Below are 72,089 nucleotides of genomic sequence, written 5' to 3'. Positions count from 1 at the left end.
CAACAACCAGTTTTTCCCCCCAAAATAAGACATCCTCTGTGTAATACATAGCGGAGATGCCGCCTCAGCGGTGAGCGGCATGGCGGCTGTCTCCGCGTCTCAGCCGGCGGCCTTTGCCGCGCGGTTACATGGTGGAGTTTTGCCTGGTCCTTCAGTTGCACATAGACTGAGGGCTACGCGCACGCGCCAGGCGACAGGACCTTTATGCGAATAGAAGGGGAGTCAGCTGATCGGCCGGTCAGCTCCAGCAGTGCTCCTGATTGGCTGAGTGACTGGGGCGGCGCTGTGGGGCGCTTTCAGTATATATAGGACCTGCCTGTCAGTAGCTCTTCATCTGCTGTTGCAAATGCTATGTGTTAGCACTCAGACCTTAGTCAGATCCCAAAGTGTGCTAGAACCAGCAGGAGCAGGGGATCCACACTTAGTCAGATTCTGTTGATAGCTAAAGTACTAATTGAATTGTATTATTTGTTATGACCTTCTGCTAGCCTTGACTACTCTTCTGCTTACTGATTCTGTGCTTCTGCCTATCTGATCCTGTTGCCGACTCAGCCTTAACACTACTCTGATTTAAGCCTTCTGTCTTTGTACCCTATCTGTCCGTTTGTTGCCGAATCTGCTTGTCTGACTCTCCTGCCCTCACCAGTGAGCCAAGTCCCTGGTGAGGGATTTTCTGTACAGCTTAATCACCTACTTCTCAGGTGACTAGTAGCTGCAGTACAGTCTTAATCACCTGCTTCTCAGGTGACCAGTAGCTGCAGTACAGTCTTAATCACCTGCTCCTCAGGTGACCAGTAGCTGCAGTATAGTCTTAATCACCTGCTCCTCAGGTGACTAGTAACTATGGTACTGTCCTCATCACCTGCTCCTCAGGTGATTAGGAGCTGCAGTACAGTCTTGATCTCCTGCCCCTCAGGCGATCACCTGCTGCAGTACAGTCTGAATGACCCGCTGCACGGGTGATCAGTATACGTTGGCTTACTGTGCACCACCCGCTCCTCGGGTGGACTGGTTACTAGTAGTGTTGGGCGAACATCTAGATGTTCGGGTTCGGGCCGAACAGGCCGAACATGGCCGCGATGTTCGTTTGTTCGACCCGAACTCCGAACATAATGGAAGTCAATGGGGACCCGAACTTTTGTGCTTTGTAAAGCCTCCTTACATGCTACATACCCCAAATTTACAGGGTATGTGCACCTTGGGAGTGGGTACAAGAGGAAAAAATTTTTAGCAAAAAGAGGTTATAGTTTTTGAGAAAATCGATTTTAAAGTTTCAAAGGGAAAACTGTCTTTTAAATGCGGGAAATGTCTGTTTTCTTTGCACAGGTAGCATGCTTTTTGTCGGCATGCAGTCATAAATGTAATACATATAAGAGGTTCCAGGAAAAGGGACCGGTAACGCTAACCCAGCAGCAGCACACGTGATGGAACAGGAGGAGGGTGGCGCAGGAGGAGAAGGCCACGCTTTGTGAGACACAACAACCCAGGCCTTGCATGAGGACAAGAAGCGTGCGGATAGCATGCTTTGTACCGCCATGCAGTCATAAATGTAATAAAGATAAGTGGTTCAATAAACAGGGACCACGCGGCAACGCTAACCCAGCAGCAGCAGACGTGATGGAACAGGAGGAGGCGCAGGAGGAGAAGGCCACGCTTTGTGAGACACAACAACCCAGGCCTTGCATGAGGACAAGAAGCGTGCGGATAGCATGCTTTGTACCGCCATGCAGTCATAAATGTAATAAAGATAAGAGGTTCCATAAACAGGGACCACGCGGCAACGCTAACCCAGCAGCAGCAGACGTGATGGAACAGGAGGAGGCGCAGGAGGAGAAGGCCACGCTTTGTGAGACACAACAACCCAGGCCTTGCATGAGGTACCGCCATGCAGTCATAAATGTAATAAAGATAAGTGGTTCAATAAACAGGGACCACGCGGCAACGCTAACCCAGCAGCAGCAGACGTGATGGAACAGGAGGAGGCGCAGGAGGAAAAGGCCACGCTTTGTGAGACACAACAACCCAGGCCTTGCATGAGGTACCGCCATGCAGTCATAAATGTAATAAAGATAAGTGGTTCAATAAACAGGGACCACGCGGCAACGCTAACCCAGCAGCAGCAGACGTGATGGAACAGGAGGAGGCGCAGGAGGAGAAGGCCACGCTTTGTGAGACACAACAACCCAGGCCTTGCATGAGGTACCGCCATGCAGTCATAAATGTAATAAAGATAAGTGGTTCAATAAACAGGGACCACGCGGCAACGCTAACCCAGCAGCAGCAGACGTGATGGAACAGGAGGAGGCGCAGGAGGAGAAGGCCACGCTTTGTGAGACACAACAACCCAGGCCTTGCATGAGGTACCGCCATGCAGTCATAAATGTAATAAAGATAAGTGGTTCAATAAACAGGGACCACGCGGCAACGCTAACCCAGCAGCAGCAGACGTGATGGAACAGGAGGAGGCGCAGGAGGAGAAGGCCACGCTTTGTGAGACACAACAACCCAGGCCTTGCATGAGGACAAGAAGTGTGCGGATAGCATGCTTTGTACCGCCATGCAGTCATAAATGTAATAAAGATAAGAGGTTCCATAAACAGGGACCGGCAACGCTAACCCAGCAGCAGCAGCAGCACACGTGATGGAACAGGAGCAGGCGCAGGAGGAGAAGGCCATGCTTTTTGAGACACAACAACCCAGGCCTTGCATGAGGACAAAAAGCGTGCGGATATAGCAGCAATGCTTTTTGCCGCCATGCAGTCATAAATGTAATACAGATGAGAGGTTCAATAAACAGGGACCGGAAACGCTACACCATCCCAGATGTTCATTGGTCATGTTACTTGGTTGGGGTCCTGGAGTGTTGCGTAGTCATTTCCAATCCAGGATTGATTCATTTTAATTTGAGTCAGACGGTCTGCATTTTCTGTGGAGAGGCGGATACGCCGATCTGTGACGATGCCTCCGGCAGCACTGAAACAGCGTTCCGACATAACGCTGGCTGCCGGGCAAGCCAGCACCTCTATTGCGTACATTGCCAGTTCGTGCCAGGTGTCTAGCTTCGATACCCAATAGTTGAAGGGTGCAGATGGATTGTTCGACACAGCTACGTCATCTGACATGTAGTCCTTGACCATCTTCTCCAGGCGATCGGTGTTGGAGGTGGATCTGCACGCTTCCTGTTCAGTGGGCTGCTGCTGCATGGGTGTCAGAAAATTTTCCCACTCCAAGGACACTGCCGATACCATTCCCTTTTGGGCACTAGCTGCGGCTTGCGTTGTTTGCTGCCCTCCTGGTCGTCCTGGGTTTGCGGAAGTCAGTCTGTCGGCGTACAACTGGCTAGAGGAGGGGGAGGATGTCAATCTCCTCTCTAAAGTCTCCACAAGGGCCTGCTGGTATTCTTCCATTTTGACCTGTCTGACTCTTTCTTCAAGCAGTTTTGGAACATTGTGTTTGTACCGTGGATCCAGAAGGGTATAAACCCAGTAATTGGTGTTGTCCAGAATGCGCACAATGCGTGGGTCGCGTTCAATGCAGTCTAGCATGAATTGAGCCATGTGTGCAAGAGTCCTACCAGAATCCTCATCATCCTCTTGTGAGCGTTGTGATAGTTGTTGTGATGCATCATAGTCGTCACCTTCCTCCTGGTCTGCTTCTGCTGACCATTCGCGCTGAATTGTGGAAGTCCAACGTGCACCGCTCTGGCCCTCGTCAGTGGTGGCATGAAATTCCTGCTCCAACTCCAGCTGTTCCTCCTCCTCTTCTTCGTCATAGCTGCTGGGGCCAGCGTTCCCTGAGGCGGATGGCCTGATGTTGGTACCATCACGCTGATCGTTTTCTCCTTCAGATTCCCCCAGTTGCATCATGACAGCTGTTTCCTTGATTTTCAACATTGACCTCTTCAGTAAACACAGCAGTGGTATGGTAATGCTGACTGAAGAGTTGTCACTGCTCACAAGCAACGTGGATTGCTCAAAATTTTGGAGGACTTGGCAGAGGTCCAACATGTTGACCCAATCGGATCCAAAGAAGCTTGGCAGCTGTCCGGATGCGCCTCGGTACTGCGCCGTCATGTACTGGACCACTGCACTCTTCTGCTCACAAAAGCGTGCTAGCATGTGCAGCGTAGAATTCCAGCGCGTAGGGACATCACACAGCAAGCGATGGTGGGGGAGATTGAAGCGCTCCTGCATCTTGGCGAGTGCCCCCGAAGCAGTACTGGAATTTCTACAATGTTTGGCCACTCGACGCACCTTCAACAGAAGATCGGCCACGCCTGGGTATGTCCTCAGGAACCGCTGAACTACTAGGTTCATCACGTGCGCCAGGCAAGGGATGTGTGTCAGCTTAGCCAACCTTAAAGCGCGAATGAGATTACTCCCATTATCACACACAACCATGCCCGGTTTCAAGTCCAGCGGTGCCAGCCACAAAGCCGTCTGTTCCTTTATTCCCTTCCAAATTTCCTCCCCTGTGTGCTGCTTATCCCCAAGGCAGATCAGCTTCAGCAACGCTTGCTGACGCATGCCAACAGCTGTGCTGCACTGCTTCCACGATCCTACTGCTGCTGGGTTAGCGTTTCCGGATGAGGTACAGCTTTGAGATGCGTTGGAGGAGAAGGAGTCAGAGAGGTAGGTGCTGCTGTTGTTATCCAGTGGGAGGGACGGCGGTGCAGCTGTTTGCGGCGTGGGCAACACCCGGGCCGTAGCAGGTGAGGAATCGCTGCCAGGCTCCACAAGGTTCACCCAGTGCGCGGTAAGGGAGATGTATCGACCCTGTCCGAACGCACTCGTCCAAGTGTCAGTGGTGAGGTGAACCTTGCAGGCAACGGCATTCTTCAAGCTTCGGGTTATTTTGCTGACCACGTGCTCATGCAACTCAGGCACTGCAGAGCGCGCAAAGTGGTAGCGGCTGGGAACCACGTAACGTGGGATGGCCACTGACATCATGCCCTTGAAGCTGTTTGTCTCCACCACTCGATATGGCAGCATTTCGCAGGCCAGAAGCTTGGCTATGCTGGCTGTTACTGCCACGGCCCGGGGGTCATTTGCTGGCAATTTCCTCTTGCGCTCAAACATCTCCGACACAGACAACTGAACCGTAGCGCTGCACACGGAAGGGCTGTTGGTTGTTGTGTTTGATGAACACTGGGAGACCTCAAGAGCACTACTCCGGAAAGTGACAGTGTCAGCGTCGTCTGATGTTTGTGAATGTTGTGAACCACGCAATGGCTGGGCTACTGCTGCTGCTGAGGCGGGTCTGGTGGTGAGTCTGGTGAACCCAAGGGAGGCAGTGTTGCTGGTACCCTGTCCTGCCGCGTTTGCCCACAGAGTGGGATGTTTGGATAGCATGTGGCGGCTCATGCTGGTGGTGGAGAGGTTGTTAATACTTTTCCCCCTGCTCAGGCGGGTCTTGCACACCTTGCAAATCGCCATGGTAACATCCTCAGTGCAGTCTTCAAAGAAAGCCCAGACTTTGGAGCACCTGCCTCCTTGCTGGCGATTTCTGTTTGCTCCTCTTTTGCCTCTCACTTGAACTTCCACGCTTGTGGTGCCTGAAATTGCGCGCCGCCTACCTTGTGGCACAAGGCGAACTCGTGCAGCAGTGGGTTCTTCAACAGACTCATCTGTGCTGCTGCTACGACGGCGATGTTCTCGTTCACAAACAAAATCTGGGTCTATGTCCACATTGTCCATACCCTCCTCTTCCATCTCCTCAAACTCGTCATATGTCATTGTGGGGGGCCGCCGCCGTGGAGTAGAGCTCCCCAGAACAACCTCTGCGCAGCTCACTCCAACGTCGTCTTCCAGATCTTGTCGGCCGACCTCCTGCAATTGCAACCCCTCCTGCCCAACTTGCTCTGGGATTTGGGTTTCCGAGTCCTCCTCGGACTCGCCTTGTATTTCAGTGCGCGGTGCATTTCCCACAGTTAATGGTTGTGAAGCCGGGCACAACATTTCTGGCTGTTCCTCCATTGACCTTTGAAAGGTGGAAGTTTGTTGGGCTGGGAATAGCTCCTGCGAATACCCCATTGTGTCCTGAGGTAATTCATCGGACTGGTTATCTGGCAGTTGTGTGCGTGGTGTCGCTGCCGGTTGTGTCAGCTTTGTGCCCACTGGCTCCTTGTAACTGGCTGAGGACTCGGACCTCGTGCGTGATGTGCTGGTGCTGCTTAACCCACTGCTGGACGCTTGAGAGGTCATCCAAGTAATTATCTGGTCCTGTTCTTTTGGATCTGTGAGGGTTGTTGTCCTGGACAACATGGGCGGTATTGAGTGGGTTTTCTTGGGTGCTCCCCTGTGGCCTGTACGTGAACCGTCAGGGAAAACACCTCTTCCCTTGCCCCTTCCTCTTTCACCGGATTTCTTCCTCATTTCACTTATCCTTACAGTACACGCTGACTGGCAGCAGTACAGTGGCAGTACAGAAATGCTATACAGTACCACTATTCCCAGCAGCGACACAGAGCACAATGCTATACAGTGGCGGGTGAGCGGTGTACCACTATTCCCAGCAGCGACACAGAGCACAATGCTATACAGTGGCAGGTGAGCGGTGTACTACTGTTCCCAGGCCCAGCAGACACAGAGTGGAAGTAAACACAATGCTATATAGTCTGGCTGAGCGTGTACACAGAGTGGCAGTACACACAATGCTATATAGTCTGGCTGAGCCGTGTACACAGAGTGTCAGTAAACAATGCTATATATAGCGTGGCTGAGCGAGGTACACAGTGGCAGTACACACAATGTTATATAGTCAGGCTGAGCCGTGTACACAGAGTGTCAGTAAACAATGGTATATAGTCTGGCTGAGCGGTGTACACAGAGTGTCAGTAAACAATGGTATATAGTCTGGCTGAGCGGTGTACACAGAGTGGCAGTAAACACAATGCTATATATAGCGTGGCTGAGCGAGGTGCACAGTGGCAGTACACACAATGCTATATAGTCAGGCTAAGCCGTGTACACAGAGTGTCAGAAAACACAATGCTATATATAGCGTGGCTGAGCGAGGTGCACAGTGGCAGTACACACAATGCTATATAGTCAGGCTGAGCCGTGTACACAGAGTGTCAGTAAACAATGGTATATAGTCTGGCTGAGCGGTGAACACAGAGTGGCAGTAAACACAATGCTATATATAGCGTGGCTGAGCGAGGTGCACAGTGGCAGTACACACAATGCTATATAGTCAGGCTAAGCCGTGTACACAGAGTGTCAGAAAACACAATGCTATATATAGCGTGGCTGAGCGAGGTGCACAGTGGCAGTACACACAATGCTATGTAGTCTGGCTGAGCTGTGTACACAGAGTGGCAGTAAACACAATGCTATATATAGCGTGGCTGAGCGAGGTACACAGTGGCAGTACACACAATGCTATATAGTCAGGCTAAGCCGTGTACACAGAGTGTCAGAAAACACAATGCTATATATAGCGTGGCTGAGCGAGGTACACAGTGGCAGTACACACAATGCTATATAGCCAAGCTAAGCCGTGTACACAGAGTGTCAGAAAACACAATGCTATATATAGCGTGGCTGAGTGAGGTACACAGTGGCAGTAAACAATGCTATATATATAGTGTGGCTGAGCGAGCGGTGTACTACTGTTCCCAGCAGCGACACACAATGACTGGGGGGGACCCTGGCTAGCGTGGCTGGAGAGCGAACTACCCTGCCTGCCTACCCAAAGCTAAACCCACAGAGAAATGGCAGAGATATGACGTGGTTCGGGTATTTATTTACCCGAACCACGTGACCGTTCGGCCAATCAGAGCGCGTTCGGGCCCGAACCACGTGACCCGTTCGGCCAATCACAGCGCTAGCCGAACGGGGTTCGGGGAACGTTCGGCCATGCGCTCTTAGTTCGGCCATGTGGCCGAACGGTTTGGCCGAGCACCGTCAGGTGTTCGGCCGAACTCGAACATCACCCGAACAGGGTGATGTTCTGCAGAACCCGAACAGTGGCGAACACTGTTCGCCCAACACTAATTACTAGTTCATCTGCATCTCCAGCTTGCTGGAGTGCTGATCCCTGTGTTCTATAGAGATATCTCCCTCTACCAGCTTCTCTGGGGGAGTTGGTATCTCTATCTGTATTACTGTTGCACCAAACACCTATCTTTACATCTGGTTGTCCTGTGTCTCGCTACACTAGCATTATTGGTGATTCTGCAGATCACCACATAATCATATATAGTATCTGTATTATTGGTGATACTGCAGATCACCAATAATCAGAAAATCTGTTCTTGCTGACACCAATCGTTACAGAACAGCAGACCAAACATTATGGACGCACTGCGTAGTCAGATTGAAGTCCTGACCACCGCGGTAAACAATCTTACCGGAGTGATCAATACCCAACAGACTCAGATCACTCAACTGTCTGGGACAGTACAGGTACTTTAAACGACTGTTGATACAGTGCGATCCCCTTCAGTCACGGACCTTCGTATGTCCGTACCCAAAAAGTTTTCTGGGCATAGATCTGACTTTCAGAATTTCAGAAACCGTGTGCTATCCTATTTTGAGTTGAGACCCAATCTGTCAGGATCTGAGAACCAGAGGGTAACCTTTTTAAAGACCCTTTTGTCAGGAGATTCACAAACATGGGCATATAGACTTCACACAGAGCATGAGGCATTATCCTCAGTTCAGGAGTTTTTTAGGGCCATGGCCGTTATATACGATGATCCGGATATTGCTATCACGGCTGAGATGAAACTAAAGACTCTCAGGCAGGGTCGTAATCCAGTGGAGGTTTATGCCGCAGAATTTAGGAGGTGGGCTGTATCAGCTAGATGGGGAACGTATGCTTTATTAGATTGATTCCTGTCAGGTCTATCCAATGCAGTTTCTGATTTGATGTTAGGTCATCCTGAGCCTAAATCTCTAGACGGAGCAATTTCATTGGCGGTGCGGGTTGATCTCCGCCTTCGCTATCAAAAACAAAGTGGAGAAGAATCGCAGAAGGTCAGAAAGACTCTGTCTATACTGTGCAAAGGAGGGTCACATTGTCCAGAATTGCCCTAAAAAGTCGGGAAACGCTGCCGCCTAGGTGTAGTCAGAGGTAATACCCTAGGCGAGCCGTGTTTACATCTAGATAATAACCGCTTACTCCTCCCTTGCTCCATTACCTGGGAGGGTCAGGCCACGACCACAAAAGCATTCGTGGACTCAGGCTCTGCAGCTAATTTTTATAGATTATGACTTTGTCAAAAAATTGAGGATTCCCTTACTTCCTTTAGACCGTCAGATTTAGATCACAGCAGTAGATGACTCTCCGTTACAGTGTAGACAGCCTCTCTCCCAGACCCCCTTATTGTTGTGTAATATAGGGGTTCTACATAAGGAGAAACTACAGTTCTTTGTCCTGCAAATGGCAACCTCCACCATAATCCTCGGTATGCCTTAGTTGCAACTACACTCCCCTCAGATCGACTGGGCTTCAGGTCAGCTACAGCGCTGGTCAGCCCATTGTCATCATCATTGTTTGGAGAAAGTTGCTGTTTGCGCCACCAAGGTTCAGGTGAAAGGGGTGCCAGTGCAGTACGCAGAATTTTCTGATGTGTTTTGTCCAAAATCAGCAGAGAAACTCCCGCCACACCGGAGCTTCGACTGTCCCATAGAGTTAAGATCAGGTTGTATGCCCCCTAGAGGCCATCTCTATAATCTGTCGGGGTCAGAGAAGCTGGCTATGCAGGAATACATTAAAGAAAATTTGGCCAAGGGCTTTATCCGTCCTTCCCGGTCACCAGCAGGGGCTGGGTTCTTTTTTGTACAGAAAAAGGACGGTGGGCTTCGACCTTGTATTGACTATCGGGGTGTAAATAAGATCACAGTGAAAAATCGCTATCCACTGCCTTCGATTGACGTTTTGTTTGCTCAGGTAATTCTAATGCCAGTATCTTCTCTAAGCTAGACCTACGAGGAGCATACAACCTGGTACGCATTAAGGACGGTAATGAATGTAAGACGGCATTCAACACGCCCGATGGGCACTACGAGTATCTGGTCATGCCCTTCGGGTTGTGTAATGCTCCTGCCGTCTTCCAGGAGTTGATCAATGAAGTCTTTAGGGAAGTTCTGGGAAAATTTGTGCTAGTGTATCTGGCCGATATACTGATTTTCTCACCCAATCTAACAGAACATCGGAAACATGTGAAGTTCGTTTTAAGAAAATTGAGGCAGAACTCGTTGTATGCGAAGTTAGAGAAATGCCTCTTAGAAGTCACTAAAGTCCCTTTTTTGGGATATATTATTTCCACTTCAGGTCTCTCCATGGATCCTGAAAAAGTCTCTGCTGTATTGGAGTGGCCTCAACCTGTAGGATTGAAGGCACTCCAAAGATTTCTTGGCTTCGCCAATTACTACAGGAAGTTCATCAAAGGGTTTTCTTCTGTAGTGTCACCCCTCACCAACCTTACCAAGAAGGGGGCTGACACTTACCATTGGACAGTAGAGGCACAGTCTGCCTTCGCTACGTTGAAAAAGTAATTTCGTTCTGCTCCCATTTTGAGACACGTGGATGTCACTTTCCCCTTCATTGTTGAGGTGGATGCATCGGAGATTGGGGTTGGGGCTGTGCTGTCTCAACGCTCTGACCTTCAAGGCAAACTACATCCCTGTGCCTTCTTTTCTCGTAGGTTCTCTCCAGCCGAGAGGAACTACAATATTGGCAATAAAGAGCTCTTGGCCATTAAGTTAGCCTTTGAAGAATGGCGCCATTGGCTGGAAGGGGCAGAACATACGATCACGGTCTATACTGATCATACAAATTTGGAGTACATCGAAGGGGCCAAAAGACTTAGCCCCCGACAGGCTCAGTGGTCCTTTTTCTTTTCAGGTTTGTCATCACGTATACATCGGAAAGTAAGAATGTCAAAGCAGATACATTATCTAGGTGTTTTGAGCCCGAGACAGTTCAGCCATCAACCCCTGAGACCATCTTACCTCAAAGACTGGTGGTGGCAGCCATGGAAACCTGGGAAAACTGGGCATTTGTATGTTGAACAGAGGCGCCAGCAGGATAAAAATTCATAAAAGTTTTAAAAGTACTTGGAGGAAGTGGTGGGCTTACCTCCCAAAAGTAGACAAGACGTCCTGTTTTTTATATAAGTAAATACATTTATTATACGATACCCCAGACAGAAATGCAACGCGTTTCGCAGGTCAAGCCCGCTTCATCAGGCAAACAAGGGGGTAACAGGAAATCTGTAGTATCAGGAATAGCGCCTCAGGGCCTTACCTAGGGCCTTACCAGCAAGGTATTCCAGAAGGGAAGCCCGAGGGGGTTCTGTTCGTGCCACTTCCTTTTCGCCTACAACTCTTGCAATTGTTCCACGCCCGTAAGAATGCAGGGCATCCCGGGGCTGCTCGAACTCAGGACCTATTGGCCAGATGTGTATGGTGGCCTTTGTTGGCTCTTGATTGCAAAGAGTTTGTGAGAGAGTGTTCTGTGTGTGCCAGAAATAAACCCCCTCGTCAAGCACCAGTAGGTACGCTAAAACCTTTACCGGTGCCAAATGAACCATGGACCCACTTGTCCATGGACTTTGTAGGAGAACTCCCCAGGTCTGAGGGCAAGTCGGTCATTTGAGTGGTAATTGATAGGTTCAGTAAAATGGCTCATTTTGTCCCTGTGAAGGGACTCCCCTCGGCCCAGGAATTGGCTGATCTCTTCATCCAGCACATTTTTCGGCTGCATGGCATTCCTGAGAATGTGGTGTCAGATAGGGGAGTTCAGTTTGTGTCTAAATTCTGGAGAGCCTTTTGCCACCAGCTCGGTATGGACCTTTCATCAGGCTACCACCCACAGACCAATGGACAGACCGAAAGAGTTAACCAGTCCTTGGAGCAATTTCTCAGGTGTTATGTGGCAGATGCGCAGTCAGATTGGGTAAAGTTTCTGCCATTTGCAGAATTTGCACATAATAATCTGAAGAGTTCCTCTTCAGGTTTTTCTCCTTTCCAGGTGGTTTCGGGGAGATCTCTCAAATTCTCTCCAATACCAGTGGCATCTTCCCCTTTTCCGGCTCTAGAGGATTGGCAAAGGGCATTAAAGGAAATTTGGGTGCTTGTAAAAAGGAATCTGGGAAAAGCCTTCCAGATGCAGAAAAAACAGGCGGATAAAAGGCGGTCTGTTGAGTGGAAGTTTTCCCCAGGAGACATGGTGTGGGTGTCTACTCGGCATCTGGCGTTAAAGCAACCATCACTTAAGTTAGGACCCAGATTTATAGGCCCATATCCTGTGTCCAGAAAGATTAATGATGAGACATATGTGATTGATCTCCCAGCCAGCATGAGAGGTGTGAGATCATTTCATGTTTCTTTGTTGAAACCTGCTGTACATGTGGATTCCTCTCCCCCCTCCCCCCCCCCCCCCCGTGATGATTGAAGACCAACCTGAGTATGAGATCGAGAAGATTTTAGATTCTCAATTAGTGCAGAATTCTGTACAGTACCTGGTCCATTGGAAGGGGTATGGCCTGGAGGAGAGAACTTGGGTTCCGGATTGCTGCATGCATGCCGAAGATCTAAAGAAAGAGTTTCATGAGTTACACCCTGAAAAGCCGTGTAAGTAGTGTCCGGGGTCCACTCCTCGGGGGGGGGGGGGGGGGGGGGGGTACTGTAATAGATAGCGGAAATGCCTCCGCAGCAGTGAGCGGCATGGCGGCTGTCTCCGCGTCTCAGCCGGCGGCCTTCGCCGCGCAGTTACATGGTGGAGTTTTGCCTGGTCCTTCAGTTGCACAAAGACTGAGGGCTATGCACGCGTGCGCCAGGCGACAGGACCTTTATGCGAATAGAAGGGGAGTCAGCTGATTGGGCCGGTCAGCTGACTCCAGCAGTGCTCCTGATTGGCTGAGTGACTGGGGCGGCGCTGTGGGGAGCTTTCAGTATATATAGGACCTGCCTGTCAGTAGCTCTTTGTCTGCTGTTGCAAATGCTACGTGTTAGCACTCAGACCTTAGTCAGATCCCAAAGTGTGCTAGAACCAGCAAGAGCTGGGGATCCACACTTAGTCAGATTCTGTTGATAGCTAAAGTACTAATTTAATTGTATTATTTGTTATGACCTTCTGCTAGCCTTGACTACTCTTCTGCTTACTGATTATGTGCTTCTGCCTATCTGATCCTGTTGCCGACTCAGCCTGAACACTACTCTGATTTAAGCCTTCTGTCTGTGTACCATATCTGTCCATTTGTTGCCGAATCTGCTTGTCTGACTCCCCTGCCCTCACCAGTGAGCCAAGTCCCTGGTGAGGGATTCTCTGTACAGCTTAATCACCTACTCCTCAGGTGACCAGTAGCTGCAGTACAGTCTTAATCACCTGCTCCTCAGGTGACCAGTAGCTGCAGTACAGTCTTAATCACCTGCTCCTCAGGTGACTAGCAACTACGGTACTGTCCTCATCACCTGCTCCTTAGGTGATTAGGAGCTGCAGTACAGTCTTGATCTCCTGCCCCTCAGGTGATCACCTGCTGCAGTACAGTCTGAATCACCCGCTCCACGGGTGATCAGTATACGTTGTCTTACTGTGCACCACCCGCTCCTCGGGTGGACTGATTACTAGTTCATCTGCATCTCCAGCTTGCTGGAGTGCTGATCCCTGTGTTCTATAGAGATATCTCCCTCTACCAGCTTCCCTGGGGAGTTGGTATCTCTATCTGTTTCACTGTTGCACCAAACACCTATCTTTACATCTGGTTGTTCTGTGTCTCGCTATACTATCATTATGGCTGATTCTGCAGATCACCACATAATCAGGTATAGTATCTGTATTATTGGTGATACTGCAGATCACCAATAATCAGAAAATCTGTTCTTGCTGACACCAATCGTTACACTCTGAAAGTAAGCCCTAGCACATCTTTTGGAGCAAAAATTTATACAAGACAGTGTCTTATTTTTTAGGGGAAACACGGTAATATATTGTCACCATACTTTGTACTAGGGACATAATTCAAATCTTGTGATAACCTGGACAAATAGGCAGTAGAGATGTCGCGAACCTCCGATTTTCGGTTCGCGAACCCTGTTCGCGAACCTTCGCGGAAGGTTCGGTTCGCGTAAAAGTTCGTGAACCGCAATAGACTTCAATGGGGAGGCGAACTTTGAAAAATAGAAAAAATTATGCTGGCCACAAAAGTGATGGAAAAGATGTTTCAAGGGGTCTAACACCTGGAGGGGGGGATGGCGGAGTGGGATACATGCCCAAAGTCCCGGGGAAAAATCTGGATTTGACGCAAAGCAGCGTTTTAAGGGCAGAAATCACATTGAATGCTAAATTGCAGGCCTAAAGTGCTTTCAAACATCTTGCATGGGTATACATCAATCAGGGAGTGTAATTAGAGTTCTGCTTCACACTGACACACCAAACTTACTTTGTAACGCACTGCAAACAGCTGTTTGCGTAGTGACGGCCGTGCTGGACTGGTGCGCAACATGGCCAGAGTGTAGGCCGTGGCGTTTTTCAAGCCCATATGGTCGCCGGGCTGTGGTAGCTCAATGATAGAACAACAGTGACTGTCCAGTTGATCAAATTTGGTCTGACCACAATAAAGCAACGACCTTATTATCTTTTGTGTGCCACCCCCACCCGAGACACTCAAATAGCCGGTGGTCATTGCTTCATTGTGATACGCAAGCCCCTTCACCGCGGCAAGGTAATGATCACGAAGGGGGATGGGCACATGTACATGCCTTTTGTTTTTTTGTTGCAGCCGCCTGCAGTGCAGCCAGAAAAAATAGCCAGGCATGTACACGCACCAGAAAAATGGGTTCACTGAACAATAAAGGTACTTAGATGTAGGTTCACACGCACCAGAAAAATGGGTTCACTGAACAATAAAGGTACTTAGATGTAGGTTCACTGAACACAACAGGTAGTAAGATGCAGTGAGCTGGGTTCACTGGACAGTAAAGGTACTTAGATGCAGTGAGCTGGGTTCACTGAACAGTAAAGGTACTTAGATGCAGTGAGCTGGGTTCACTGAACACAACAGGTAGTAAGATGCAGTGAGGTGGGTTCACTGAACAATAAAGGTACTTAGATGCAGTGAGCTGGGTTCACTGAACAATAAAGGTACTTAGATGCAGTGAGGTGGGTTCACTGAACAATAAAGGTACTTAGATGCAGTGAGCTGGGTTCACTGAACAATAAAGGTACTTAGATGCAGTGAGATGGGTTCACTGAACACAACAGGTAGTAAGATGCAGTGAGCTGGGTTCACTGAACAGTAAAGGTACTTAGATGCAGTGAGATGGGTTCACTCAACACAACAGGTAGTTAGATGCAGTGAGCTGGGTTCACTGAACAGTAAAGGTACTTAGATGCAGTGAGCTGGGTTCACTGAACACAACAGGTAGTTGGATGCAGTGAGCTGGGTTCACTGAACAATAAACATACTTAGATGCAGTGAGCTGGGTTCACTGAACACAACAGGTAGTAAGATGCAGTAAGCTGGGTTAACTGAACAGTAAAGGTACTTAGATACAGTGAGCTGGGTTCACTCAACACAAAGCTAGGTATATGCAGTGATGAGGTGGGTTAAGTAAACACAACAGGTACTGGGTATATGCAGTACTGGGCTGTACAATGTGCAGCTCCCTGTCACACACACAGGTAGTCACTGAATGTGCTGGGCTGCTGGCAGTGGCACACACACTATCAATTAGCAAGGCTGTGCATGCAACAAAAGTGTCAGTTTGACACACAGAAAAAAAAAAGTACAGGATGAGCTCTGAAAAGAGCTATTGAGGGGTGCTATAAAAGCAATAACAATCAGCCAGGAGCAAGCTAAGCAGCCAAGAACCTAACTAATCTGTCCCTAGAAGAACCAGTCTGCAGCAGCTGTCCCTAGTCTGTCTCTAGCAGGCACACGAGTGAGGCTAATGGCCGCCGCAGCCTGCCTTATATAAGGGGGGGGTGGGGCTCCAGGGCTTAGTGTAGCCGAATGGCTACAATGTGCCTGCTGACTGTGATGCAGAGGGTCAAAGTTGACCCTCATAGTGCATTATGGGGCGAATCGAACTTCCGCAAAAGTTCGCCTGGTGCAGGCGAGCGCGAACCCCCAAAGTTCGCCTGGAATTGTTCGCCGGCGAACCGTTCAGTACATCTCTAATAGGCAGATAAAATGTGTGGGTTTTATGCACATTAGCAGTGTTTATATTAAAACTATAGGGGATGAAATTGGAGAAATAGTGTATTTTTTTTTCATTTTTTCCCCTTGTTTTTCCCTTTAAAATGCATAGAAAATAAAGTAGTTACTGAAAACAAATATCAACCCCAAAAGGCCTAATTGGTGGTGAAAAAAAACAAGATATAGATCATTTCATGGTGAATAGTAGTGATTAAACTATTGGCAAATGAAAGGGATGAGCAATGAAAGGTGAAAATCGCTCTTGTCCGTTAGGGTAAAAACCCCTTTGGGGTGAAGTGGTTAAATATGGCCAGAGTGGTTCACACCTACCACATGTCTAGAGTTCACACCTTACTATGAGGTACCCAATGCAAGAACATCCTTTTGTTCAGGTGATTAAAAAAAACACATTGGGGTTGATTCTTATTTTTACTTATTTTTCACCTTAAAGAGACTCCGTAACAAAAATTGCATCCTGTTTTTTATCATCCAAAAGCTATTCTAATGTGTTCTGGCTTACTGCAGCACGTTCTACTATCACCATCTCTGTAATAAATCAACTTATCTCTCTCTTGTCAGACTTGTCAGCCTGTGTCTGGAAGGCTGCCAAGTTCTTCAGTGTTGTGGTTCTGTGATGCATCTCCCCCCTCCAGGCACCTCTCTGCACACTGCCTGTGTATTATTTAGATTAGGGCAGCTTCTCTCTTCTCTCTTATCTTTTACAAGCTGAATAAATCCTCCTCTGAGCTGGCTGGGCTTTCACATACTGATGAATTACATATGGGCAGAGCTGTCTGCACTCTGCAGTAAGAAACAGCCTGACACTTCAGTGGAAGATAGCTGCAGGGGGAAAGAAACACACAAATGATCTCTTGAGATTCAAAAGGAAGGGTGTATACAGCCTGCTTGTGTATGAATGTATTTTCTATGTGTGGACATACTGTACATCAACCTACTTCATGTTTTGGTGGCCATTTTGTTTGTTTATAAACAAACTTTTTAAAACTGTTTTTAACCACTTTTAATGCGGCGAGGAGCGGCGAAAATGTGACAGAGGGTAATAGGAGATGTCCCCTAACGCACTGGTATGTTTACTTTTGTGCGATTTTAACAATACAGATTCTCTTTAAAGCGGATCCGAGATGAAAAAGTAACTATAACAAGTAACTTGTCTATATATCTTATCTAAAGTTTAGATAGTTTACACAGAAAATCTAGCTGCAAACAGCTTTAATAGTTTATGAATATTTAATCCTGTGATACAATGAGTGCAGCCAAGTTCTGTTTGTCACAGGCTGAGGATTGGAGATGCTATCAGCTTGCCTGTGTGTAAATTCACTCTCCTCTACTCCTCCCTCCTCCCCTCTTCCTCTGAAATCACTGGCTAGTAACCTCCTCTTCCTCCTGCCCATACTGAGCTCCCATAAGCCTTTGCTACAATGCCAAGGCACTCTAAAAAGCTGTGGACGAGGCTTGTTTAGTTTATAGGGAATTAGAGTATTAAAAAAAACAGTTTTTGGCTTGAGGAATACCCTATAAACTATATGAAAGGAACACAATTAGGCATGAGTAAAAGTTTATTCGGATCCACTTAAACTGTAAGGAGTGCTAACGCAAGAAATAAACAAATAAGGAGAGATAATTCATGAGATAAAAAATTAAGGATAACTAAACCATCATTTAAGGAGAGTTATACAATTAATTAAGTCGGTTAAGGAGAGCTAAACCATGAGTTAAATTAGATAAGGAGAGCTAAACAATGCGTTAAGTCAGTTAAGGAGAGCTAAAACAAGAGTTAAGTCACAAAGAGAAATAAATTGTAAGTTGATATGTAAGGTGAGGTCATTTATCAGAAAAGCTTTGTGAATCAAGCCCATTGTCCTCCCAGAATAACAGCAGCAGCCACATGAATAGGCAGTCCCCAGGCTTTTGCTCTGTGCCAATTGTGGATTGTAATGTAAAAACAATCAGAAATCCAATTGATTGCATATCTTCACGGTTCATCCACAACACAAAGCATCACTGGGAAGGCAGGGTTACACATCAATATACAGCAATATACAGATATAGGAAGTGTTTCTGATGCTGAAACCAGGAAAATTACTGTAAAAGTGGATATCCTGAACAGGGCTGTGGAGTTGAGGAGTTGGTATCGGTGCAATTTTTAGGTACCTGGAGTTGGTGGTTTCATACTGTAAATGAAGTTGAAGTTGGATGACTTTTTTTGTACCGACTCCACAACTCTGATCCTGAATAATTGACTGCATTCTACTATATGTTCCTAAAGTGCCTCTAAGTAGTTTTGATGCTCATTCTTTGGAGCAGTTGTAGCTCTCATATAGCCAGAATGGTGGTTTGTTTTAACTGAGGAGGAGTCTGGGTAAACATTTGTCTTAATTTTAAGTAAATAAGTGACATTCCCAAGATCAGGTGTTGCAGTGAAAATACAACTTTAACCTATTATATTAGCATTTGCAACCGTCTGAATACAAAGGGGTTGATTCACAAAGGTTACTTATTTTTCACCTTAACTGTAAGGAGTGCTAAGGGCTCTTTCACATCTGCGCAGATTTTGTGCATTTTAACGCAGCGACTAAAGTTTGTGTTACCCAAGGTGAAATGAAAGTCCATAGACTTTCAGTTTAGTTTTCACATATAACGCTGCGTTTTTGTGCGTTGCGTTACGACGCACCCGAGAGCTGTTTTTCGTCCGACGCTAGCGTTATGCGTTACAATGTTAGTCAATGTAAAGCGCAAGCTATGCGCGGTTTAAAAACGTTTTCAGCGCAGGCATAAAATCCCAGAATGCAACAGAGGAACGTAGTAGAAAGTTGAAAACTAAAAAAGAAACAAAATTACCTGCGTTTTCCTATGTGCTGTAACGCATTGAAAACGCATTAAAAACGCACACTCACTGCAGTGCAATGCATATCAAAACACATTAAAACGCATACAACAAAATGTATGCGTTGTGCGTTCTCCAACGCCAGCTCTGATGTGAAAGAGCCCTAATGCATGAGATAAACAAATAAGGAGAGAGATAAATAGATAAGGAGAGCTAAACCATGAGTTATGTCAAATAAGGAGAGCTACACCATGATTTAAGTTAGATACAGAGAGCTAAACTATGATTTAAGTTAGATAAGGAGTGGTAAATCATGAGTTAAGTCATTTAAGGAGAGATAAATTATGAGTTAATAAATAAGGTGAGATAATTTAACAGAAAAGCTTTGTGAATCAGGCCCAAAAAGAGGTTCTATTTGAAACTATTGTGACTTTATGTATTGAACCTCTCCACCTGATTGTATCTGTCTCAGACCACTCCTGCTTTTCTATTCCTTACAGTTAAATGGAATTGATAAATGTCCTGATCTCTTTATGAAAAGCCCCAGCTCCTCCACATAAGGCCAGCTGAGAGAGTGTGCATAATCGATGCTCTATGCTGTACGTGTAGTATTATGGGGGTTCCACGATCCTAATTGTGTGTGGTCAAGTTTTAGTCATGGAGAGAATCTGAAGACATAACAACAAAAGTAATTCAGGTGATACCTTTAATGGGATACTGTAGGGGGGTAGGGGGAAAATGAGTTGAACTTACCCGGGGCTTCTAACGGTCCCCCGCAGACATCCTGTGCCCGCGCAGCCACTCACTGATGCTCCGGCCCCGCCTCCAGTTCACTTCTGGAATTTCAGACTTTAAAGTCTGAAAACCACTGCGCCTGCATTGTCATGTCCTCGCTTCCCCTGATGTCACCAGGAGCGCACAGTGCAGACACAGACCATACTGGGCCTGCGCAGTACACTCCTGGTGACATCAGCGGGAGTGAGGACACGGCAGCGCAGGCGCAGTGGTTTTCAGACTTTAAAGTCAGAAATTCCAGAAGTGAACTGGAGGCGGGGCCGGAGCATCAGTGAGTGGCTGCGCGGGCACAGGATGTCTGCGGGGGACCATTAGAAGCCCCGGGTAAGTTCAACTCATTTTCCCCCGACTTCCCCTACAGTATCCCTTTAATGACTAACTGTTCAAGACTTATTTGCAAGCTTTCAAAACTTGAAGTTTCTTCTTCAGGCATGCTACAGAACTGTATGGTGCTGATCCAGTTTTGAAAGCTTGCAGTGAAATCTTGTAAAATTATTTATTTCTTTCCCACATCGAATACAAATATTTATTAATTTATTATTATCAATTAAAACCCTAAGAACAACCCATAGAAACGTCTTAAAAAGACTGGGGGTAAAACTGTGTCCCTAAGAGACGTGTAGGGGGGCATTCCCCTCTAAGCTGTTGGGACTACCACTAATTTCCCCATATGACTATAGGGATTTGAATCAGTACATGCTGGGCTTTTAACCATTACTTCAACCCACTTGGAACAACAGGAAGCAAGACTGCAGAGTGCATAGAACGGTTAAAAAAGAGAGCCTCCCACAGAAAGTGGGACCAAGACCAACCACAAGAGATTGAGGGAGCAATAGTGGACCCCAGACAAATGGAGGATAGAGAAAACTAAATGTCACCAGAGTGGCTATCCTGAGGGTAACGGGTGCATGGCTCTATGCCTGGCAGTGCACATTAAGATGCAAAAAATGCAAAAAAGTGACAGCCCAGGATAGAACCAAAGTGTCACAAGCTGCATAACAGAGGTGGGAGGAAGGATCATGATAGACAGGTCATCGGCTCTGCTGGACGGCGAGTCCCCGCCCCCTCACCCTGACCCTTCTGATTTCAACTCTGCACCGGTCTGGCGTGAAACAGCTGTAGTGCCGTCCATCCACCCCCCTGGTCACCCGAACCCTGAGCACCCCAACACCATCATCTAACCAGGTTTGAAACACTTATGTGTGAAAGATGTTTATGTATTATTCATGGAATGAAGACAAAATAAAGCGTTTAAAGTGACAAATGCCCGGTCTGCCTTGATACACAGTTTTACGAAAGGCTACCACTGAATATATCATTTATAAATGAATATTGTAAAGAAAGAGGCAATATTATTCATTACGTTATTTTTTATTTTATTTTTTCCTTTTTTTTCTTCTGCAAACAATCAGCAGCAGCTACATTGTGTTTTAGCCCAACCGTTACGTTATTTTCACTACAGTTCCTCTTTAAGCATTTGCAAATAACACAGAAAGTTCCCTGCTTCCCCTTGGATACAGCAGAAGCTGGTCCTCAGATACAACTAAACACTATCTGATCATTCTGGAATGGAAACACAATCTTATCGATTAGCTTTTAAGTGGCATACTTTTAAATGCCCCCCGGCCAAACTTGGGGGGGTAGGTGGAACACACGTAATTTTGGTCACCGGCTATTGCTGGCAGCTGAATTGCCTAGTATTTTTCTAATTTGAGCAGAATTAGTCACATTACGGCCTATGGCAGCGCCAAATACAACGGCACAGCCCTGCACCATAATTGCAGTATATTCTGGCGTATAAGACTACTTTTTAACCTTTGAAAATCATCTGAAAAGTCAGGGGTCGTCTTATACAATGGGTGTCATTGATGCCAGGTAATAAGCCCTATCCTGTTACCGACTCTCAGATCTTGCTTCTGAGGACTGTAGTGAAGTGGCGCAGGCGCATCTGAGAGGCAGAGAAGGAGGTAAATAGGATACAAGGGTGGGCAAGAAGGATGAAAGAGGCGTGTTTTATGGGCACAGCCTATACCGCTCTGATAAACAGGTAGACAATGAGAGCTGGGCAATCCAACCAGTCACTCGCCTATATACTGTTATATACTGGGCAGTGGTGCTCACCGCCAGGTCGTGATCACGCTTACGCGTGGATTCACGACCATTTTGACGCATTCCGCCTCGGACACGAAAATCCGTGAATAGATTTTCAACCACGAAAATCTACTTCGGCTTCGCGTGAATGCGGACAGAAATCCGCATTCACGCTCGTGAAACCCGGCGCTGAAGTCGTGGTTTGCGGAAATGCGTCAAACTATGCGGAAGTGACACATTGCAGGCCAATCAGAGTGCCCCAGCCAGGCCCTAGCAACCAATCACAGGAGGGGAGCTATGCCCTCCCCTCCTGAATATAAAGCGGCGGCCATGATGGAAAAGCTCTGTCCTTGCTAGACTGTGGTGCTGAGAGGATTATCTCCAGGCCATTGTTGTTTGAGCAAGTGCATTTATTGTGTTAAAAACAAAGCGTTTTTTTTGCTAACTCTGCTCTTATACTGTACACAGTTAGCTAGTCAGTGAGTGATTGCTGTAGTTAGTTGTAGTCAGTGTAGTGTAGTGGGAGTGTGGGAGTCTAGTGATTATTTAACTGTGTGTAGTGCTGTGCAGGCAGGTTCAGTGCTGCAGTGTAGTGGGAGTGGGGATTATCTGTGTGTAGAGTGCAGGCAGGCAGGTTAGTGCAGCTGCAGTGTTCACTTGTATATTCCAGTGACAGTTATACACTTGTACTATTTGCAGGCAGCCAGTCACACCGCCGGCGCCGCCACTCTCTGCCAGCGCTGTTCATTCATTCTGTCAGTGACCTTGTGCCGTGCCCAGTGCCCACTGCTCGCTCGCTCGCTGGCATATGAGCATCTCATTACACAGTGTGACATCCTTGTGTGCCCACTGCATCCTTCAGTGACCTAGTTGTATATCCAGTGCCCACTGCTGTGCCCACTGCATCCTTCAGTGACCTTGTACTGTGGCCACTGCATCCTTCAGTGACCTAGTTGTATATTCAGTGGCCACTGCTGTGCCCACTGCATCCTTCAGTGACCTTGTACTGTGGCCACTGCATCCTTCAGTGACCTAGTTGTATATCCAGTGCCCACTGCTGTGCCCACTGCATCCTTCAGTGACCTTGTACTGTCCCCACTGCATCCTTCAGTGACCTTGTACTGTGCCCACTGCATCCTTCAGTGACCTTGTACTGTGGCCACTGCATCCTTCAGTGACCTAGTTGTATATCCAGTGCCCACTGCTGTGCCCATTGCATCCTTCAGTGACCTTGTACTGTGCCCACTGCATCCTTCAGTGACCTAGTTGTATATCCAGTGCCCACTGCTGTGCCCACTGCATCCTTCAGTGACCTTGTACTGTGGCCACTGCATCCTTCAGTGACCTTGTACTGTGCCCACTGCATCCTTCAGTGACCTAGTTGTATATCCAGTGCCCACTGCTGTGCCCACTGCATCCTTCAGTGACCTTGTACTGTGGCCACTGCATCCTTCAGTGACCTTGTACTGTGCCCACTGCATCCTTCAGTGACCTAGTTGTATATCCAGTGCCCACTGCTGTGCCCACTGCATCCTTCAGTGACCTTGTACTGTGGCCACTGCATCCTTCAGTGACCTTGTACTGTGCCCACTGCATCCTTCAGTGACCTTGTACTGTGCCCACTGCATCCAGTGATTCATTACTAGCAACATGTCTGGCAGGGTTTCGCGGGGTGAGAGGAAAGGGATTTCAATTGCCTGAGCCACTTCTGGGACTGCTCCACGTCCAGGGAGAGGACGCCCAGCTGTACGTGGTCGTGATGCAGCAGAAAAGGGGGCAGCAAAGCCTGGGCCGAGTCAGCGGACGCCATTGTCCAAATATTTTAAAGTTTCTGGTCCCCGTGTGGTGGTTGAGCAAATGGAACCTGACGTACTCATGGACATCATGACTTCCTCCCAGACCTCTACTGTGAGCACCACTCCAAGCAGTAGCAGCAGCAGCCAACATCCCACGCTTGTTGTGACATCCACCCCAGCACCCACTGGTCAGCAGCCCTCCCAGGATGACAGTGTTCTGTCCCTCAGTCCGGCATCTGGGAACCTGCTGATGCAAGAAGCTCAGGACTTACTGGGGACTGATGTGGCAGAGATTGAGATCGGGCCACAATCACAAGCGTTGTTGAGTTCTGGTGATGAAGAAGAGGGGTCTGTGTCTGGGGATGTAGGGACAGAAGAGGAGGCGGGGGAGTCAGAGGAAGAGCTGGATTATGAAGATGCTGCTGATGATGACGACGTTGTGGACCCTAACTATGTGCAGCCTGCTGAGTCCGTGGAAGAATGGTCAGAGCAGGATGACGAGTCACCTCGGCCTAGGCAAGGATATCGCCATATGTCAGGCAGGGGCAGGGGCATCGGAAGCAGTGGGCGTGGAGGAAGTAGACAGGACACTGCTTCAGCCGGCACCACCACCATGCAACCCCCGGCAACTACTACCACACATTGCTCCGCTGCACCCTCTGCTAGTGGGGGCCGCAGTAAATTAAAGTCACCAGTGTGGGATTGCTTTGAGGAATGTACTGATGACAAAAGGTATGCGGTGTGCAGGTTATGCAGCAAAAGATTGAGCCGTGGGAAAAGTCTGAGCAAGATGGGTACCTCATCCCTCCAGGGCCACCTGAGAAGCCGCCACTGCCGCGAGTATGCGGACTTTAAGAGGAAGCAGGCACTGCTGGCAGGGGTTCCTGAGAGCAGAAGGCCCACCAGTGCAGCAGCATCCTCCCTCCCTCAGAGTCGTGAATCCCCCACAGCAGCAGCAGTAGTAGCACGCAAGCGCTCTTCCACCTCGGCTGCTCAGGACACAGACATTGAGGCTGGCAGCCAGTGTTCGTCTCTCTACTCTGTCTCCCCTGCATCCCAGCGTCGTCAGACCCTGCTGAGCGACACCTTTCAGGGTCTGACCAAGCCTCTGCCTCCAAGCCACAGGCGGATCCGCAAACTAAATGGCTTGCTGGCCCGGGCCATGGCATCACAGCTGCTTCCCTACTCCCTGGTGCAGGAGGGGAGCGCCATGCGGACGCTGCTCCAATTTGGCATCCCCGAGTGGCAAGTCCCCAGTCGCCACTATTTCAGCAGGAGCGCGATCCCAGCACTCCACAAGTTTGCGGTGGAAAACGTGGCCCGTTCCCTGGACTACTCTGTGGGCAAGCGGGTCCACGTGACCATGGACTCGTGGAGTAGCAGATTTGGGACAGGTCGCTACCTGTCCTTTACGGCCCACTGGGTGACACTGATGGAAGGGAGGGAGGACAAGAGCGCATCAGCCCAGCTAGTGGTGCCACCACGCGGGATCAGGGGGGATGCAGAAGGGTCCTGTCACGACACTCCCTCAGCACCCGGAAAGCAAGCCCGCCTCGGCAGCAGCAGCGCCAAGCCTCGGCACTGCCAAGCCCTTTTAACATTGGTGACACTGGGGAAGGAGAGGCTTACGGCCACCAACGTCCTGGCCGCCCTCAGGAAGCAGGAGCGGGGGTGGCTGACCCCCAGAGGCCTGGAAGTGGGGTATGTGGCAGCCGATAACGGGGCCAACCTGGTGGCAGCAGTGCAGCAGGGAAACCTCCAGCACATCCCCTGCTTGGCCCACGTGCTCAATCTTGTGGTGCAGCGCTTCTTGCGCACCTACCAGGGGATGAGCGAGCTGCTGCAGGATGCCAGGGCGGTGGTACGCTTTTTCCGCCTGTCAGCCACTGCCTCTGCACTCTTGTCCACCTTACAGCAGCAGTATGGAAGGCCACAACACCGGCTGATCATCGACATGCCAGTTCGCTGGAATTCGACTCTGGCCATGTTGGAGCGGCTGTGTCAGCACAGGCTGGCTCTTAGGGCCTACATGCTAGACCCAAGTGTCCCCAGCAACCAGCAAGTCCCCATGATTACTGCCACTCAGTGGACACTAATGCAGCAAGTATGCCTGGTGCTGAGTCCCTTCCTGGAGGCAACCAAGATGGTCAGTGAGGAGCGGGCCTCTGTGTGCCAGTGGGTGCCCTTGGTTTGTCTACTGGAGCAGGCAATGGACAATTTAATTGAGCGTGGGGATGAAGCCCTGAGGCAGTTGGAAGAACAGGAGCAGATGGCAGCACAGTCCAGCTCAGAGGAGGGCTCACAGCAGGTAGTGGAAGAGTTGGAGGTCCCTAACCTGAATGAGGAGGAGGAGGAGGAGCAGAGTGCAGCAGGCGTTGTACGTGGATGGCGGTTTGAGGAGGACAACGACATGGCACAGGAAGAGGACAGGCATGCGTTATGGGACAATGGCGAGGACGAGGAAGATCTTGCTGGCAGGGCCCACTTGTTTCCCATGGCTGTGCACATGTTGCGCTGCCTTCGCAGGGACCCCCGGGTGATCCAGATGCGTTCAAGGGAGGACATCTGGATTACCTTGATGCTTGATCCCCGTCTGAAGGGGAAGCTGGGAGACTTAATGACGCCATCCACCACCGAGCAACGCACAAGGGAGTTGAAGGAGGCCCTTGAGCGCAGACTACTGGAAGCATTCCCCCAGCCTTCCACCCCCACTGTAACTGCTCTGCCAAGCCAGCAAGAGGTGCCTGCCATTGCCACTAGCAGCACAACAACAACCACCAGCACCAGCAGCAGCAACTGGCGCCCCGGAGACCTGAAGAGCCTAAGCAAGAGCCTGTATGCAGTGCAGCAGCCCAGAACAGAGGTGCCCGCCACAGCATCCACCACCAACCAGCACAAGCAACGACTGACCACCATGGTGTCTGACTATATGGGGTCATCCAGCGGGCTCAATGACACCGACAGCCCCGTGGACCCCTTGGAGTACTGGGTCAAGAGACTGGACATCTGGAGCGAGCTTTCCCAGTACGCCCTGGAACTCCTATCCTGCCCTCCTTCCAGTGTCCTCTCAGAGAGATGCTTTAGTGCGGCCGGTGGCGTGGTCACAGAGAAGCGCTCTCGGCTCTCCCACGCCTCTGTGGACAAACTCACCTTCCTGAAAATCAACCAGGCTTGGGTGGAAGGTGAGTTCCTGGCCCCTATTGTCGGACACAGGGGGACATGAAGTGGCTGCTGCATGTGCTGTTGTTAACTATGCCTGCCTTTATAAAGACATTTACTACCTGCCTAGTGCCTACCTTGGTTAATTTTTTGGTGTTATGGTACTACTACCAGTAAGTTGCCATGGTCCTCCTTCTGAGCTGCTGAACTGACCGCCCGCTTTGTCCTCCTGACTCAGTCGCTACTACACTCTGCGTTCACACTGCCCGGGTCGCCGGGTGCATTTAATTTTTTGGCCAGCACTATGACGCTGTGCTACTACTACTGTGCTGCTGCTGCTGAACTGACCGCCCGCTTTGTCCTCCTGACTCAGTCGCTACTACACTCTGCGTTCACACTGCCCGGGTCGCCGGGTGCATTTAATTTTTTGGCCAGCACTATGACGCTGTGCTACTACTACTGTGCTGCTGCTGCTGAACTGACCGCCCGCTTTGTCCTCCTGACTCAGTCGCTACTACACTCTGCGTTCACACTGCCCGGGTCGCCGGGTGCATTTAATTTTTTGGCCAGCACTATGACGCTGTGCTACTACTACTACCACCAGTATGTTGCCGTGGTCCTTCTGTGCTGCTGAACTGACCGCCCGCATAGTCCTTCTCCTGACTCAGTCGCTACCACCACTGCACTCTGCGTTCACACTGCCCGTGTCCACTGACAACTCTGCTGCAATGTCATTGCTAATTGCTGCAAAAAAAACAAAAAAAAAATTACAAAAACCTCTCTGGAGCCTTTTTGCCATCAGCCACTCATCCTCCTCCAGCGGTACCTTCGCCGCCAAGTGCCATTGGAACTCGCCTTCACCTCTTTGACTGCTTAACGCGTATATCCCTTTTTAAAACCACTTATTACCAATTAATAGCCCCATTTAAAGTGTTGATTTCACTTTAAAATCCATTTTCTCTAGAAAAAAAAATGTTTGGGGAATTTTTTATGTTGAAGTTATGTTGCCCCTTATCACCTCGATAATCCATGCTATTTGGGGGACTGTAGCATGTATGGGGGCTTTGTTATTAACGTTAAAAGAAAATCCGCCTCCGGGCGTGAATCCGCGCGTGATTACGCCATTCACGGGAAAAAATCCGCGTGGTTGCGTGGACGCGGACGAAAATCCGCATGCGGCGGGGCCGAATGCGGATTTTTTTTGCAACCACGCGGATTTCCGAATTCGTGGATGAGGCACATCCGAGCATCCCTGATACTGGGTACCACGTACAGTACAGCACCAGCATCTGTTCGTACATAGCACCAGTATATGATTTTTTAAAATGTTTTATTTGGTGTGCATTGGAAGAGGGGTATTCTTATACGGCGTGTATATCCGAAACTCTATATTTTAATTGGAAAAGTTGGGGGGTCATCTCATACGCCCAGTCGTCTTATACGCCGGAATATACGGTAGCTGTCTTATCTAAATGACCTGGAAGATTGAATCTTCAACCCTTCTAGTAACTTGGAAATCATCACATCTTTTTCTTATAAGTTTTATGCTGTGTTTATTGCTTCACTGTTCCTCAACCCTGTCCTCAAGGCCCACAAACAGTGCATGTTTTGTGGAAATCCACAGAGGTAGTAAATCAGCTCTGCTGAGACACTAATTACGCCACTTGGGTATGTTTGTGGTTTCCTGCAGAATATGCACTGTTGGTGGGCCCTGAGGATAGGGTTGAGGAACACTGCTCTAGACCATTGATTAAAGCGGACCCAAACCAAACATTTTTTTTAATTAAAAATATTTAGTTGCACCACTCTGACACATACAAAGATAAATAAATACTCCTTCAAGCCTATGAGCATTTCAGTGCATGCTTTTCACTCTTCTCTTTTCATAACTAGGGTTATACCGGGGGCAGCTATTAGCAATTCCTCCATTGCCGGACACTAGTGATGGGCGAACAACGTTCGCCACTGTTCGGGTTCGCCCGGATTTTGGCCTGTTCGGGTTCGGTTCGGCACCCCCTGAACACCTCATAGTGTTCGGGATGGTGCTCGGCCACGCTGCCCGAACCTAAACAGGCCTTCTTTGTTCGGCTGAACACAGCCGTGTCCGGCCGAACATAGCCCCCTATAGGGTCCCAGCATAAAGGGAGAGCATGCCCCGGGGGGGGGGGGGGGGGGGGGGGTCGGAGAGACAGCAAGAGACAGCAGGAGTACCGCGATGACGCGTACGAGGGTACGTGTCATCATGTAGATGACGCGTACCCTTGTACGCGTCATCGCGGTACTTCTGCTCTCTCTTGACGTGACTTACAAATGTAAACAGGAAGTGCGTCAGAGAGAGGGCGGAAGTATCAGATGGTACTAGCGCCTATGCTCTCCGGCTGCCCGCTTCCTGCCCTCCTCCTGCCAGCCTGCAAGGTACCTTCGGGGGACTTAGATTTAATTTTATAGGGTCCAGCAGAAGGGAGAGCTTAGCGGGGAGGGGTGGGGGGCACTTCCGACCCCCCCCCCCGCGCTCGGGGCATGCTCTCCCTTTATGCTGGGACCCTATAGGGGCCCCAAAGGGACATGTTCGGGTTGGGTTCGGGGTTCGGCCCGAACATGCCGAATATCGGGGGCATGTTCGGCCGAACCCCCCCGAACCCGAACATCTGGATGTTCGCCCATCACTACCGGACACCACCTACTTCACCAGTTTGCCAGATTTTGTTCCGGCAATTTGAAAGGAAGGGAGGGGTTCCTTCAATAAATGTAAAATATTTTATATTTGTCATCATGCAGCTGAAAAAAGGCTGCTATTTATTATTATAATTTAGAAAATAGATTTTATTTCTGAAATATTGTATTTTTAATTTGGGTCCACTTTAAACGGGAGGATCCAGAGTCTTCCCTCTACCGAGGTAACTATCTGTATTTCTCTCCATATCATCACACAAGTTTGCTTGAAAACATATTAGTGCTTTTTGTGGAAAGTTCCTTGTTCCCAGTAAGCCTCTGTGTTGGAGACTGCCGAGCAACTGATTTCCGGCAGCACAGCAAATTGTTCACATACTTTCGGCACCTTGAAGAAGCATAATAATAGATGATGGGATCCAGGCAAGAGCTGATGCTACTGACGCAAACACACAAGATGTAAGCAAAATATGAGGACTCATCTAATCCAGTACTGAAGCGCAAGTAATGAACCAAAAAGATGATGTTAGTTGGGCCAAAGCAAATCAAGAAAGCAAAAAGCACTGTAATGGCGAGGAGCACGGATCTTCTCTTCTTACAGGAGTCCTTGATTTCTTTGGTGCTCAGTCTTCGTATGATACAGATGTAGCACAAGGTGGTGATGATCAAAGGCAAGAAGAAGAAGATGGAAGAAAAGATGGTGAAGTAATAAATGTAAAAGTTCTGCTGGCTCTCCAGCTCCAAAACATCATGACAGGTTGTAATTGGCAGTGTGTTGTTTTGTAGAGTCTGATTGGTTACAAGAAGAGGCACAGTGCTGCCAACCGATATTATCCATATAAAGAGACAAACCATCCAGGCACGCTTCTTTGTGCGCCAGGCAAGAGACCGCATGGTGAAAACCACCACCAGGAACCTGTCCACACTGATGCTGGTCATAAGCAGGACAGAGCAGTACATGTTGCAGTAAAATGCCGCAGTAGCAAAGCGGCACATTCCATCCCCAATGCGCCAGTTGTTCCCAGAAAACCGATAAACGATGTGGAAAGGCAGAACGCATACAAAGAGGACATCGGCAGCCGCCAGGTTCAGCATATACACCGCTGCTGGGCTTTTGATTTTTCCCTTCGAAGAAAACATTATAATTGCCATAATGTTGAGCGGCAGAGACACAGCCAGCACTATGGTATAAACCGATGGTACAAATTTGGTCAACCACTGACTAGATAGATAGATTTTAGTATCATTTGTTATGCTTTCATTTTTGGTAAGTGAGTTCCGTATCGAATCTGAAAATAAAAGATACAAAATTATACTCATTAGCATAGCTTAGTAGCTCATGGCCCCAGTGCGAGTTTTACACTGGGCCCCCCTCAAACACTCTATACATAACAATTGATACGGAGCACCAAAACCTGCCAAGGACTAGAGATGGGCCGAACCTCCGATTTTTGGTTCGCCAACCGGGTTCGCGAACTTTCGCGGAAGGTTCGGTTCGAGCAAACTTTCGCGAACCGCAATAGACTTCAATGGGGAGGCGAACTTTGAAAACTAGAAACACTCATGCTGGCCACAAAAGTGATGGAAAAGATGTTTCAAGGGGTCTAACACCTGGAGGGGGGCATGGCGGAGTGGCATACTACACGCCAAAAGTCCCGGGGAAAAATCTGGATTTGACGCAAAGTAGCGTTTTAAAGTTAATGGGAACCCGTGTAAAAAAAAAAAAAGTCAGATACTCACCTAAGGAGAAGGAAGGCTCGGTTCTAATGAGTCTTCCCTCTCCTCTCCCGGTGCCTGGTCCTGTGCAGGGTCCCCCGTAGCAGTATTCGACCGTTTCGGTCAAATACTGCCACTTCCGCCGCCAAAGGGAGGTTTTGGAAGTCTTTGGGAGCACTCGGGCTCCCGAAGACGGGCCGCTGCATACTGCGCATGCGCAAGTGCCCTCTATGACGCACTCGCGCATGTCTATGACGCACTCGCGCGTGCGCAGTATGGAGTCGCCGGCCTTCGGGAGCCCGAATGCTCCCGAAGACTTCCGAAGTTCCCGCGGCGGCGGATTTGCACGGAGGATCCACCGGGCACCGGGAGAGAAGAGGGGAGGCTCATTAGGACTCAGAGCCTTCCCTCTCCTTAGGTGAGTATCTGACTTTTTTTCTTTTTTTTTATGGGGTTACATTAGCTTTAAGGGCAGAAAATCACATTGAATGCTAAATTGCAGGCCTAAAGTGCTTTAAAACATCTTGCATGTGTATATGTTACGGCCAGAACCCGAAGTTTGGCCACTTCGCGTTCTGGCTGGCCACTTCGGGTTCCGGCCGGCCAATGTGCGAAGTGGCCGCTGCGCTGCGGCCAATGTGAGAAATGGAATGATTCCTGTAACATTAATGTATCTTCTGGCCGTCTCGCTCCGGCCAAATTTATCACAACTTAGTTAATTTAATGAAATTAAGCCGGCAGCAATGTAACAGATGAAGCCGCCGGCTTTTGCTCTGCCTCTCTCTCCTCCCCCGCCTCTCTCTCTCCTATGGGCAGCCGGCGGGGACATGCATGTCCCCCCAGAGTCGTTCGTCGCGGCAGGGAATCCTGACGTTCTTGCAGAGCAAGTGCTGGCAAAAGCAATGTCTGCAGCCTCCCCGCTCTGCTTCCCTGGCGCGACGAACGACTCTCGGGGACACGCGCGCCGGCTGCCCATAGGAGAGAGAGAGAGAGAGGCGGGGGAGGAGAGAGAGGCAGAGCAAAAGCCGGCGGCTTCATCTGCTACATTGCCGCCGGCTTCATTTCATTAAATTAACTTGTGATAAATTTGGCCGCAGCAAGACGGCCAGAAGATACATTTATGTTACAGAAATCATTCCATTTTTCACATTGGCCGCAGCGCAGCGGCCACTTCGCACATTGGCCGGCCAGAACCCAAAGTAGCCAGCCAGAACGCGAAGTGGCCAAACTTCGGGTTCTGGCCGTAACACATAGAATCAATCAGGGAGTGTAATTAGTGTACTGCTTCACACTGACATGACCAAACTCACTGTGTAACGCACCGCAAACAGATGATTGTGTAGTGGCGATATTGCTCTTTCTCAGTGATATCAGGTAATGTCTGACTGCCTTATCAACTTTCGATTTTTTGACCATTGTTAAAGCTTACATCTATTTTTTTTTATTACGTTTTCTACTTGCTGTTCAGTACCTGCAACGAGAATCTGTTATGGAGGGCAAGTCTGCCATTGTCACCACGGGTAATGGCTGGGGAATCACGGTTCGATTCCAGTCCGAAGTGGGAGCCTGAGACCCATGCTGTACCTGCCCTGACCGTGCTTTGCAAACCAAGCATCTGTGGTCAGATGGACCCTTGACCCAGCGAAACAAAAACCAACTCGAAAGCATTTGCCAAGAATGTTTAATGGAGGGCAAGTCGGAAACAGTAAATTCGGGCGCCTGAGGCTAGTGGACAAATCGGGCGCCGCCATTCACTCCTATAATAAATATCGTTTAATGGGCGCCCGATAGGAAAAAAGGGCGCCGGAGAAAAATAACGTTTTAAAAGCGGCGCCCGGAGACTTAATGTTTTATTACTGCTTCTCATGATTACACATTATTTAATGATTTATACATTTTTAAATATTATTTTTAAACGAAAAACAGTACAATATTTTTTTTCAAACATTATTTTTAAACGAAAAACAGTACATTTTTTTTTTTTTTTTTACATTATTTTTAAACGAAAAAACTAACAGGGGGGTCTTAGGTTTAGGCACCAACAGGGGGGTCTTAGGTTTAGGCACCAACAGGGGGTCTTAGGTTTAGGCACCAACAGGGGGGTCTTAGGTTTAGGCACCAACAGGGGGGTCTTAGGTTTAGGCACTAACAGGGGGGTCTTAGGTTTAGGCACCAACAGGGGGGTCTTAGGTTTAGGCACTAACAGGGGGGTCTAGGGGTTAGGGGTAGGTACAGGGAGGGTTACTTAGGCACCAACAGGGGGGGTCTTAGGTTTAGGCATCAACAGGGGGGTCTAGGGGTTAGGGGTAGGTACAGGGAGGGTTACTTAGTAATTTTTTTTTTTAAACGTTATTATACGTTTCAGTATTTAAACGAAAGATTAACGTTTTTACAATTGCCGATTTAATGCACATTATTTAATGATTTATAACTTTAAAAAACATTAATTTTAAACGAAATACAGTACAATACATTTTTAAACGTTATCCATGCTTATCGTTAAAAACCCGGCGCCCTTTTTTCCCAGCGCCCCTTTTTAACGTACGCGGGCAAGTCTGCCATTCATATAACTGTGTGAAACTTTCGATGGTACTAGTTTCTCAGTACCATGGTGACTGACCACGGGTAATGGCCAGGGAATCCGGTTTCTATTCCGTTCCGGAGTTGGAGCCTAAGAAATGTCTACCACCACACATCCAGGCAAGGAAGGCAGCAGGCATGGCATGCCCGCCCCGATAAAGTGACCAAAAATAACAATATGGGAGGACTTTCGAGGCCCTGCTGTGCATGTGAAATGAATTAACTTTAAATCCTTAGACGAGAATCTGTTATGGAGGGCAAGTCTGATGGTGCCTTCACTGCGATTCACCAGGTTGGTCTCCTCCTCAAGGAGGCGAGAATATTTTATGGAGGGCAAGTCTGCCATTGTGAGTGACCACAGGTAATGGCCCGGGAATCCTGGTTGTATTCCGGTCCGGAGTTGGAGCCTAAGAAACGGCTACCACCACACATCCAGGCAAGGAAGGCAGCAGGCATGGCATGCCCGCCCTGAGGTAGTGACCAAAAATAACAATGCAGGAGGACTTTTGAGGGCTTGCTGTATTTGAAATAAATTAACTTTAAATCCTTTAACGAGAATCTGTTATGGTGGACAAAGATGACACCACTTGCCTTTCACAAGAATCTGTTCTGGAGGGCAAGTCTGCCATCCATTCAAGTGAAAGGTATGCACTGACTGCCAGGTATAATACAATGTGCAGTCACAGATGCAGTGAAAGGTGTGCAGTGACTGCAAACAGTCCTGGACCCTGTTGGTGGTGGCGGAGAAGGCAGTCAAGCAGCCGGCGGGCAGAGGTGCTGTGTGGGGAGCAACTTAGTCTTGGGGCAGGCAGCCAGTCACACGGCGTGCAGGCAGAGATGCTGTGTGTGGGGACTGACTTAGTCTTTTTGCGGGCAGTAGCCCTCTGGGATCCATGCCTCATTCATTTTGATAAAGGTGAGGTACTGAACACTGTTGTGACTTAGGCGACTTCTCTTCTCAGTGACAATGCATCCAGCTGCACTGAAGGTCCTTTCTGACAGGACGCTTGTGGTAGGGCAAGACAGAAGTTGGATGGCAAATTGGGACAGCTCTGGCCACAGGTCAAGCCTGCGCACCCAGTAGTCCAGGGGTTCATCGCTGCTCACAGTATCTACATCCACACTTAAGGCCAGGTAGTCGGCTTCCTGCCCGGTCCAGGTGTTGGTGGGGGGTGGATCCCGAAGGGCTACGGCAAGGCTTTGGACTAAAGAATGTCTGCATGTCCGACATCACCATGAGATCACTGGAGCATCCTATCCTTGCCTGCGTGGACATGGGAGGAAGATTACTGGCAGTGGTACCTTTATTGTGTTGTGCTGTGACATCACCCTTAAATGCATTGTAAAGCATAGTTGACAGCTTGTTCTGCACGAGCTACATCCTTTCTGCCTTCAGGTGAGTTGGTAACAGGTCCGCCACATTGTGCCTGTACCGAGGGTCTAGTAGCGTGGCCACCCAGTGCAGGTCATTCCCCTTGAGTTTTTTTATATGGGGGTCCCTCAACAGGCTGGACAGCATGAAAAACGCCATCTGCACAAAGTCGGATCCAGACGTACTATCCATCTCCTCTTGCTCTTCCTGAGTGACGTTACGCAAGTCCTCTTCTTCCCCCCAGCCACGAACAATACCACGGGAACATGGAGCAGCACAAGCCCCCTGTGACGGCTGCTGCGGTTGTTCTTCTGCCGCCGCCTCTTCCTCCTCCACAGAAACACCTTCCTCATCATCCGAGTCTGACTCCTTTTCTTCCCCACACGACTCCTCTTCTTCCTCCTCCTTCCCCCTCTGTGCTGCCGCAGGTGTTGAAGAAACATCTGTTTCTGATGAAAATTGCATCCATGACTCTTCCTGCCGTAACTGTTCCTGTTCACGCTCCTCCACAGCTTGATCCACCACTCTACGCACGGCACGCTCCAGGAAGTAAGCGTAGGGGATCAAGTCACTGATGGTGCCTTCAGTGAGACTCACCAGGTTGGTCACCTCCTCAAACGGCCGCATGAGCCAACATGCATTCCGTATCAGTGTCCAGTTCGGTGGCCAGAACATCCCCATCTTCCCAGAATGTGTCCTTCTACTGTATTCTACTGTATTGTACAGGTACTGGGTGACGGCATTCTCCTGGTCTAGCAGGCGAGAGAACATGAGCAGGGTCGAATTCCAGCGAGTCGGGCTATCGCATATCAAGCATCGCACCGGCAAGTTGTTTCTCTGCTGAATGTCCGCAAAGCATGCCATGGCCGTGTAAGACCGCCTGAAATGCCCACACAACTTCCTGGCCTGCTTCAGGACACCCTCTAAGCCTGGGTACTTTGACACAAATCTTTGAACGACCAGATTCAACACATGTGCCATGCAGGGTACATGTGTCAGCTTTCCCAAATTTAAAGCAGAAAGGAGATTGCTGCCATTGTCACACACCACGTTGCCGATCTCCAGCTGGTGCGGGGTCAGCCATTGCTCCACCTGTTTGTTAAGAGCAGCCAGGAGAGCTGGTCCAGTGTGACTCTCTGCTTTGAGGCAAGACATGTCTAAGATGGCGTGACACCATCGTACCTGGCATGCAGCATAGGCTCTGGGGAGATGGGGCTGTGTAGCGGGAGAGGAGATGGCAGCACCACAAGAGTTGAACTGCCACTCAGCCAAGGAGGAGGATGACAGCGAAGAGAATGTAGCAGGAGGAGTAGGGGAGGAGGTGGCAAGAGGCCTGCCTGCAAGCCGTGGAGGTGTCACTAGTTGGTCCACTGCGCAGCCACGTACTCTCAGCTTGCCATCATTCACCAGGTTGACCCAATGGGCTGTGTAAGTAATGTAGCAGCCCTGACCATGCTTGGCAGACCAGGCATCCATTGTCAGGTGGACCCTTGACCCAACGCTCTTCGCCAGAGATGACACCACTTGCCTCTGAACTTCACGGTACAGTTTGGGTATCGTCTTTCTAGAAAAATAAGTGTGGCCTGGTATCTTCCACTGCGGTGTCCCAATGGCCACAAATTTACGGAAAGCCTCAGACTCCACCAGCCGGTATGGTAACAGCTGGCGAGCTAACAGTTCCGCCACGCCAGCTGTCAGAGGGCGAGCAAGGGGGTGACTGGCAGAAATTGGCTTCTTCCACTCAAACATTTCCTTCACGGAAACCTGGCTGCTGTGGGTAGAGGTGCAGTAACCGCTCAAGGGCAGAGGCGGAGTGGAGGAGGGTGGCTGTGAAGGTGCAAAGGAGAAAGCGGCTGAACATGCTGCACCTGAAGGAGGAAGAGGAGAAGGAGGGTGCCTTTTCTCCAGGTGCCTTCGTAAGGCACTTGTCCCTACGTGAGTGTTGGCCATTCCACGGCTCAATTTTTAGAGACAGAGAGAACAGATGGCTTTATTCCGATCTAAGCCAGACACATCAAAAAATTTCCACACCGCTGAGCAACCCTGGGGTGATGGCACTATGGTGGCCTCAGAGTCAGCAGCTGACGTTGAAGGGCATGTTGGCTGGCTGTCCATAGCTGGCGATACATGGCGCCGGACACTGCCACCAGCTGTTTCTGAGGATGAGCTCCCCCTGCTTCTTTCAGGAACTCATCGCCTCCTACTCCTCTCTGGCTCCCCCTCCGAACTGCCCCCTCTTCATCTCTTCTATTGGGAACATACATGGCATCCGTATAATCGTCATCATAATCATCCTGCCCAGCTTCACTTTCCTCAGACACCTCCAAAACTGCACCAACAGCAGGTACTTCATCATCATCATCCTCCTCCTCCATTACGTCCATATTGTCGCCTAACTCACACATATGAGGTGGTGTAACTTTCTGAGCGCCTTCATAATGTTGTAGCAGTAGTGGCTGTGAATCAGTGAATTCAACACCAAATAACTCCTGCGAAGTGTCAAATGCAGCGGATGTGGTGCTTGTAGTAGCGCTGGTGGCTGCAGGAGATGAGGTGTTCTGTGTTAAATAGTCAACCACGTCCTGACAATTTTGGGAGGTGATGGCACGTGCCTTCTTCTGAGCACTGCACTTTGGGCCAGGGCCACATGAAATCACATCAACATGACTACGCACACACCTGCCAGGTGGCCTTCCTCTGGGTCTGCCGCTACCTCTTCTGCGACCTGGTTTGTCCGTTTTGTCCATATCGGGGGGGGGGGGGGGGGGGAGGATGAAGTGAAAGGTATGCACAGATTTGATTAGTACAATGTGCATTCACACAGGTGCAGCAGTTAACAGGTATGCAGGGAGTGGTATATCACACTGCGTGCACTCACCTAGGTAGGTGGGTTCACTGAACCCAACAGCTAGATAGGTATATGCAGTAATGGGTATTACTATGTGCAGCTGCCTATCACACACACAGGTACAGTAGCCACTGAATGTGCTAGGCCTGGGCTGGCGGTGGCACTGCACACAGTATGAATTACAAAAGCTGTCTATACAACACAAGTGCAGTAATAATGGGTATTACACAATGTGCAGCTGACACAGGTGTGTGATTGTGATTGGCCTGGGCTGGCACTGGCACACAGTATGAATTACAAAAGCTGTCTATACAACACAATTGCAGTAATAATGGGTATTACACAATGTGCAGCTGACACAGGTGTGTGATTGTGATTGGCCTGGGCTGGCACTGGCACACAGTATGAATTACAAAAGCTGTCTATACAACACAAGTGTCAGTCAGTGACACACACAGAAAAAAAAATCACAAGAACAGGATTAGCTCTGAAAAGAGCTGTTGCTGGGTGCTATTATAGCAATAAGATTCAGCCAGGAGCAAGCTAACAAACCAAGAGCCTAACTAATCTTTCCCTAGGAGAAACAGTCTGAAGCAGCTCGCCCTACTCTCACTAGTGCAGGCACACAAGTGAGTGTAATGGCCGGCAGAGCCTGCCTTTTATAAGGGGGGGGGGGAGTGGCTCCAGGAGAGAGTGTAGCCTAATTGGCTACAATGTGCCTGCTGACTGTGATGTAGAGGGTCAAAGTTGACCCTAATGGAGCATTATGGGGCGAATCGAACTTCCGGGAAAGTTTGCCTCCGCTTGCGAAGGCGAACCAGCCAAAGTTCACCCGGAACCAATCACCAGTGAACCGTTCGGCCCATCTCTACCAAGGACAACCACAGTTTCAGAAAGGTGTAAGCTGGGGAGGAGAACAGTCTATTAATGTAGTGTTTCTCAATCCTGTTCTCGTGACTTCCCAACGGTGCATGTTTTGCAGGCAACCTCAGCTATGCCCAGGTGGGGTAATTAGTAACTCAGCTACATGGAACCCACCTAGCTGAGACACTAATTACCCCACCTGGGCATAGCTGAGGTTACCAGCAAAACATGCACCGTTGGGGAGTCACGAGGACAGGTTTGAGAAACACTACATTAATGGTTACAACTAATCAAAGCATATGCAGAGGTGATAATTACCAGCATAGCACCAGTAGAGATCTAATAAAGTGGTTGAAAGAGGCCCCCTATTGGGTCCCTCTGGTCCAGGGGCCCTGGTGTGGTCGCTACCACTGCATCCCCTACTGCTATGATTTGTGTGTACTGTAAAAGAGAGTTCCCCAACCCTGTCCTCAAGGCCCACCAACAGTACATGTTTTGCAGAAAATCACAACCATTCACGGGTGAGGTAATTAGTGCTGCAGCAGAGCTGATTAACTACCTCTGTGGATTTCCACAAAACATGCACTGTTTTGAGGACAGGGTTGGGGAACACTGTTTTACAGTACACACAAATCATAGCAGTAGGGGATGCAGTGGTAGCGACCACACCAGGGCCCCTGGACCAGAGGGACCCAATAGGGGGCCTCTTTCAACCACTTTATTAGATCTCTACTGGTGCTATGCTGGTAATTATCACCTCTGCATATGCTTTGATTAGTTGTAACCATTAATGAAGTGTTTCTCAAACCGTGTAAAAGATAAGGGCAGTTTCACAAAGTGTGAAAATGTTAGTTTTAGTTTGTGCATTAAAAAAGTGACAGACTTTCACATCTGTTCTATGTTTATTATTAGTTGCTGTGAAATTTTTGAATGTTTCCTCATATAAACTTGTGTGGCATCCGAAGAAAATGGGTATGAAAGTAAGTTTGGACTTCCTGTGCATTCTGTGCATTGTGGCAAAATCGCTGAAAGATTGATGTGATTTTGCCACGATATATATATATATATATATATATATATATATATATATATATATACATATACATATATATATATATATACATATATATATATATATAATATATATATATATATATATATATATATATATATATATACACAGTACAGTATATAAATAATTTAGGTGTCATAAGTAGGGATAAAGATATTGCTGATTGAATAGGGACATAGCTAAAATGTCGAAACAGCTCTGGTCCATAAGGGGGAAACAAGGTCTAGATGTGAAGTGGTTAAAACTATAATGGCCAAAAACTGAGAAAAAATAATTCTTTTTTCTTTTTTTTTATTATTCCCTTAAAATGCATATAACATAAAATAATTCTTACCAAAAAGTACCACCCAAAGAAAGACTAATTTGTGGCAAAAAAAAAAACCACTATACAGATGATTTCAGTGTGATGGGAGGAGCGTGATGTGAAAATTGCTCTGGTTTTGAAGTGGTTAATACTAAAAATAAGAAATATTCTTGGATAGGACTGAAAAAAAATCATCTTGTACTTACCAGGTGTGTCATTTTCTTTTCCAGGATTGAATACAAAACTATTATGAACCATATCTGAAATAGAAATGGAAAGTAAACAACTTTAAAAAGAGAGGTAAAACAGATCTGTAATAAGTACTGTATTCACTTTTATGTAACCCTTAAAGTGATCCTGTGATGCCACAGATGTGGGTGCTACCATTCCTTGGTTGTTAATTTTACCTTTTTCTGTTTTTTTCCCCAAACTGCTTGTGTTGTGTCTGTTTCATGACTGACTCCCTAAGTAGCACCCTGATGAAGCCGGACAGGGTGAAATGCATAGGTGGGAGGAGCTTGCATAGGAGTAAGCATTGAGCCTTGCATTCCAAACTGATCCCCTACGGATGTACGATTGAGTGAGTGGGTAGATCGTGGGACCCCCATCCACCAGCAGTAGTACATGAGCCACAAGCCAGCAGAGACCTGGATCTTGATGGTGGCAGTGCAAATAGACGCATGCTCAGCATCTGCAGGAATGTGGTAAGACAGATGACAGATGTGATATCTGGCAACCATAACAGCACAAGTGATCGGCTAGGCAAGGGGTCCGCAACCCCCGGGCTGCGGCCCACTGCTGGGTCGCAGGCTGTTCTGAGCTGGGCCTTGCCGTCTGACAACACAGTGCAGAGAGAAGTGTCACTGAAGTTTACAGAAGCTATAGAGAAGATACGTCTGCAGCCATTGTTACTGCTGCCACCTAGTGTCTGTTACTTGTAATGCAGCATGCTTTCTGTCTGTATGGACACCAGGTGGCAGCAGTGAGGATGACTGGGACGCTCTGATCTCTTGCTAGCCACAGAGTTCAGGCTGAATGGAGGCGAGCAGCTGGTGCTGGAAGCTAGTGTGGGAAGAAGAATGGAAGGCTTAGGGAAGGGTAAAAGTGAGTGTGGGGAGAAGGGAAGTGAACTGAGTGTGAGAGGAGGGGAGTGTGAAATGGGTGTAGGGTGGAGGGTAAAAAGGCTGTGGGGTGGAGGGAAGGATAAAAGTGAGGGGAGGCAGATGAAGGTAGAAAATAACTGCCAGTAGATAAGGAAGCCCAGGCAGTACCCCCTTCACACCACCTGACACACCAAATGTACCTTGTGTTGGTGGGTTATGCAGCAGCCCCAGTGCAGTGCAAAGGGATCTTTTCTAAAGTGCTGAGGGTGATGAAGATAGAGGTTAGGTAGGGCTGGTGTTGCAAGGACGTCTTTATGTAATGACACTGCTTGTAGAACAAGCCAGCACCTGTCCCCCCTGCGCGTGCAAACACACACGCACTCACACGCTTACGCTTGCACCCGCCCGGTCCTTGGAAAAATTGCCTGATGTTGAAGCGGACCTTGGGTCAAAAAAGGTTGAGGACCACTGGGCTAGGCTGTGAGAGAGCCTTATACCACTGCTCTTTTCTTGTGAAATCAGACCAGTGTCTCTGCAATTGAAGTTTGTATGGCTGGCCGGACTATCTGCTAATACCTGATGATATATGTGCTTCTTGGTTTCTTATTCTATTTATTATAATCTCAGTCTTTTGTTGCAGTAAAGCTATTTATTGTTTTTCCAAAGTTAAAGAGACTATAACAAAGTTACAAACAGAGTTACAAGTTAAGGTGCTCCTCTAGTCCTATCTACACTAATTGCGTATAAATGCAGGTATTATATCTTAAGCAAGATGGTTACTTCTTTCATCAAGATGGAGGCTGGAGTCTGCTCTCTGCACTCCTGCTGATGGAATCTTGATGCTGCAATCTTTCTTATGGAATCTTGTGGAGTCTCGCTTCTGGGATCTTAAGGAAACTTATGGAGTCTCTTTCTCTGCCTCAGGATTACTTCTTAAATAGTCATGAAATTCATTCATTCACATACACACACGCACATGACCACCTCCAGCTCAGGTGTCATTTAGCCCCCTGTCCTTCCCAGTTATGTCTTCTTTGGACCTCTAGGTGGCGTTATAACCTCACCCATGAAGTCCTGGGATGTTGGCTGCAAGGTGTCTTCTGTGCAACAGGGGCACTGTGACCACACAGGTTTGGGTTGACCCCTTTGACCTGAGCTTGCCCGAAGGCCTTAACAGGACAGTTAAACATTCCATTGGGTGTTGTCTTGGCCTTTCCCAACCCTCAACAGAAAACCTATTATTTCAACAGGGATCCTTGTTTATGGTTGATAAGCATTGTGGCTTCTAGAAGCCACCCCCAAGGGGAATGCCATTCCAGTCTTTGTCAGATGGTAGTTTGCTCCTTATTTTTTGATCTTGTTCTTTTTTAAGCAGAAACAGAGCACGTTGGTATAGAAGCTGTTCATTCACCTGCGATTGACCTGGTCCACTCTGCGTTCAATACAGAGCCGGGACAAGGTCCTCCAGCACCCAAGGCTGAGACACCAAAGTGCGCCCCTCCATCCCTGCCACCCCAGCTGTCACAAACTGATTGCTATTAGACTAAGAGGCGCCACAGGGCCCACAACCTCCCCAACACCTTAATATCTAGTTATCTGGCTTGCAGTCACTGCTATGTATCCCCTTTTCTTATTTCTTTCTGCTTAAAACACAATTAGGAATGACAGCTGAATGAATTGTGCGCCCCCTCCTACACTGCGCCCTGAGACTGGAGCCTCTCCAGCCTATGCCTCGGCCCGGCCCTGGTTCAATATTCCAGATAAGATAATATCCAACACTTGACATCTTGCTTTACTAACCCACCTACTATGATCTGCAATTATCACTAAAGTAACCAGGATGGGTTACAACGCTGCTTATATCTATGCTATGAGTACTCACTGGGCCCCCTTACGAAACTTTGGATAGGGCCCCCCTCATTTTCTGCACAGGTAAACTAATAACCAATATTATTCAATAGGCTAGTGCGCATTTGAATGTGTTTTGTTTTCCCCATGCAAATATCTTGTGGCCAAAAAGTAAAAATGCACCCACACATTATCTTTGTATATAGAAATACATATATATTTATTAATGTTTAACCCCTTACACCACTACCCTATAACAAAATAAAACACTTTGCATATAAAGGTTTGTAATTAGTGATATAGTATTCAAAATCAAGATTTATATTGTAGCGCTTGTTGGTGCAGTATCGATTGGCAGCACAGAGTTAGCAAGGAATACCACCACCTCACACTCTAAAAATAGCAATCAAAATAACTCATGCGCCAATGCACCAATGCAAATCAATAATGCAAAATATTTAATAAAATATATCTGTTAAAATATATCTATCATTCAAATATACAAGACAGGACAATGATTAGCGTTCAGTCAGACAATTCTCCTTCACAGTATCGTCACTCTTGTTGTTGCAGAAAGGACTACAATATCCTCACCTTCAGCAGATCTAAACTACTACTACGAGAATCCTTCCTAATCGCTCCTAAAACGCTTTTTATTATCTTTGTTGTACAGGATTTTTGATTTACAAGATCCTCTTCATAGCTGAACACTGTTCATTGTAGCTACGAAGAGGATCTTGTAAATCAAAAATCCTGTACAACAAAGATAATAAAAAGCTTTTTAGGAGCGATTAGGAAGCTGCAGGTGAGGATATTGTAGTCCTTTCTACAACAGCAAGAGTGACGATACTGTGAAGCAGAATTGTCTGACTGAACGCTAATCATTGTCCTGTCTTGTATATTTGAATGATAGATATATTTTAACAGATATATTTTATTAAATATTTTGCATTGGTGCATTGGCACATGAGTTATTTTGATTGCTAGTATTCAAAATCACTAATCAGAAAACATACACTTGCATTTTCAGATAAAATATTATCACCATACATTGTACTAGTGACCCAATTTAAACGTTGTGATAACTGGGACAAATGGGAAAATAAAATGGGTGGGGTTTATCCAAAGCAGCACATTTTATTTTAAAACTATAATGGGCGAAAACTGAGAAATAATACATTTTTTCTTTTTATTATTATTCCCTTAAAATGCATATAAAATAAAATAATTTTTACCAAAAAGTATCACCCAAAGAAAGACTAATTTGTGACGAAAAAAACGATATATAGATAATTTCAGTGTGACGGGATGAGCGTGATGTTAAAAAATTGCTCTGGGTTTTAAGTGGTTAATAATAAAAATAATAAATATTCTTGGATAGGACTGGAAAAATTCATCTTGTACTTACCAAGTGTGCCATTTTCTTTTCCAGGATTGAATGCAAGACTATGATAAAACGTATCTGAAATAGAAATGGAAAGTAAACTACTGTAAAAAGAGAGGTAAAAACAGATCTATAATAAGTACTGTATTCACTTTTATGTAAACCTCAAAGTGATCCTGTGATGTCAGAGATGTGGGTGCTACCATTTCTTGGTTGTTAATTTTACCTTTTTCTGCCCCCCCCCCCCCCCCCAAACTGCTAGTGTTGTGTCTGTTTCATGACTGACTCCTTAATTAGCACTCTGATGAAGCTGGACAGGGTGAAATGCATAAGTGGGAGGTGTCACGGAAGAGCCGTGACAAAAGAGAATGCAATCACAATTGGTTTTCTGCACTGATTGTCGTTGACGTGCCAGATCAAAATTGGATGTTTAGGGCCTTGCAGACTTCAGCCTTGGGGGTCTTCTTTTGGGTCTCTGCCCTTTCATTTCAGCTGGAGCAGAGTTTACTTTTCATGGGGATTCATTTGTTCTCCAGGGAAGCCAGTGTTTACATTCAATTACCTGGTTCAAAGAAACTTCTCTCTCAGCTAAGTGTGTTTCAGTACCATTTGGCCTAAACTACTTTAAGAATGCAGGAAGCCCACAGCAGGGGGCCTATTGAGAATTTGGTCTCCGGCAGCCACAGTGGAGCCGTGTAGCCAGCCTTAGGACTACATGGAGTATATGATTTTTGTTCATTTAGGGGATACCGTTTATATGAGAGGTATGAAAATTATATCATTCTGCTGGTCCAAATCTGGTGAATATTTTAATATTAAATTGGTGCGGCTGACATTCCCAGAACCCGAGTGTAATGATCGGTGTAACACAGAGAGGATCTGATTACCGGTGAACTGCAGTCTCACCAGGAATACAGAATATACCTGATTATTGGTGATCTGCAGTATCACCGATAATCAGATATATCTACTAACCTCTGGACACCAGGGAGAACAAGTGAGTGTTTTATGCAACAGTATACTTTGAGTACTTCTCCAGAAGTATGTTCCTTCCTATGGCCTAAAATCTCCAGGAGGGAGGAGCTAAGCTGAGGATAGGAAGGTCAGAGCGTGAGTGACACCCGAGAGGGAGGGTGTCACTAACAGGTCTGGGAACTGCCTCTAACAGTAAGGCCAGTTCTCGAGGTCAGCTAGCCAGGTCGTTAACACACAGACAGATAAAAAACAGAATCAGGATGCTAATACAGATTCCAGGAACGAGCAGAGTCTGGCAACAGGATATCAGAAATAGCACAGTACAGAATCAGGATGCAAATACAGAGTCCAGGAACGAGCAGAGTTTGGCAACAGGATATCAGAAATAGCAAGGTACAAGATCAGAGTTCAGAGGGATAGTCAAACAGGCGGAAGGTCATAACAAATAATACAATGCAATGTTCCTAATGCTAAGGTGTGAACGCCTTGATGTCAACACCTTTGGAAACTAGGCTAGAACACAGATACAGACAAGGTCTGAGTGCTACCACGTTGTGATCGCAACGGCAGACAACCAGAGAATGCCCAGCACCCAGTATATATAGTAAGGTGCTCTCCAGCGCCTCCCTAAGTGCTGGACCAATGGCAAGTGGTGAAAATGTCAGCTGACCAGCCTGGTCAGCTGACCCTTTTCTGGCTGTCATATAAGTTTTGCCTCTCGGCGCGCGCGCGTCCTTCTAAATCTGTGTGGACTAGCAGTCCCAGCCACACCAGACATGTCTTGCAATGTAACCCTTGATTCAAGCGCGGGGACCGCCGCCCCGCTCTCTAAGGGAGCGGCGGTTTCCCCGCGTCCGACCGCACTGTCAGTTGCCCTGCCATATGTGCAATCTGCCGCCTCCAACGCGGACTCCACCGCTCTGTCCATGCGACATGCGGCGGTTTTTCCGCGTTGTGCCGCCATGTTGGACGCGGAAACAGCCGCCTCACTCTGAGCCTTTGCGCCGGCTTTTCCGCGTTTCCTCACACCAAGGTATTCAGCTGCTTCATGACAGAACATGTGAGCCTCATCATGTTTGATGTCATATAAACTGTCATATTCTGAGGAATATGAATCTGTGGTTATGTGGATGCGGGAAGCGTAAGCTGAGATATGAAAAATGTCATATTTGGTGGACACAAGAAACCCACCCAGAAGGTTAACCACACCCTGATCAACCCCTGGGCTGATCCTGAGACCCCACCCAAAAATGTGGGTCATTCAAAAGAACTTGACAGGGACTCCTCCCCCAGTCCTCCAAATTCTATCATTACGAAAGCCTGCTGCTAGCCAGAGGACCATGTGGCTGACGGCCATTTCCCTGAACTGAAACAAAAGGCTGTTCCATGTGCTCAGACTCCACAAAGGACATTTTCACCTGAACTTAAGTATTCGTATTTTCTTCCCTTTTTATTTTTATACTGCGCTACTATTGCCTCCATAATTGTTGATTTTAATGATTTTCTGTATATATTAATTATTTATATTGCTTTTATAATAAAAGGATTCTAAAAGTCATGTATCTTTCGACTATACCTACTATTCAGCCACACACAGAAAGAATGCTAGCCCTCTGAAGATTCGCTACCGAGAATTGTTATTAGTCAGAACAGGGTGGGTTTTAACCGTTTTATTTGCAGGTATTAGTATCAGGCAGATTGGGCTTCTCTTCCCATTAGAAAGAGATGGTGGCAGCCTAGTATTTTGTGTTTTATAGATTGCATGCCTCCTTCTAGCCTGTCTGCCGCCAAATTTCCAGCGGTTTCAAGTCATCGATTGCGTCCACGAGATTGGGTAATCTATGTGCTGAAACCGATGAGAAGGCATTGTGCGGTCCGGCCACCAGGGGGCGTGTTGCAGGAGGAGGTTGCATAGGAGGAAGCATTGAGCCTCGCATCCCAAGCTGATCCCCTCCGGATGCACAATTGAGTGAGCGGGTAGATCGCGGGACCCCCATCCACCAGCCGCAGTACATGAGCCACAAGCCAGCAGAGACCTGTATCTTGATGGTGGCAGTGCAAATAGATGCATGCTCAGCATCTGCAGGAATGTGATAAGACAGACGACAGATGTGATATCTGGCAAGCATAACAACACAAGTGATCGGCTAGGCTGTGAGAGAGCCTTATACCACTTCTATTGAACTGCCTGCTTGTGAAATCATAAAAAGGAGACACCGAGAGGCCAATATAGTGTAGTATGTACAGGATAACGCGTAAATGATAAACAGTGAGATATATATACTCACAAACAAGGGTTACCACTCAGGCAACCACTGTAAATGCAGGTGAGGAGATTAGACCTGTCCTCACTCCAGTCGCTCTCTGTAGATTGGAAAGGTAGGGGTAGGTCACCCCTCCACCAGGGGTGGACACAGTGTATTTACTAGAGAACAGAGGCGCCAACAGGATAAAAAGTGATAAAAACTTTAAAATTGCTAGGGAGGCAGTGGTGGACTTACCTCCGGAAAGCAGACACGAACAACTGTCTGAATCAAACAATTGAATTTATTAAGAGTACCCCAAGAAATGCAATGCATTTCACAGGCACTGCCCGCTTCATCAGGTAATAGAATAGGGGACCAGTGCTGCTCATCCGGAATTCGGATATCCGGGTAAGCCGGATATCCGGGTAACCCGGATATCCAAGCTTTTTTACACTATCAGATTCGAATTCCGGATTTTTTAAAAATCCGGATAGCTATCTGCAGATATTTGGACGCATGACACGGATATCCGCGGATATAGCAGATATCCGGATCCGAAACCAATTACAAAGATAAAATCTCTCCTCCCTCCACCCTCCGAAAAGTACTTTGTCAATAAACAATTTCTTCCTTCTAGGAATAGCTAGTGGGAGTCCCTTTCCTTCCTCCACCTGAAAAAGTGGTGGCAGTGAAATTACCAGATTTCCAGTGCGAAATTGATATTTTTTAGTTTACCGATTGTACATACAGTCGGGATTGTACATGTATGGGCTCCTCCAACCAATCTTTACTATGCACACAGTGAATCTGCCTACAGAAGTCTCTAGTGCACGAGACCTGCATGGCAACCGTGGCCTAATAATAGTGAGTGGTTGTCACATTACATATTGTCGACAGTTGTGTGATCAATCCTTAGCGTCAGTCTGTTCACCGTATTTCAGACCATTAGAGGTGACTATTCCCCGAATGGTAACGGGAGCAGATTAGATGGGATTGGCGCGCTCTGTCTCATTACTACCTTCTGACGATCCAGCAACCGATCTTTTAACATCTTTTAGACGGGATCGCGGGCTGCATTGTCACACAGGTGAAGGTGAAAACTTGCATACAATATTGAGTGCCCAGAAATCATTGAAGGATATCAGGGGGCAACAAGCATGCATATGATGTAGTGGTCCTCATGCCCACTGCTCCCATTTTTCTTTTCCATCCCTCTTCTTTACTGCACAAATGGCGCTGACCGGAGTGCTCTGTGCAGTAATGCCTGACCCAGCTGACCAGGAAGTGGATCTGGGGGGCAACAGGGTATGAGGAATATATCATACACATTCTGGAGCGGGGAGCACGGAAGGGGGGTCCCAGGTGGGGGAGGAGGAAGTTGGACACCCCTCTCCATCGCTGTGTGCCCGCAAGGGCTCTCTTCCAGGCTACCTATACTGGGGACACCTATAGCTAGCTACCTATACTGGGAGCACCTATAACTTGCTACCTATACTGGGGGCACCTACATCTGGCTACCTATACTGAGGGCACCTGTAACTTGCTACTTATATGGGGGGCACCTGTAGATGTCTAACTATACTGGGGGCACCTATTACTTGGGGCACCTATGCCTGGCTAAATATACTGGGGGCAACTATACCTGGCTACCTATACTGGGGGCACCTATAGCTGGCTACCTATACTGGGGCAACTATACTCAGTCTCTAGGCCCCACATATGACACTTGCCGCAAGCCTTGCATACTCTAAGGTCTCCTCTACTCCCGGTCCCCGATGCCTCTCTTCAGACCTTAGATCAGCAGCGAATGGAGAGAGGCAGAGCAGGATGCACACTATCCGCAGGAGGTGGACACTTCAAATGCGGAAGTGATGTCATTGGTTACTTTCTGCATTTGAAGTTCACCAGGTCCGGGCAGGTACTGTGCTCCCTGCTCTGCCTCTCCCCGCTGATCTGAGGTCTGTGAGTAGCGGAGCGACCAGCCTTCCCACGCAGCAAGACAGCATCCAGCAATGCCTCCAGCCCATTACCCAACAAAGACCCCAGTCCAGCACCCAGCAAAGTGCACAGCACTCAAGCAATGCCCAGTATAGCAGGCAGTAGCACCCAGCAAAGCACCCAGACCTCCCCAGCACCCAGCCCTCCCCAGCCAGCACTGGCTACCTAATACTGATATATATGGGCACATGGCTACTTAATTCTGTTTTCTGGGCAACATGGCTACTGCAGTTATGTATGCAGGGTCCACTTGGCTACTTAATTTAGACTCACCTGGGTATTTAATTTGTTAATTATAAGGCAACCTGGCTACATGATTAACAACTATGTTCCCATTCATTGGTCTCTGGGCTAACGGCGGGCAGCGATGGAGCACGTAGCAGCCGCCTGGACGTGACAATTACGTCTGGTGGCTTAAATGGCTAAATTACTGAGACTGATAGTGAATTCTCTTCAAAATAAAAATGAAAGGGGGGGGGGGGGATAAAGAGAACTTAAAATACGCCACTGGACAGAGCTAAATTCACTCACCATTTGCTCGAGTTGTGCAGAATTTGGGTGAGATCAAGAAATGATAATTTTGAAACAAAGAATTGTTATTTGAAATCTGTTTATTAAAATACATATCAAATATTTGCCTGCAGGGGCAGAAAGGAAAAATCTTAGAAAACAGTGTGAATCTCTCTATGCATTGTAAATATACATATGCAAAGTGTTGTCTCTTACTTTATCGGAAGTGCAGTCAGGGTAAATGGCCAACTCTTTTGTGAAAATACTGAAGGCCTACAAGCAGGGGCATACCTAGAAATCCCCAGGCCCCCTTGCAAAAAAAATAAAAAATCCGCCCCCCTCCAGGGCCCGGTCAGGGACTTTTGGGGGGCAGGAGGTGTCGCAGCATAAGAGGAGAGTGTGGCGGATCGGTGGGGAGGGGAGAAATTCCCCCCCCCCCTCCCTCACCTCGAGCTCTCCTCTCAGAACTCCCCCTCCTGCAATCATTGGTGGTGTTCGTGGCAGCAGCGGCGGCAGCAGGCTGAAGCTGAACACATTACCTCCTTCTTGCTGGAGGTCTTCCGATCTCTAAGAGCAACTTCCTGTGTAAACGTTAAGAGGAGAGCCCGAGGTGAGGGAGGGGGGGGGATTTCCCCCCTCCCCACCGATCTGCCACACTCTCCTCTTATGCTGCAACCCCTCCTGACCCCAAAAGTCCCTTTTGCCCCCCCCCCCCCCGCGACAGCAGGGGTCGCATCCCCTATTGTTACGCCAGTGCCTACAAGGTGATTCAGTAGTCATAGAAATATGGGTGCTGCCATTGCAGTGTTTTTTGGCATAAGTAGTATCTGAGTCAAAACCCTGGAAAAAGCATATGGTTCATCCAGTAAAACCTGAGTCAACTGATTTAGAATACCTGATGTGCTGCATGCTTGTTCAGGGTCTATGGCTAAAAGTATTAGAGACACAGGATCAGGAGGACTGCTAGGCAACTGGTAGTCAGGGGGTAACTACAGGGGAGCAACTCCTGCAACTGCAGAGGGCCCAGAGCTGTAAGGGGGCCCTAACAGCTACTTTACTCCCTCCAATAAAGGGGTCCATCTTTCATGTCCGGTGTTGTTGCGATTCCACTTGTTATTATTGTGAGGATTATGATGGCCACACTTGTTTTATGACCCTTGCAAGATGGGCCCCCAGACCGTGAGGGTCACCAGGGGTTGGCAAGGGAAAGGGCGTGAACATTGGGGGCCCAATCAAAGTTTTGCTGGGGGGGTGTAGTTACTCCTCTGCTGATATTTTTTAAAAGGAAATGAACATGGCAGCCTCCATGTACCTCACCTCAAGTTTACTTTAAGGAATTGCTGCATGCCTGGCTGCTATGCTCATTGCCACTTAGTGAGTCAGTCATGCAACAAACACCACAATTTTGGGAAAAGAAAAAAAAAGTAATATTAACCTCCTTAGCGGTATGCTTGACACTGTGTCGGGCATACCGCTTGCTGGCCGCAGGCGTCCCCCATGCATAATAAATGTGATCATATCGCTTTAAAACCTTTAGCTAGCACTAGGATAGCTAGTACAAGTGTCGGGCACCCCCGATACCCTGCGATCCCCCCGAATCTCCCCCCCATTTATACATTACCCTGCCTGGATTCAGCGATCACGCAGCCTCCCTGCACAGCTCCGGTCTCTCTATGGGGAGGATCGGGTTTGCGCGTGACGTCATGACGTCATGTGCAATCCTCCCCATAGTGAAGATCAGAGCTGTGCGGGGAGGCTGCCCTGAACTTGGGTCCGAACTTAGCACAAGACTGGCGTAAAGGAATGTGACGGTAGAGACCCAAACTAAATCTCCAGGTATAAATTCATCTTCAACAGTTCTGTGCATATCAGAGAACAATTTCTGGGTATTTACAGCATTCCTAATGTTATTCTGTACTTGTTTCCAAATTAGGTTACACCTTGAGGACCATTCCTCTACCTCAGGAAGATTGGAAATACCAGAAAGTGCATTGAACTTAGGGTTAGAACCATAAATGATATGGAAAGGAGGCAATTCAGCAAATTGCAAAAACTGAACCCAATCTTCTTGAGAGTCTGAAACAAAACATCTCAAATACTGTTCCAATAACTGGTTCATTCTCTCTGTCCATTAGACTCAGGATGAAACCCAGTAGAAAATGACAAAGAGACTCCCAATTTGTCACAAAAAGCACGCCAAAACTGGGAAACAAATTGCACCCCTCTATCGGAAACAATGTTTTCAGGAACACTATGGATTCTGAAAATATTTTCAATGAAAATCTGGGCTAATTCCTTGGCTGAAAGCAGTTTAGGAAGAGGTACAAACTGTGACATCTTACTAAATCTGTCCACCACTACCCAAATAACAGTTTTACCCTGGGAAACTGGAAGGTCAACCACAAAATCCATGGACACATGAGACCAAGGCTTTTCAGGAATAGGCAAGGGCAATAGGGTACCTTACTTTGGGCACAAACGGAACATGATTTCACTAAAACTTCAACATCTTTACTAAGAGAGGGCCACCAAACAACCCTCCTAACTAGCTCAATGATTTTTTGAACCCCACGATGACCTATAGATTTATCTGCATGAAATTGCTTCAAGACATTCTCTTGCAGATCATCAGGAATAAACAGTTTTCCAGGAGGTTTATCCTGAGGTGCCTGGTCTTGTACTTTGGGCAAGTGGTTGGAAAGGTCAAGCGAAAATTTACAAGCAGAAATTATACATTTCTTCGGAATTATGGATACAGAATACATTTTGTTATCTTCTTTCATAAAACATCTTGACAAGGCATCTGCCTTAATGTTTTTTGAACCAGGTTTATAAGTGATACAGAAATTAAACCTAGAGAAAAACAATGCCCAACGGGCTTGTAGTAAATTCAACCATTTAGCATTCTCAATGTATTCGAGATTCTTATGATCGGTGTAAATTGTCATGGATGTTCTGCACCTCCCAACCAATGTCTCCATTCTTCCAGAGCTAATTTAATAGCCAACAGTTCTTTGTTCCCAATATCATAATTTCTCTCTGCAGGAGAGAACTTCCGAGAGAAAAACGCACATGGGTGTAGTTGCTCAAGGCTGCCAGAAAACTGAGACAAGACAGCCCCAACTCCCACCTCAGATGCGTCAACCTCGACAATGAAAGATTTTTTAATATTTGAGTGGACCACAATAGGAGCGCAACAGAAAGCCTGTTTTAACTCTTTAAAAGCCGCAACAGCCTTAGGACTCCAATTTGATGGGTCTGCCCCTTTTTTTGTGAGGTCTGTGAGAGGAGCGACTTTGCCAGAGAAATTACTAATACATTTCCTGTAAAAATTGGCAAAACCCAAAAAGCATTGCGATGCTCTAAGACTGTTTGGCTGAGGCATGCATATCTCCAACTTAGCATATAATCGATTTTCTCTCCACTTAGTTAACACTTTTTTCACATGGTCTTGATGTTCAGACAAGGAAGAAGAAAAGATCAAGATATCATCAAGATATACAACCATTAATTTGCCAAGGAGCTCACAAAATATATCATTAACAAAATGTTGAAAAACTGTAGGGGCGTTACACAGCCCAAAAGGCATAACCAGGTACTCATAGTGACCATTTTTTAGTATTAACCTCCCTGGCGGTATATTAAAAACCGCCAGGGGGCAGCGCTGCCGTTTTTTTGTGTTTTTTTTTTTTTAAATCATGTAGCGAGCCCAGGGCTCGCTACATGATAGCCGCTGCTCAGCGGCATCCCCCCAGCCCCGCCGATCGCCCTCCTGGAGGGCTTCCCCATCGCCATGGCGACGGGGCAGGATGACGTCACCGATGTCATGGACGTCGTGACATCTAAGGGAGTCCCGATCCACCCCTTAGCGCTGCCTGGCGCTGATAGGCCAGGCAGCGCAGGGGTCTAGGGGGGAGCTCTACGGCGGCGCTGATAGCGGCGATCGAGCGCGGGCCGGCGGCGATCAGTGTGCTGGCGCAGCTAGCAAAGTGCTAGCTGCGTCCAGCAAAAAAAAAATTACGGAGATCGGCCCAGCAGGGCCTGAGAAAACCTCCTGCGCGGCTTACCCCGAACTACGTTCGGGGTTACCGCCAAGGAGGTTAAACACAGTTTTCCATTCATCGTTTTCTCTGATACGAATAAGGTTATACGCACCTCTAAGATTTAATTTAGAGAATATCTTAGCCCCCACAACCTGAGAGAATAAATCATCAGTCATGGGTAATGGATAACGATTTTTTACAGTAACCTTATTCAACCCTCTTTAACCACTTGCCGACCGCCCACTGTAGATTGGCGGTGGCACAGTGGCAGCCCCAGGACCACGTAACTCAGAATGGCGTCGGGTCCTGGGGGAGGGGATTGCGGGCGATCGCGCGCGCAGAGTGCGCGCGCATCGCCGGCATTAGGCTCCACCCACATGTGACGTCAACCCGCCGGCCAATCAGCAGCGCCGGCTTGTTGCAACGTTTAAAACTGGCCAATAGAAAGCGTATAATACGATTTGTTAGGTAAACAAAGCGTATTATACACGCTGCCTCCTCCCTGGTGGTCACAGCGCTCGATCGACCACCAGAGAGGAAGGCAGCACTGTGAGTCCAAATGCCAGCACACTGATCCTGCCCCCCCTGCACACTGATCGCCCACAGCACCCAGCAGACCCCCCCTGCCCACCCCCTGACAGCACTGTTTGCACCTAATCACCCCCCTTATCACCTATCAATCACCCCCTGTCCCTATCTGTCAACGCCATCTCTTAGATCAGGTCCTAAACTGCCCCCTGGGGGTGCCTGATCACCCCCCCACACCCTCAGATCCTCCCCAGACCCCCCCCCCCCCCCCCCGTGTACTGTATACAGCTATTCTCCCCTGTAATCACCTGCCAATCACCCGTCAATCACCCATCCATCACCCCCTATCATCACCTGTCACTGCCACAAATCAGATTAGACCCTAACCTGCCCCTCGCGGGCATCTGATCACCCACCCACACGCTCAGATCGACCACAGACCCACCCTCAGAACACCTCCCAAGTGCATTGTTTACATCTGTTCTCTCCTCTAAACACCTACTGATCACCCATCAATCACCCCCTGTCACTACCTGTCACTGCTACCCATCAGATCAGTCCCTAATCTGCCCCTTTTGGGAACCCAATCACCCGCCCACCCCCTCAGATTGCCCTGAAACCACCTCTGATCAACTTGCCAGTGCATTGTTTGCATATATTCTACCCTGTAATTACCTTCTGATCACCTATCAATCACCCCGTCACCCCCTGTCACTGCTACCCATCAGATTAGACCCTAATCTGCCCCTTGCGGGCACCCAATCACCCGCTCGAACCCTCTGATCACCCACAGACACCCCCCCCCCCCCGCCAGTGCATTGCTTGCATATACTCTCCCCTGTAATTACCTACTGATCACCTATCAATCACCCCGTCACCACCTGTCACTGCGAGCTCCTGATCACCCTCCCCCCTGCCCTTGGATCTCCCTCTGATCACTCCACCCTGCCCTAGATCACCCCCCTGCCATTGTGTACATCTAATCTCCTGTCTGTAACGCTTGATTGTGCTTTGATTGGCTCCAAGTGTTTCAATTGCCCTGTGACTGACTTAGATTGTCCCGTGATTGGTTTTTGATTGTCCCGTGATTGGTTTTTGATTGTCCCTCGATTGGTTTTTTGATTGTCCTGTGATTGGCTTCGATTGTCCTGTGATTGGCTTCGATTGTCCCGTGATTGGTTTTCGATTGTCCCGTGATTGGTTTTCGATTGTCTCGTGATTGGCTTCGATTGCCCCGTGATTGGCTTTGATTGTGCTGATTTGCTGTGATTGCCCTCTAATCACTCTTTTTGGCTCTAATTGTGTTGTAATTGCCTTGATTGCCCCCTGATCCCCCCCCCCCCGGTCACTATCCTAGTGATCTAAAAACAGTGTTTTTAGTATCACTAGTGTTAACAGTTAGGCCAGTTAGCTAGGCCCCTGTGTTAGTGTCAGTTAGCACTCAGCCCACCGCACCAAAGTCACTAATTAGTCGCTGATTAGCGTCATCACTGTCGCTAATCAGCATTCGTACTATATAGTATCTGTAAGTGATCATTACTGATCACACACAGATCTATATTGGGGTCACTAGGATCCACTAAAAACGCAGTGTTTGCCTATCAGGCCTGATCGTTCGCCTGCACTTGCGTTCAGCCCGCCCCACCGCAGATTTTTTTTTATCACTGCAAAAAACACTGTACAATAGCTGTGGCACTGTAAAGATCAGTTTTGTTTTTGTTTTTTTCAAAACTCAGTGACCACAGCTTTCTGCTCCGCAAGTACTCCGTTTTGTTAGGTAGGTGCTCTTTTTCCTGGGTAGTCTCAGAGTAATACCCCCTAAATTTAGCAGCCCACCATGGCAAGAAAGGGATATTCCGATGATGAGGTGTACAGGTACATGGCCCAGTTGGATGAGGATAATTGGGACGTCTCATCCGACGAATCTTCTGGGTCAGAGTACAAACCTGTGGACAGCAGTGGCTCGCTGACCGATAACGATAACGAGGTTGAGGTCCCGGCTAGAGCCAGGCGTACCACACCCCATGTCACTGGACCGCAGGTGGTGCAGGATCTGCCTCAAGGGCAGCAGAGTGGTGCTAGTGCTGGTCTGAGGTTTCATGGTGAGGCATACACCAGCAGCGCAGCATCTCCTGGACCTAGCACCAGTACTTCCGTAGACCCTGGTGAAGTGGTGAGCACCAGAATGGAAGTTGAAACTGGTTCGGTGGCACGTGCATTAAGACCCAAGTCGCAGCCACCAAGAAAACGGGCCCGTACTACACTTAGTCTTCAAGAGGTGCTGGCAAATCCCAATTGGCAATCCCCTGGTTCCGCCGCACCCGTACTGCCCCCTTTCACCGCCCAGTCTGGAGTCCAGGTGGAGACAGATAATCTAGGAATGGCCCTAGACTTTTTTCATCTGTTCTTCACCGAGGATCTCTACGACTTAATTGTGGCTGAGACCAACCGTTATGCCACACAATACATCACCGACAACCCGGATAAGTACTATGCCCAGGCTTACCGGTGGAAACCACTCCAAGTTTCCGAACTTAAAACTTTTTTGGGCCTTCTCCTTAACATGGGTCTAATCAAATTGAATATATTGCGGTGTTATTGGTCTACGCGCCCAATATATCACCTGCCCATGTTTTCTGCTGTTATGTCTAGGACACGATTTGAGATGATCCTGCGCTTCCTGCACTTCAATGACAACACAACCTGTCATCGAAGTGACCACCCTGCTTATGACCGGCTCCACAAAATTCGACCCCTCATAGACCACATGTCATCAAAATTTGCAGATGCTTATACCCCTGAACAGCACATCTGTGTAGACGAGTCCCTCGTACATTTTACCGGGCGCCTTGGCATCAAACAGTATATCCCAAGCAAGCGCGCCCGGTATGGGGAGAAACTGTATAAGGTCTGTGAAAGGGCCACAGGCTATACTTATGGTTTTAGGGTCTATGAGGGAAAAGACTCAAAATTGGAGCCGGTCGGATGCCCTGACTACCTGGGGAGCAGTGGCAAGATTATGTGGGACTTGGTGTCACCTTTGTTCCAGGAGGGGTACCATCTTTATGTGGACAACTTCTACACAAGTGTGGCCCTCTATCAGCATTTAAATATAGAAGGGATCCGCTGCTGTGGCACCAACGGCTCGTTAGTACCCGGCTTGCACGGGGGGAGAGGGCTGCCTTGTGTACAGATGACCTGCTCGCGGTGAAATGGAAGGACAAGAGGGACGTTTACCTTCTGTCCACCATTCACACAGACACGACAGTCCAAATTCAACGGGCAACTGAGGTCACTGAAAAACCCTCGCCGTCCACGACTATAATGCTTACATGGAAGGGGTGGAGTTCAATGACCAGATTTTAGGGCCCTATTTAGTTTCCCGCAAAACCAGATGCTGGTACAAAAAAGTGTCTGTTTATCTAATTCAATTGGGTATTTACAACAGCTTTGTTCTCTACAGTAAGGCTGGGAGAACTGGAGCGTTCCTTACATTTCAGGAAGACATCGTTATAGAACTCCTGTGTCCAGGAGGTGCCGTGGCTCGACCCCAAAATGCAGTTAGCCGGCTGCATGAAAGGCACTACGCCTTTCCCATTCCGAGTGCCCCAAATCAACGCACCCCAAGAAAATGTTGTCGTGTCTGCAGCAGGGCTGGAACAAGGCGTGACACCTCTGTTTACTGTCCCATGTGTCCTGACCAGCCTGGCCTATTCCTAGGGGAGTGTTTCCAGAGGTATCATGAGCAGATACACTTTTAGAGAGTAGGGAACTCCAGACATAGCAGTAGGCACACAAGGGTCTCTGTGCTATTTCACACTGGCGTGATGCGTTAGGAAAAATTGCCTAGCGAAAGTCACACTTTGCGGTCCCCCCCTACGCCGGAAGTGCTTGACTTAACGCTAGTGCATGCCTACGTTACTGCGTGGCTTCTGCGGCAATTTGGGTCGGCCCGGAAGTCATGTTAGTCTACGGCGACGAAGTTACTTACTTGTGACAAAAAAAAAAAAATCTTCTATGAACTCACCATACTCCTAACGGAATACCTTGGGGTATCTTCTTTCTAAAATGGGGTCATTTGTGGGGTTCCTATACTGCCCTGGCATTTTAAGGGTCCTAAACCGTGAGGAGTAGTCTTGAACCCAAATGTCGCAAAATGACCTGTGAAATCCTAAAGGTACTAATTGGACTTTGGGCCCCTTAGTGCAGTTAGGGTGCAAAAAAGTGCCACACATGTGGTATCGCCGTACTCAGGAGAAGTAGTATAATGTGTTTTGGGGCGTATTTTTACACATACCCATGCTGGGTGGGAGAAATATCTCTGTAAATGACAATTTTTTTTATTTTTTTTACACACAATTGTCCATTTACAGAGATATTGAATTGGAGTAGGCTATAGCAAGATATTCTGTGCCGTTACCAACTTTATCCACACAACTCTATCCTGGCCAGGAGCATGCTTGTCGGTATGCGTGATATGTGTTAGCGTGAGGGGATGGCCATCTCATGGGGTTTTAATACACATTTTTTCAGTATTTATGTTGTTCAATAAATGTTACCATTTTATAAATTTTTTTGAGGTTTTTCAGATTATTTTTGTAGATTGTTGAGCACCTGTAGTCCAATAATCGCCCTATTCATGTGTATAATTCAAACTATAAAACTTCATGACTTCAAAATGCAAAACTTCTACCTGCAAGGTGACTTCATTTGCTAATCTTATCTCTGATCCCGCTTTAACGTGGTATCATCAACAGCAATTGTCTGAATGGATAACGTTTCCGCTAGGGAAATGTCCATGAAGTTGCCTACTGCCCCACAATCGATTAAAGCCTGACAATTATACACAATTTAATCTCTAATAATGGAGAGCGGTAGCATGATAAGATTGTTTTCTGGAGAGAAACTTTGATTGCTTAACTGAGTTCTCTCCACCTCAGTTAAGTCGGAGTTTTCCGACTTCTTAATTTTGTTTGGGCAAGATTGAACAATATGTCCAGGTTCTCCACAATAGAAGCATAACCTTTCAATCTTTCTTTGTTTTTTCTCTAAGGAGAACTTTGAAAACCCCAACTGCATAGGTTCCTCAGTAGTAGTTGTGATATTATTATTGGAAGGAACAGTTACAGGGATGGATATGTGAGACCGTCCCTGACGGCTTTGTCTGACTTGCATGTGTACCCGGATTGCCAAAGTAATAGCTTCTTCAAGGGAGGAAGGTAGTGGATGACTGACAAGAATATCATTAACAATATCAGATAGTCCAAACAGAAATTAATCCATGAGATCGAAATCATTCCACTTGGTTGAGACTACCCATCGCCTGAATTCTGTAGCATATTCTTCAACGGTGCGACGACCTTGTCGTAAATTCCTTAATTTCTGTACTGCAGTAGAAGTAACATCAGGGTCAGAGTACAAAACAGCCATAGCTTTGAAAAGGTTATCCACTGAGGTCAAGGCTTCATGCTCAGGGGGTAGCCCTTAGGCCCAGGACTGTGGATCCCCTTTTAACAGAGATATGACAAAAAACACTTTTTGAGATTCTGAACCAGAGGATTGAGAGCGGACTTTGAAAAATGTCAGACAGTTATTCATGAAATGACTGAATTGATATCTGGTGGCAGAAAATTTCCCCTGAATAGGCATTTTTGGATCCATGGGTGCTTTGAGTAGAGGAGCAGGAGAAGGCAAAGATCGATCAGAAGCAGAGGCAGGCAATTCACCACGTGGGGTGGCATTGGCCAATTGAGTCAGTTGTACCTGTTGAACAGATACTTGCTCTGTGAGGGCATTTACAGCCCCTGTGAGGAGCAATATTTGTCGTTGTAACTCCTCCATAGTGGAGACCCCCCGTTAGTCAGTTAAGGGGGTATTCTGGCCCGTGATACTGTCAGGCTAGTCTGGTCAATAACTATAGTTCAGGCTGTATGCCCATATGACTGACCTTTAGCCCAGCCCGTAACACCTGCACAGACTCCGACCTAATACAAAACTACAATAACCCTGCAGGTAGATGTGGCATACAGGCTGACAGATAGTATCCACCAAACAAACCAGTAATATATACAAGGCACAGTAATCACAAGTAATATAGTCACCTGAGACCTGAAGGCAGAGGCAGTCCAGATGATAGCCAGGTGACTGCAGGCTGGTGAGGATTGTTTTAGGCAGTTCAAACACTTTACAGGTAGCGGGGTCAGTTCAAGCCAATGTCGTTCAAGGCAAAGTTCAAGGGAGTCCTTAGTCAAGAAGGGGTCAATCCAGGCATCAGACAGGTCCAGGTACAAGCAGAGTCGGCAATGGGTAATCCAATTAAAGGCAAAGTCAGGAACAAGCAGTGGTTGGCAACGGAATCAATCTAGAGTAAAGCTTGGTCAGGATACAAGGCAAGGTTGGCAACAGTGTTCAATCAGAACGTGCGCGCATACCCAGCAACTGGCCACAGCTAATGCTATCACAGGCGATAACTGAGGGCGCTCACCTTAGCTTTATACTAGGACTAACCAATCAGAAAATAAAGAAATCCAAATGAACCAATCGCACAGCAGCATGTCAGCAGATCAGCTGACACATAACAAACCCACGTGGCTACTGTTTACAGCGGTGGAGCGCGTACTGAGAACGTGTCCCCCTCTTATCCAATGGGAGATGAGTGCCATGCGCTCCAGTGAGGTCAGGGAGCCGCCAAAACCCAGAGACTTGCGCCTCAGTGTGGGTCTCGACGTTCTGCCACCACGAGGGGCCACCGGATCTTACATAAGGATCAATCCTGTGTCCCTTTTGAAGTCAGGGCAGAAGGGACTAGCGTCAGACTCCTGCTGAGATCGGGTCCTAGCAGTCTAGAGAAGGATGCTTTTTATGAGCTTCTGTCCACCTAATCTCTGATGGATGGCCTTTAACCCTTCCAGGAACTATTGTGAACAGCTTTTCACACTTAAGTGAAAGGTTCTGTAATTAAAATCTATCAAAGAGCCAGGGAGAAGAGAAAAAAAGGGAAAAAAAGTTGATTTGAAAAATAACATTTTGGTATTCTGAATGTGCGTTTGTGACTCCATGATGCATTCGATACGACATATTCGGTATGACATATCGAGGCGTCACAACCTGTATTTAGCTGGAAAGGCTGTAAGATAGCCCTTCAGGCAGCAGCAGCTGTAATCTCATGTGCCTGTCTGTGCTCTCTTCTTCCCACAGATCACAGGAATCTGCTCCCTGCTCAGCCCCTCCCATCAGTGACAGAAGGGTGGGGGCCGAGCAGAGTGCAGATGCCTGTGACCTGTGAGGAGAAGTGACTATGGACAGCACATTAGATACAGCCCGAGGGTTTAATTTAAAGCAGCTCTTCTTCCAGCTGAGGAAGTAGCAGTGTCTTTTGCCAGAGGACCCTATGTGCAGGCTACCAATAATGGGACCTGGGAGGGAGGAGGAGGCAAAGTAATTATATGTTCTTGGGCACTCAGGGGGGGCCCCCTTAAGAGGTCAGGCCAGTGAGGGAGGGCCCACCGGGGAAATCCCCATCTCCACGGTGGCTCAGTCCGAGCCTGGCTCTCAGAGCCTGGTCTACTGCGCTCATTTGAGGTCTGATGTTACTGCATATTACAAGGTGTCATTTGCGCTAAGGGACATACTGCTGTCAGTCATATAGGGGGTCAGCTGCACTGATACGAGGTCATTATTATTGCATATTACATGGTGACTTTTGCACTAACAGGTCTACTGCTCATATAGGGGGTGTCAGCTGTGCTGATATGAGGTAAGATATTATTGCAAAATACGTGGGGACATTTACGCTAACAGGCCTACTGCTGTCAGTCATGATATTAGGTCAGATATTATTGCATTTTACACAGCGATATTTGCGCTAAGGGACATGCTGTTGTCAGTCATATAGGGGTGTCAGCCGCGCTGACATGAGTTCTGTTGTTAGTGTATATTACATGGGGACATTTGCACTAAGAGGCCTACTGCTGTCAAGTCACTGATATGAGGTCAGATTGTATTGCATACTAGCTGATGACCCGGCATTGCCCGGGTGTGTATTTGGCTGGTGTCGGCTCCACCCACTTTTTCTAACCCTAACACACAAACACTTAATGACCAAGTTTGTGAACTTTGGCATCAATAATTTGTGTATTCCCATAGAAATTAAATAAATCAGATTAATGGTTTGTGACTCCACCTCTCTCCAGCGTTTGGACCCCAGTCACCCAATGACCAACTATAGAATTTTTGAGGCATCTGCTATTAACAGTGTAATGATGGCAGCAATTTAAATATTCCCCTTGAAAATCAACAGGTGAATTTTGATTGACTATAATAGGCTCCACTCACTTCCCTGAATATTAATCTCAGTCACCCAGTGACCATCTGGGCAAAGTTTGAGAACCCTGACATTAACAGTGTAAAAAGACCTGCAGTTTATATTTTCCCAATAAAATTAGTTTTTGGCTCTCCCCACTTTTTGTAACCTGGATGCACAGTCACCCAATGACCAAGTTTGTGAGCTTTGGGGTCCTTAGCATCAATAAAAACAAATCTGATTGGCTGTTTTTGGCTCCACCCCCTTTTCTGAATTTTAACCCCAGTGACCCAATGACCAACTGTATCAGGCTTGAGGCTTGTGCCATTAACAGCGCAAGAATGGCAGCAATTTTAATATTCCTCTTGAAAATCAACAGGTGAATATTGATTGGCTTTTTAAAGCTCCACCCACTTTTCTGAATATTAATCCAAGTCACCCAGTAATAAACTGTGCAAAGTTTGCAAACCCTGCCATTAAGAGTGAATAAGGTGCTGCAGTTTATATTTACCCAGGGAAATCCGCTGTCCGCTCCGGCCCAGGTGGTGGTGATTGACAGCGCCGCTCGTGCAGGGCAGGCGCAGTACAGGCCGACCTGGAGGCCGCCCTGACGTCATCGCCGGGGTCCGGGACGGAGCTGCGGCAAATGGCTGCGGGGAGAGCTGCGGCGAGGGACGTGCTGGGAGCTTGGGGCTGGAGGAAGCTCCCGGTAAGTAGCACTTATTTTCTTTAATACTGCCCGATGACTGCTTTAATGATTTGAATTTGTAAAACATTATTGTAAACAAAATGTTAATATATATATTTTTTATAAACAAAATTTCAGATTAACGTTTACATCAGGTGCCCTTTTTTCCCGACACCCTTTTTGCATGTACACCTCTCATTGTATCACAGTAGGAAATAATCATCTACTGTTGAAGCTGTTTGCAGCTAGATCTGCTGTGTAAAACCATCTAAACTTTGGATGAGATATAAAGACAAGTTACTTGTTATAGTTAGTTTTTCACCTTGGATCAGCTTAAATGATTATTATCCCGTTTGTATTTTGCGGGGTGCATACTAGTCCATCATTATGATCATCATCAATAAAATATTAACAATTCCTGAAAGCATGTACCAAACAGTAGTAAGCAAAATGCCTAATTTAAATTCCAAAAAGCTTTAAACAACACACAAGAAAAACAAAAGTTTGCTTTCCTAAAACAGAAAGAATTTGCGATAATTCAGGTTGGAGTGAGCTTGAGATGTCTCCCAGAGCAACACTGCTGAATACACTAGAAAAAACCCCAAAACAAATAAAACACATCATTGACAGGTCTACAATACTCTTAATTCCAGGTTCACTGGAACTATGCCATTGTTCTATAAAAGTAAAAAGGTACTTGGGTGAATTTTTCAATAAAAAAATAAAATAAAACAATAGCAGTTTACGATGATATGTCTGATCAATTTTGGATACAATAACCCTTTTATTAAACTAAAAATGACTGAATGGACAAACAAGCATAATATTGTCTCCCTAGCGTTCTGGACGAGCTAGCACTTTGCTAGCTGCGTGTTTGGTTCCACCGCCAATGCGCCGCTACCCGCAGCGTAGTAGGCCCCCCCCCGCAAACCCCGTGCGCAGCCTGGTCAATCAGTGCCAGGCAGCGCTGAGGGGTGGATCGGGACTCACAACGTCGATGATGTCATTCTGTTCGTCGCCATGGTGACGAGGGAAGCCCTGAAGGAAATCCCGTTCTGAACGGGATTTCCTGACGGGCATTATCGCCGGCGGCGATCGGAAGGGTGGGTGGGATTCGGCAGGGAGGGGGGTATCATGTAGCTAGCGCTAGGCTAGCTACATGATTAAAACAAAATTAGGTTTAAAAAACTATGCGCAGCCGTGCGGCTGCGCATAATCAGAACGCCAGGGAGGTTTTAACTTGCCTATACTAATGCATAGGTAGTAAAATAGAAGCTGCATTTCTTTTAAGAAATTAATTTGCTTAACCTTTACTTACATGGTTGAGCCTCTTCACAAAATACCATCCAGGAAATATGTTCCCCAATAAGGAAGAACGCAGCAAACAGCCGCCCCAGCCCCATGTTTTATGTGTTATGTTTTCTCTGTCTCTTCATCTGTGCATCTGTAAAAAGTGAAGGTTTCGGTAGGCATTCCTGGAAGACAGATACTAATCAGCTTCTTCTCACCTGGGTGTTTCCTTTCCTCTGATAGGAGGGGAGGAGGGTTTCATGTACTCAGTTCCCACCAAGTCAGATTAAACAGAAAGTTTTTTTTTTTTTTTGGCATGAGTACATACCAGTACCATTTGTTCAGCTCTGCTCGGCAACAATCTGGACTCCTTTCATTGGTGAGGTTGGTGCTGCTACAGATGTACATGAAACATAGAAATTGCTCTGTACCACTGTTTTATAGCATGACCTGAATAGGACCCATAGGTAACTCCTTCCCTCTGTAAAACACATGACTGTGACAACTGCTTGGAATACAAAGGCCACAGCTTTTACAGTTTTTTTTCGATTGATTACATGCTAAAATTAAAACTTTCCCACAATCGCAAAACCTAACACTCAAGAAGCAAAATACCTTCTCAGATAGGCAGTGGCACAGCTACAAGCACATTGTTAGCTTTACACTTTTTGCAAAACTCTACACACAGTGATTTTCAGAACACTACACACAATTTGTATACATTTGACCCAAAAATCAATCATATTGACACTTCATTGCAATATCAAGGCAAAGGCTCTCAAATGAACACTCACATGATCCGATTGGTTAAACACAGTCACCAGGTGTGCACACACAAAGGTACATAATTATGAACACAACAGTCAGGTTTACAAACACTACAAAAGTCAACTGTCTTCAACAAAAATGGATAGAGGAAGAGGGTGAGTGCGTGAGAAGAGGAATTCAGACATGACACGACAGAGACGGAGGGAGAGGAAGACCTGGAGGAGGGGGATGACGTGCACAAAGATGACAACCAAATCTGTCTAATAAAACGTGCTACATTGGTGCACCATGTAATACAGTAAATCCAGAAATGTACAATCTATCCTACATCATTAAATTTTCTGAAAGATTGATCAGAAATTTCTACCACACCTGTAAGAAAAAATAAAATAAAAAAATATGTAAATTTGAACACATTTCTCAATCCACTGAAAAAAAGAAGATATTTCTACACAAATACAGCCATCGTTTTTCTTTTTTTTTTTTTAAAGTTTTCATTGTGTGATGTGTGGCCCGCTTTAGTCAGAGGGTCACACTTTGCAGGCATTTTGCTGCAATGTGAAATCGCATGTGAAAATGCAAGTAATGCTTCCCTATGAGCACAGAACTGAAACATTCTCACATTGCTTACTGCCACTATACTTGCATAATGTCCTTGACTTGTAATATACACACTGTCTGCCCTTGTATTGTTTTTGTTGGTGTTTGTTAAGCAACTGCCAAAACAAATTCCTTGTAGGTGCAAACTTACTTGGCGAAAATAAATTGATTCTGATTCTGATTCTGATGAGGCTGCTGCATTTTCAGGAGCCATCTGTGATTCTGTTCTGTATAGGATTTATGTAAAAGAAAAAAAAAAGCTACAACCTGCACTGTTATTTCCACTCAACACATGCAAATCCTCACTGAAATTCCCTGGCTGCAGTAAAAAAATGCCTGTGTTGCGTTCAATCGCAGACAGATAGACATATCGTGTAGGAAACCGCTTGTGAGGAATCGCCTGTATTTCCTGCAGACAGGTGTGATCCGTTCCTTAGGATACTCAAACCCATATTGTCAATCATCACACAATTTGTAACTTTATGTCTAACCAGTCTGCTCAACAATAGCCTGTATTTTCACAAACATCATTCAAGCTCTGATGAAACAACTGTATGGCGCGCCATTTGAGAAAACTTAAGGGTGAAAGACCTGCAGCAAGAATATGTGGAGAGAAGTTTTGTGCACTGAGTGTGGCATTGCACCTTCTGTGACTACGGGCCATTTTTTTGTATAGCAGACCTACAGTATATTGATCTACACCGTGATGTTTTACTGTGTTTCAAAGAGTTTTGCAAATGGATGCAGAGGAAGACCAGCATGAATTTATATATATTGATGAGGCTGGATTTACTGTAATGGCTCGTTCCCATTAGGCAACACAGATGGGCATGCGTTCGGACACAATTTTAAGGTGGCCACACACGATACAATAAAATGATCCGATTTTACGGCAATTTGATAAAAATGATCGGATTTCCCCAAAAAATTAAAGTTTTTATTTGAGCAATAAATCCCATCGACTGTCCTGTTTTTATACGATAAAAGTCAATCGGCAGTACTGGATTTTCCTGATCAATTTTTAGAAAATTGAACAGTGTAGGGTAGATTGTCAATTTCCATATATATACTCCCAAGCAATTTTCCCATAGTTTTCTATCATTTTTTTTTCATAATTGGGTAAAAATTTAACACACATGCGTGGTACATTGGTCAGATTTTTGAAATGTTACAATCAATCAGAAAAATTGATTGCAATTCTTGAATTGAAAAGATATTTAAAACTTTGTATGGTGTGTGATCACCTTTACTGTGAGGCCTCATTCACATTAAGCAACTCAGATGGACATTACGCTTGGAATGCAAAACACGTGGTCACACGCCATCTGCGTTGCTGTGCATTGCGCTGCTGGTCTCATTTATTACAATCATGTTCACATCCAATAAAGAAATCGCAAATGCAAGCGTTTTGCGATTTTGTGCGCTGTTTTTGCCTGCACGCTCAAGTCAGGAAGTGAACTCTGAACCAGAAAATAATAAATACAATGTAAAATCTAAAATGCGAACGCAATCGCTACATAAAGCGATTTTGTGAGCCTAAAAAATGGTACAGTCACCGCTTTGCTGTGCGGATCGGAAACGAACCACTCAGATGTGAACTCTCTCATAGGGAATCATTGCACAAGTGTTTTTAGGGCGATTTTAAAAATCATCTGCGCTTGAAAAAAAGGGCAAAAACGCCCTTAGTGTGAATAAACCCTGAGTGGGTTTGCTTTGCAGAAAATGCATGCAGCAGTGTGATAGCGCATCACACTGCTTCGCAGTGCTTATAGTCCGAATGTCAAAAGTTCAGTCTATGCACTTCTGATGTTCTTGCACACCAAATGCGCTGTGCACATGGAGGTACTCTTTGTGGTGCCATTTCACAGTATGGGGTCCTCCACTGAATGCCAACGTGGGTCCTTACAACTCTGACCTCATTCTTACATTTTTTAACATACAAAACGTTACATATTACAGCAGCAAACCAAAGGGACCTGATGCAATACATTGTCGCCTGTATTACAGCAGCAAACCAAAGGGACCAGATGCAAAGCATAGTCATCCAGGACTATGTATCCATTCCTTTCATCATTCTGCTGATGTCCACAATTACAGTAACAGTACTGTCCATTACCTTCCAACATACTCCCCCTTTCTAAATCCCATTGAGGAGTTTTTCTCAGCATGGTGGGGAAAGTGTATGATCTCCGACCATATGTCCAGATGCCCCTCATTCAAGCTATGGCAGAAGTCTGTGACCAGACTGACACAGAATCAATACAAGTGTGGATTTGTCACTCCAGAAAATTCATCCTGTTGCCTTGCAAATGAAACCAAAGCCTGGGAGGTTGCCCTATGGCCAGATCCAGCTAGGAAGAGAGATAATGTATTGATTGACTTGAATAAATGAAAAAAAAAAAAAAAATTTTGTGACATGTAGTGTTGGAGAATTTATTTTTACACTTACTCTTAGGCTAGGTCCACACTAGGCACGGTTGCAGGACAGAGCCTGCGGTCCATGATCCTTGCGGTCCCTGATCCTAGCTAAGAAAACGCAAACGGATCAATGCTGCCTTTTTGCAGCATATGTTTCCAATCCGTTTGCGTTTTTTTTTTAGGGGGGGGGGGGGGGGGCGAGGGGATAGCAGGCAGGACGGGGGTGGTAGCGGTCAGCGGGGAGGGGGGATGTTCCCCCCCTCTCACCTGGGTCCCCCGTCCCCGCTACCCCCTCCAACTACATGCCGCAAAAATGTAAAGTATAGCAGCGACGAGTGGGGAGCTTACCTCCTTCTCCTACTACTTCCTCCGCTCACTGCATCACTGCCTGCAATGCCGCCCTCTATACTTCGGAGGGTGGCATTGCAGGCAGTGACACGACGAGCAGAGGAAGTAGGAGGAAGAGGTAAGGTCCCCGCTCGCCACTGCTTTACATTACATTTTTGCGGCATGTAGCTGGGGGGGGGGTAGCGGGGACAGGGACCCAGGTGAGGAGGGGGGGGATGTCCCCCCACCCCGCTGACTGCTGCCACCCCCGTCCTGGCTGCTATATCCCTCCAGCATGGCAGCGCCCTCTCTCCCCACAGGCTGTGACACAGAAACGGATCTGTTTCTGTGTCCAAATCGGCCTGTGTAAAGGGGGATTCGTTTTTCCATTGCCTGCCCCTACCCCTCCGTGTATCAGGATCCAGATCCGTTGCATGAAAATGCAGCAGATCTGGACCGTTTTAAAAACGGGTCCCCGCAAACACAGACGGATCCGTTTTTTTGTTGGGTAAAGACGGCTGCTATTTTTAACATTGCTATCCATGGCTCCGGTTTTGATCAGGTTTTAAAAACGGAGCCACGGATACGTTTCCGGACCTAGGGCTTGATTCACAAAAGGGTGGTAAGTGTTAGCACGCCAGTGAAAAGCCCCTTAGTGCGCGCAAAGTGCCTTTGCGCGCACTAATATTTGCACAAAAGTTTGTGCGCGCAAACTTTTGTTAAGTTGGTGCACGCGAAGTATCGCACGTTGCGCCCGAAACGTCGCATGTGACAGTTCAGGCGCACAGGTGCGACGGTTTGGTCGCACCGGGTACGGCGCTTCACGCGCGCTGTGCTAAACTTTGTGTGCACAAACTTTTGCACGCAATCAGTACCAGCTTTGGACTTGCAAACTACTTAGCACCCTAGTTTGCACGTCCAAAGCTTTTAGGCGTGCTCACTAGGTTAGCACCCTTTTGTGAATCAGGCCCTAGTGTTAACTAGCTCTTACTCTTGTGCAAATGCTAAGAGTGTTTTAGGTTAAACCCTGGAGTGTTTCATTGGTTCAAACAGAATCTGACCATGCGATGGCATGTTTATGTATAGGACAAGAAAATGGGGTTTTTGTTAGAAATTGTACAGTTTTGACTAATGCGGTCCATTTTGCAAATAATTTGAGTTGTTTTTTTTAACTAAAACTCCATGTAAAACACAGTTCATCAGAAAAGCATTTTATTTAGTGGGCTGTGTGCAAAATGAAATCACCATTTCTACTAACCTTTTATGATTAACAAATATAAATAAAACAAACCAACATTTTTCAATATACCCTTATACTCTCTGTGATGCTGCACGTATACAAGTATACAGAGAGGGGAAAGCAGAGCCAGAAAGGGCAGGCTTGGGCTTGAAAAGACATCAGAGAAGACAGACTCAGCTATAATGATTCCTGACCATAGCCAGACTGAATGCTCAGTAGGGGATTTTATTAGGGCTGATAACAAGCAAGCTAAGCAGTGAAGGATGAAGCAACGAGCAGGGTAGGCGTTTTCTCTAATGTTCCCACTGATATACATGGTAAAATACATGAGGGTGCTTCGTCTCTGGTTCACTTTAAGCAATTGGAAAAAACTGTAATAAAATTAACACATGCAGATTACATACCATGAATAAAATTGTTAGTATACAATATTTATTTTTTTACATAAACAAACACAACGATTTTCACTGAACCAGATTTTTGCTTTTTATCTTCACATTGAAGCAGTGCTGGTCGTAATGAAAAAATCTACGCTTACGGATCATTACGCGTAATTTTACGCTATTACACATTACGCAATTACGGTTACGGCGTAGATATTTATCTACGTTTCATGTCTGTAATTACGCATGGTCCTTACGCAATTACGCGTAAGTATACCGTAATGCAGGTTGTTACGGTACGGTCTTACGCGTAGTTGCCTGCTAGCAATTAATGCGTAAGGCCATGCACCCAAGCGGAAAAGTTGACGCATGGATCAATGTTAGGTAGCCGCCGACTTTAAGGGTTAATAGCAAAGCCCCCTTAAATGCTAAGAGCCTCAAATTTGGAGAATATATTAAGGAGATCAGAAGAAATAAGAGGATTTTTTTTTTTTCAAAAAGACCTTATAGTTTTTCATAAAATCGATTTTAAAGTTTCAAAGGAAAAATGTATACATTTAAAAACCCGCCGACTTTAACGGTTAATAGCAAAGCCTGCTTAAAATTTAGGAACACCAAATTCCCAGGGTATATTAAGGGGATCAGTGGGAATAAGAGGAAAACATTTTTTTTTCAAAAAGACCTTATAGTTTTTGAGAAAATCGATTTTTATGTTTCAAGGGGAAAAATGTCTTTTAAATTCGGAAAATGTCAGTTTTTTTTGCACAGGTAACAATAGTGTATTATTTTCATAGATTCCCCCAAGTGGGAAGAGTTTTACTTACTTCGTTCTGAGTGTGGGAAATATAAAAAAAATACGACGTGGGGTCCCCCCTCCCAGACCTCTTTAACCCCTTGTCCCCCATGCAGGCTGGTATAGCCAGAATGCGGAGCACCGGCCGCGTGGGGCTCCGCACCCTGACTATACCAGCCCGCATGGTCCATGGATTGGGGGGGCTCGGAAGGGGACGGGCAGCCAAGCTTTCCCCTCCCCCTCCGAGCCCTTGTCCAATCCAAGGACAAGGGGCTCTTCTCCACCTCCGATGGGCGGTGGAGGTGGAGGCCGTGATTTCCTGGGGGGGGGGGGGGTTCATGGTGGCATCTGGGAGTCCCCTTTAAAAAGGGGTCCCCAAGATG

At 47.2% G+C, this 72,089-nt stretch overlaps 1 protein-coding gene across 1 annotated transcript; it reads right to left on the bottom strand.

Moving 5' to 3' along the window:
• Nucleotides 1-29,608: 29,608 nt before the first annotated feature.
• Nucleotides 29,609-65,287, bottom strand: LOC137558198 (proteinase-activated receptor 1-like). The gene is made up of 4 exons (XM_068271724.1): nt 65,206-65,287; nt 44,622-44,675; nt 40,469-40,522; nt 29,609-30,795 (listed from the first exon to the last, which is right to left on the bottom strand). Exons 1-4 carry the CDS (start codon nt 65,231-65,233, stop codon nt 29,762-29,764), a joined length of 1,170 nt encoding a protein of 389 aa, XP_068127825.1. The 5' UTR covers nt 65,234-65,287; the 3' UTR covers nt 29,609-29,761.
• Nucleotides 65,288-72,089: the final 6,802 nt, after the last annotated feature.

The sequence above is a fragment of the Hyperolius riggenbachi genome, chromosome 1, assembly GCF_040937935.1.
Source record: "Hyperolius riggenbachi isolate aHypRig1 chromosome 1, aHypRig1.pri, whole genome shotgun sequence".
Lineage (NCBI taxonomy): Eukaryota > Metazoa > Chordata > Amphibia > Anura > Hyperoliidae > Hyperolius > Hyperolius riggenbachi.
The sequence above is the reverse complement of the archived record's forward strand: the minus strand, read 5'-3'. Positions and strand labels throughout refer to the sequence as shown.

Coding starts and splice junctions, on each gene's coding strand:
- LOC137558198 (XM_068271724.1), bottom strand. CDS start 65,233: ATGGTATTTTGTGAAGAGGCTCAACCAT. Junction 44,676..65,205: donor TTGTGAAGAGGCTCAACCAT/GTAAGTAAAGGT, acceptor TTTCTATTTCAG/ATACGTTTTATCATAGTCTT. Junction 40,523..44,621: donor AAAAGAAAATGGCACACTTG/GTAAGTACAAGA, acceptor TTTCTATTTCAG/ATATGGTTCATAATAGTTTT.